The 72,089-nt window shown below is 36.3% G+C and overlaps 2 protein-coding genes and 3 pseudogenes across 3 annotated transcripts; 2 read left to right on the top strand and 3 right to left on the bottom strand.

Annotated features, from left to right (window-relative positions):
* Nucleotides 1-22,308: 22,308 nt before the first annotated feature.
* LOC122423195 (olfactory receptor 10C1-like) lies at nucleotides 22,309-23,265 on the bottom strand. Its single transcript, XM_043439929.1, has one exon. The coding sequence runs from the start codon at nucleotides 23,263-23,265 to the stop codon at nucleotides 22,309-22,311; it is 957 nt and encodes a 318-aa protein (XP_043295864.1).
* A 4,513-nt stretch (nucleotides 23,266-27,778) lies between these two features.
* On the bottom strand, nucleotides 27,779-33,841 carry LOC122423194 (annotated as a pseudogene).
* Nucleotides 33,842-40,407: 6,566 nt separating this feature from the next.
* On the top strand, nucleotides 40,408-41,355 carry LOC122423923 (annotated as a pseudogene).
* A 2,790-nt stretch (nucleotides 41,356-44,145) lies between these two features.
* LOC122423922 lies at nucleotides 44,146-47,031 on the bottom strand (annotated as a pseudogene). Its single transcript, XR_006264244.1, has one exon. The product of XR_006264244.1 is annotated as a heat shock protein HSP 90-alpha-like (transcript).
* Nucleotides 47,032-66,431: 19,400 nt separating this feature from the next.
* LOC122423924 (olfactory receptor 2AP1-like) lies at nucleotides 66,432-67,370 on the top strand. Its single transcript, XM_043441454.1, has one exon. The coding sequence runs from the start codon at nucleotides 66,432-66,434 to the stop codon at nucleotides 67,368-67,370; it is 939 nt and encodes a 312-aa protein (XP_043297389.1).
* Nucleotides 67,371-72,089: the final 4,719 nt, after the last annotated feature.

The following is a 72,089-nucleotide window of genomic DNA, read 5'->3' as shown; positions in this document are numbered from 1 at the left end:
TGGTGTTGGAGAAGACTCTTGAGAGTCCCTTGAACTGTAAGGAGATCCAACCAGTCCATCCTAAAGGCGATCAGTCCTGGGTGTTCATTGGAAGGACTGATGCGGAGGCTGAAACTTCAATACTTTGGCCACCTGATGCGAAGAGCTGTCTCATTTGAAAAGACCCTGATGCTGGGAAAGATTGAGGGCAGGAGGAGAAGGGGAAGAGAGAGGCTGAGATGGTTGGATGGCATCACTGACTCAACGGACAAGGGTTTGGGTGGACTCTGGGAGTTGGTGATGGACAGGGAGGCTGGGCATGCTGCGGTTCATGGGGTCGCAAAGAGTCGGACATGACTGAGCGACTGAACTGAACTGAACTGAACTTGTTATATAAAGAGTTAGTAGCCACAATTAAAAGGACCACATAGGACTCTACAGCAAAACAACAAATTACCAGATTAAAAATGGGCAGATGACCTGGATTGACATTTTTCCAAAGAATACATACCTAAATACAAAAAGCTTCTCTCATATAAGAGAAGATATATATATATATATATACACACACACACACACACATGTATATATAATATAGTAATATATTATAGTAAATATATTATAGTAGTTTTTCCAGTATTCATGTACAGATGTGAGAGTTGGACCATAAAGAAGTCTGAGTGCCCAAGAATTGATAATTTCGGAAGGTGGTACTGGGGAAGACTCTTGAGAGTCCCTTGGGCAGCAAAAGATAAAACCAGTTAATCCTAAAGGACATCAACCCTGACTGGAAGGACTGATGCTGAAGCTGAATCTCCGGTACTTTGGCCACCTGATGTGAAGAGCTGACTCACTGGAAAAGAGCCTGATGCTGGGAAAGATTGAGGGCAGAAGGAGGAGAGGGCGACAGAGGATGAGATGGTTGGATGGCATCATTGACTCAATGGACAGGAGTTTGAGCAAACTTTGGAAGATAATGAAGGACAGGGAAGCCTGGAGTGCTGCAGTCCATGGGGTCACAAAGAGTAGAACACCACTGAAAGACTGGACAAGAACAACTATCAATATTACTTAACCTCTGGTCATATTCACCTGGCTGAGGTAGTGTTTATCCAGTTTCTTCTCTATCGAGTTACACTATTTTTGTCCATACTGTACTCTTTGGAAGCCAGTCACTAAGTATAGCTCCCACTTAAGGGGGAAGGAATTAAGCTTTACCTTCCTGAGGGGAGAGTGAATATATAAATTATTTGAAATTCTTTATGTGATACTTTTTAATAAAGTAAAAACAACTAAAATAAAATAAGATGGCATATTACTTAAATTATATTAGATGTTATCAACTGAATGATTAACAAGGGAGTCTGAATGTTACCTTAGGCTAGGAGGATGCTGGTATGAGATAAGAGAAAACCACCTGGTTAATGATCATATATGGGCCCAAGTTGATACTGTAGCGTGAAACAAGTCTTACGATTAATTCCTTCCTCTGTACTTGAAATCCAGATGTATTAAAATTATAATGTAGTATCATGTATGTGCTTAGTAACTTTCTCTAGAATCCTAATGTGTTGCTATTTTTACTTCTTTTTGTATGTATAAAGAATTCTTGCCTACTTCAAGTTTGCAAAGATACTGGTTTTTTTCTGTAAGTTTAATGATTTTAGTTTTATCTATGATTCATTTAATTCAGTTTTGGGGTATGATATAAAGTGTGATCAAGAATTATATTGTTGATTGCTTATGGTTAGTTGTCATTGAACTATTTGTTGAAAAGATTTCTCTTTCTCCAATGAATTCATCTTAGTAAAAAATCAGTAAATTATACATGTATAGTCTTTTGCTCTCTCTTTTAGGCTATACTGATACATTCTTATGTCAATACAGTGGTTCCAGATTGCTATAGCATTTTATTAAATCTTCAAACCAGTATAAGTCTTCCAACTTTTTCTTTAAAACCATTTTTTTTGACTATTCTGTATTTTTTGCCTTTCCATAAACGTATTGCAATGAATTCTCATTTCCCTCAGGGATATAACTGTGTGAAATTGCTGCTTTAGATAAGTGTAAAAGTGCAAGTGTTAGTCCCTCCGTCTTATCTGACTCTTTGCGACCCCACGGACTATAGCCTTCCAGGCTTTGTCCATGGGATTTCCCAGACAAGAATACTGGAATAGGTAGCCATCTCCTTCTCTAGGGAATCTTCCCCACCCTGGGATGGAACCCAGGTCTCCTGCATTGCAGGCAGATTCTTTACTGTTATCAGGGAATCCCACTTAACTTAAATGCAACTGCCAAACTAGTTTTCAAAGTGGCCGTACACTTTACACTACTGCTAGGAATGTGTGAGTGTTCAAATTCTTATCAGCGCTTGGTATTCTCAGCATTTGTAATTTTAGCCATTCTAGTGCATGTGTATTATTTCACCATAGTTTAATTAACATTTCCCTGATGACAATTGGGGGATTCCCAGGTGGCTCAGTGGTAAAGAATCTGCCTCCCAATGTAGGAGCTGTGGGTTTGATCCCTGGATTGGGAAGATCCCCTGGAGAAGGAAATGGCAACCCACTCCAGTATTCTTGCCTGGGAAATCCTATGGACAGAGGAACCTGGTGAGTTACAGTTAATGGCACTGCAAAAGTGTTGGATATGAGTGAGCGATTGAGCACAAGCTTGATGACTATTGATGTTAAGGATCTTTTCACTTGGCTATTTAACACTCATATATCTTGCCTGATAATATTTCTGTTAAAATTTGTCTATTAATTATTGAGTTGTAAAATTTTAAAATTATTATGGATAACTATCTTTTAATAGATAAGCCTTTTTCAAATGTTTTCTTCCAGTCTATTGCTAGACTTTTCAGTTTCTTAACAGTATATTTTGAAGACCAACTATTTTTTAATACTGATGGAATCTATTTTTTTCTCTCTTGTGTATCTTAACTAAGATGTATTTGCCTAGACTGAGGTTATAAGAATGTTTATGCTATATTTCTTGTAGATTTTTAAAATTGTACTCATAATAATTTTTGTACATGACATGAGCTAAGAGGTGTTGCTCCTTTTTCTTGCAAAATGATGTACAATTTTTCTGGCAGGATTTGGTGAAATGACTATTTTCTCTCCATTGAATTAGCTTTTTGCCTTTGTCAAGAATCAATAGACCATATATGTTAAGAGTACCTTTGGACTCTTCCCCCCCACCCCCATATTTTCTCTTTATGTCTGATAATATGGTGAATAGCTTTGATTTTCAAGTGTTAAAATAACCTGGCATTGCAGTATGTTCCCATTGGTCATGATGTATTTATTATTTTTTTAGATGGTCTGGGATACTATTAATAATACATCTTTAAGGATTATCTTTTTGGTTTGTAAGGAAAGTTTATCTATAGTTTTTTTTTTTTTTCAAATGGCCATAGCAGGAATTTTTATCTGAGTAATACTGACCTCATAAAATAAATTAGAATATGATGCTTCTTAAAAATTTCTGCAAGCTATTTTGTACAATTTGCATTATTCTCTTCTTAAATGTTAGAAAGAATTCACCATCATCTCAATCTGGACTTTACTTTGTGGAGAAGCTTTTAGCTATAAACTCAATATCTTTAATAGATAAAGGGTGATTTAGGTTATCTTTTTCTTGTCAGATTTTTACAAATGTGGTGAAATAAATAAAATAAGACTTATGGACTTCCCTTGTGGTTCAGTGGATAAGAATCCACCTGCCAATGCAGGGGACACTTGTTGGATCCCTGGTCTGGGAAGATACCACATGCCTTAGGGCAGCTAAGCCCATGTGCCCCGACTACTGAGCCTGCGCTCTAGAACCCTCGAGCTGCAACTCCCGAGCCCATGGACTGCAACAACTGAACCCTGCGTGCCTGGAGCCTGTGCTCTGCAACTAGAGAAGCCACCCTAAGAAGCCTGGGCACCACCACGAAGAGTAACCCTTGCTCACCACAACCAGAGAAAAGCTCGCATGCAGCTACAAAGACTCAGCGCAACTAAAAATAAATAAATAAATGGTCCACATAAAAAACTCTTTTTTTTTAAAAAAAAGGATATTTTAAAAAATTTAAAAAGTAAAACTTATTATCTTAAGCATTTGAATGGTACAGTTCACTGATTGCAGGTACATTCGTATTGTTGTGCAATCATCCTCATCATCTATCTCCAGAATTCTCTTCACCTTGGAAAACTGAAACTGTAAAAGCAACAGCTTCCCATTCCCCAGACTTTCAGCAGCTGGAAACCACCATCTATTGTACTTTTTGTCTCTATGATTTTGATTTCTCTAACTACCTTATATAAATGGAACCATAGAGGATATGTCTTTTTGGTTACTGGCTTATATTACTTTGGAGGAAGAAATGGCAACCCACTCCAGTACTCTTGCCCTGAGATGCTCATGGACAGAGGGTCCTGGCGGGTTACAGTCCATGGGGTCACAAAGAGTCAGACGTGACTGAGCAACTAACACTTATGTTACTTAACATAATATTTCAAGTTTCATGTAAGTTGTAGCAGATGTCAGAATTTCTTTCCTTTTTATAGCTGAGTAATATTCCATTCTATGTATATACTATATTTTGCTTACTCAATCATCCATCAATATACGCTTGTGTTGCTTCCAAACTAGGTGTTATAAATTAGGCTGTTAGGAACATGGTGTACAAATATTTCTTTGACACCCTAATGGCAGTTCCATTGAGTATACACCTAAAAGTGGAATTGCTGGATCATAAGTTAGTTCTATTTTTATTTTTTTGAGATGCTGCTGTACTGCTTTCCACAACAGCACCATTTTGCATTCCCACCAACAGTGTAGAAAGGTTTGAATTTCTCCACATCTTCATAAAAGTTGTTTTATTTGGTAGTATCCATCCTAATTGTTTATAAGGTGGTATCTTTGACTACTTTTGAATCTGATTTTCTTTCTTTTTTTTTAGTTTAGGAGTTTCCTATATATTATGAGTACTAATACCTTATCAAATATATGATTTGAAAATATTTTTCCCATTCTTTAGGTGGCTGCAATTTATTCTATTAATAATATCTTTTGATGCAAAGCATTTTTACATTTTTGTGAGGGTCGATTTGTATATATATACATATATAGATATAGATACCCCATTCTATTGGTGTTATATCCAGAAAATAATAGGCAAATTCAAAGTTGTGAAGTTTCACCCATTTTATTTCCTGAGAGTTTTATTGTTTTAGGTCTTACCTTTAGGTATGCATCTATTTTGAGTTAAAACTTTGTATCTATTGTTAGGTAATGAGTCAACTTTATTCTTGTTCGTGTGGATATCCAGTTTTCCCAAACCATTTGTTGAAGGGACTGCCTTTTCTCCATTGAAAAGTCTTGGCATCTTGTCAAAAACCATTGACCAATATGCATGAGAGTTTATTTGTGAACTCTTTTCTAATCAGCTGGTCTTTATGCCAACTCCACACTCTTTTGAGTATTACAGATTTGTAGTGAGTTTTGAAATCAGGGAGTGTTATTCCTTCAGCTTTATTCTTCTTATTTCAGTATTGAAAAAAGGAGGAATTTATTCTTCCTTTTTCAGTATTTTCAGTTTTGACTATTTGAGATTCATTGAGATTCCATATAAATTTTAGGATGGGTTTTTCTATTCCTGCAAAAAAAAAAAATAGCTTCATTGGGATTTTGATATTGAATGCATTGAATCTGTAGATTGCTTTTGGTACTGTTGACATCCTAAGAATTTTCATTTTTCCAATCCATGTACATGCTACATGTTTCCATTTATTTATGTCTTTAGTTTTTTGTTAATGTTTTGTAGTTTTATCTCCTTGGTTAATTCCTAAATATTTTATTATTTTAGTTACTATTTTTACTCTTAGAATACTTTTCTTAATTTTCTTTTAGTTGTTCATTATTAATATGTGGAAAGGCAGCTGATTTTGTGTAACTTTGTATTCTGCTACTTTGCTGAATTTATTTGTTCTAAGAGTTTATTTTGTGTGTGTGTGTGTGTACGTGTGTGTGTGTAATAGTTAAGGTTTTCTATGTATAAAATCATATTATCTCCAAACAGAGATAGTTTTCTTTCTTTCCAGTTTGGACGCTTTTTTTTTCTTGTCAAAATTGCTCTTTCTAGAGCTATAGCACTGTGTTGAAAATTACTGGCAAAAGTGGGCGTCCTTGTCTTGTTTCTTAACCTAGGGGGAAAGTTTCAGTCTTTATCATTAAATATGATGTTTGCTGTGGGTTTTTCTTACATGGCCTTTATTATGAAGAGGTTCTTTCCTTCTATTCATAGTTTGTTGAATGTTTTTTCCATGAAAGTGTACTGATTTTTGTTAAATGCTTTTTCGACATCAATTTAGATAATTGCTTTTTGCCCTCTTCATTTGTTTAATGTGGTGTGGTATGTTGATCCATTTTCATGTGTAGAACTATCCTTGCATTCCAGAAATAAATCACACTTTATCATTCTTATTAAAATCCTTTAGCAAAATTCTGTTTGCTCACATTTTATTGAAAATTTTTGATTTTTAAGTATTTTTGAGTAAATGGGATATTTTTGTCCTTTAAGGAATTTTTTTATTTATGTTATTAAAATTTTTCACACTAAGTTGTTCGTAATATTCCCTAATAGTCTTTTAATTCTCTAATAGTAATAGACATCCTCTTATTCCTGACATTGGTTAATATGTGTCCAATTTTCTAATTATTAGTTAGCTAAAGTTTATCAATTTTATTGATGTTTTCTTGGAAACGTTTTTATATATAATGATTTGCTTTTCTTTTTTCCTGTATTTTTTTTAATTTCTAAATTTTACTGCTTCCTCTTCTTATCTTTATTACTTCCTTTCTTCAGATTATTTTGCATCTTGGTTTTTCTTATTTTATTACTTTCTTAAGGTAGACACTTAGGTAATTATTTCATACTTTTTTGTTATCCTATGTATACATTAATTCCTATACATTTTCCTGCAGGCCTACTTTAGCTTAATCTCAGTAATTCTGATAAGTTTTTTTCAATAACATTCAATGTAAATCATTCAGTTAATTTTTTTCTTTTTATTTATTCTTGCTTTGACCCATGGATTTTTAGATGCTATTCCAGTCATTTGGAGACTTTCTAGATGCCTTAAATTTTTTGTTATTTTTGATTCCTAATTAAATGTTGTGGTAGGGGAACACATTCTGAGTGATTCAATTATTTTAAAATATACTGAGAATTTTATATGGCCCAGGATATTATCTATTTGGCCAATATTTTATGTACAATTTAAAAGATTGCTGTTGCAAGAAATGTTTAAAGAATGTTGAATGTAATTCTCAATGAATGTCAATTAGATTAAGATAGTTGATAATATCACTTGTCTTCTATGTTTTTATTGATTTTTTATATTTGTTTTATATTTTATCAAGAGAAGCTTATTTATATTCACCATCTATAATTCTGATTTTCATTATGTTTCCATTTGCATTTATAAGTTTTTGCTTCACATATTTGATGTTTTGTTAGTGTGGACATTCACATTTATAATTGTTGATTTTTACTGTGTTATCAACCTATTTATCACTTTAATAAGTGGTCCAATAATGTTTGTCCCTTGTTAAACACTTTGTTTTGGAATCTAACTTGTCTGATACTAATATTGCTAACCCAGCGTTCTTATCCTTACATAGTGCATGTTTAGTTTTTTTTTTCCAGTTTTTTATTTTCATATATTTGTTTTCTCAGTTATCTTATCACTTTCCTCCTTCTTTAGTGCTATTTGTTATACATATTACATCTAAATGTTGTGGATCAGATTATTTAAAGCCTTTATTGCTTTCTGCATAATTGCTTGTTGAATTATTGGTTTAATTTTTTCCCCCATTAATACAATGTTTTGGCTTCTACAGTCTTTTAGTTTAACCAGTGGGGTGAAAGATCTATTCTTGGAAAACTAAGAAATTGAAGAAGACAGATAAGGGAAATATACCCTGTTTTCATGGGTTGGAGAAATTAATACTGTTAAAATGTTATAATATATGAAGCCATTTATAGACCCAGTGTAATATCTCTGAAAATTCCAATGTCATTTTTTACAAAAATAGAAGAACGCAATCTTAAAATTGATATGGAACCACAAAAGACTCTACAGACCAATTAAAAAAAAAAAACAGATTAAAACTGGAGGCATCACATTATTTTGGACAAAGACTCATAGGTGAAAGTGAAAGCTGCTCAGTCATGTCTGACTCTTTGTGCGACCCCATGAACTATACAGTCTTTGGAATGCTCCAGGCCAGAATACTGGAGTGGGTAGCCATTCCCTTCTCCAGGGGATCTTGCCAACCCAGGGATCAAACCCAGGTCTCCCACATGCAGGCAGATTCTTTACCAGCTGAGCCACAATGGAAACTTTTGTACAAAGACTCATAAGCATTTTATTAAATAAATTGAGGACTTCTCATCAAAATATCAAAGAAACAATAAGAGGCAACCTATTTCCAAACCACATATCTGGTAAGTAATTAAAATCTAAAATATATAAGAAATCCTTACAACTCAGTAGCAAAAACACAAATAATCTAATTTAAAAATGGGCAGAAGACCCAAATAGACATTGAACAAAGAAAACATGTACATGAAAATTTCTTAAGCATCACCAGTCATCAGAGAAATGCAGATCAAAACCACTTCACCCTCTTAGGCTGTCTATTATCAAAAAGACAAGAAATAAAAAGTGTTGGTGAGAATATAGAGAAAGGAACACTGGTGCATTGTTAGTGGTGTTGTAAGTTGGTAGACCACTTTGGAAAACACTTCTATGGTTCCTCAAAAAATTAAAAATAGAACTACCATATGATCAAACAATTCCACTTCTGGGTCTATATCTGAAGGATATATCAATAAAATTAGTGTTTTGATGATATATACACATATATTTGTAGCGGTTTTCCCAGTGATAACCTTTATAACAGAAGGTCTATATTAGAAGCAGAGTTTGCCTACATTTGTTGCCATGCATTCTTAGTCTCTTTCAGTGTGAAATAGGAATATCACAGAAGTGATGCTGTCTTCTCATTGTGTCACGTTGGTGGCAGATGAATTCATTTGGTCATGTTCCTGATAATTTATACTTTAATCATTTAACACAAAAGTCTCTGCTAGCATTCTCCTTAAAGTTAAGCGTTGTTCAATTTGAAATACATGCATGAAAGTGAAAGTCGCTCAGTCCTGTTTGACTCTTTGTGACCCCATGGACTGTACAATCCATGGAATTCTCCATGCCAGAATACTGGAGTGGGTAGCCTTTCCCTTCTGCAGGAGATCTTGCCAACCCAGGGATCTAACCCAGGTCTCCTGCATTGCAGGCAGATTCTTTACCAGCTGAGCCACAAGGGAAGCTCAAGAATACTGGAGTGGGTAGACTTTCCCTTCTCCAGCTGATCTTCCTGACCCAGGAATCAAACTGGGGTCTCCAGCATTGCAGGTAGATTCTTTACCAACTGAGCTATCAGGGAAGCCAAAACACATACATCCATGAGTATGTACATATTTGATTAATAAGTCACTATAGATTCAGAGTGTGCTTTGTCACTCATGTTTGACTCTTTCCGATCCATTACTGTAGCCCGTCAAGCTCCTCTGTCCATGGCATTCTCCAGGCTAGAACACGAATGGTTAGACATTCCCTTTTCCAGGGTATCTTCCCTACCCAGAGATCAAACCCGAGTCTCCCTCATTGCAGGCAGATTCTTTACTGTCTGAGCCACACTATGTTATTTAGTGGGTTGTACCGTTTTATCAGTCTTGATGCTCAAATTGTGCTGTGTTTGAAGGCTGGCTTCCATGTCATTCTGTAATGTTCCTATTGGTCTTTATGTACTTTCTAGCATAAGTTCATAAATATGTTAATAAATCAGCAAAGAAATGCATACATACATACATGATTTCATAAGTTTATATTATGCATACACTTGTGAGAAATAAATGGTTCATTAATGTCAACCATGGTAATTCTCTACTCTTGCCTTCATTATTTTTTTAATTCAATATTTGTTTATTTTTATTTTTGTAGAATGAAAGTATTTAAGAATCATAGTATCTTCAATATTAGTATATTTTCATTTTATAGCTTTATACTACTACTACTAGTTCTACATAAAATTACTTTCTATTATCTCAAATTGCAAGTTTAATTTCCTATTAGAATTAATACTTCTGGTATTGTTAGCTTCATTTTCAAAATCAGTTAGATCCCTTTACTTTTTTCTCTTTTTAAAATTATTTTTGTCTTTTACTATAACTTTTCTGAAAATTTCTTGTCCTATATTTATATCTCATAAATGTTATTTCTAACTTAATGTGTTATCAAATTAATCATTTTCTGTGAATATTTTGGGGAAATATGTTATGTTTGAATGATAAATTGTTTAATATATAGGTAACAAAATTTATCAAAGTTTCTCATTTTCCATATTTTATGTATTCTTCCATTTAGTTGCTAGTTTTAGAAGTATATAGATATTCTCTAATACAGTTTTCATTATAGTCAATTTATCATGTATTTAAATTTTTAAAAATATGTTTTGCTATGCTTTTTATATTATAATCTTTATTATCAATTGGACCAAGAAATAGTTGAAGAAGCAAAACATGGCAATTTCTGAAGACTCATTTAACTATGACATTTTGTGCATGGCAAGCAGAATTATGAAACCTAGGCTGAGTAATTTAAAGAAGCTGACAAGTCTCCTGTTTTAGATGTTTGCTTTATTTTCAGTAAAATATGATATGTATCTGGTCATTTGTGTTGCATATGATTCAGTCAGGGAAATAGACCAGGAAATGGAGGATACATTCCTTTGTATGGATTTTTAAATTTAGACTTAAAAATAATCTGTGGCATATAAAATTCTTGAGAATTTAAAATGTAGAATGAATATCCTATGTGCACATTTCTTGCTGGTACCAATTCACCACTAGAATCCAGCTCTCTTTATTCCGAATTCCATATTTTTTCATAATGCCTTACCCAAATCTAGAATAGATAAAAACAAATATTTCTTGATAAGTTTGTTTTATTCCATGTAATCTTAAGGATTTGTGTAATTGGTAAGGACATTTTCTGGTTAACTTTTTGTTTTGAGGAGACAAAACAATTCTGTCTTCTGTGCAAGAAGACAGAATTCCTCTAAACTACCCTTTTAATTTAAATTCTTGAATGTGCCTTATGGAGTTAAAGTTAAAAGAAATTTATGTCTTTAATGCAGCAAACTCTGGAGACCAATCAAAAACTCACAAAGCACTCTTCTATTGTTGCTATTAATCATCTTTGTCCTTGGAGAGTACTTATATAAATATTTTTAATTAAAGATGAAGTCATCCTCAGGGTAGCATATTTGGATTCAGTTCTACTAGGATGGTTTCCAAATAGTTATTCCTAATGCGTATCTAAAATAACACTGCATTTTCATAGTTAATTGTGCCAATTAGAGAGGTATCTAAGAGAGTTGGAATCATGGCTTTGAGAAGGTTAACAAGAAAATGGGACTCCTCTGGTCTCAAAGTACAGTTGAGGGTGTAGGGTAACTAGTTTCTCAAACTTCCTCTAACAAATTGATCTGTTTTACCATAATTAGCAATAGGATGCACCAGGGTGACTGAATGATTCCCACTGGTGGGAAGAAACTTTTGTATTCTGCTATGAATTATCTTATATAAAGCCCATGTAAAATAACTCACAATTTTAATCAGTCTCATTGGGCCCTATTAAAAAGTAAATTTAGTCAAAGAACAAAATTAGAAAGAACTTTAAGAAACGTCTAAATAGGTGATTATAGGGCAAGATAAGCCTGAAACAGTTTTAAGTGGTATATTACATACATGTTTAAAAATAATAGAGGCAGAGACAAGTGTTTACTTAAGTTTTCATACTTGCTACGCACACACACATACACACAGGCTCACAAGAATCTCTTGGGTGAATGTTAACATTATTGGAGTAGTTTCCAAAGAGTCAACGTGTTAAAAATCATTTTAGTATATGCAAACACTATTATTTTCTGACTTCTTCTGTGAGGAATTACATCTGCTCTTGATCACATCTTATTAAAAAAATATATATACATATTTGAAAGAGTGATTTGTAACTTCATGTTTAAATTCATTTTACACTTCTTAATGTCTGGAAGTTAGTTTAGAATTTATTTACAGTTATTTTTCCTCTAGTGGAAATAAACATATTATTCATCAGGTTGAATAAATATCTTGAATAAATTGGGAAAAAAAGTTTTTCTAAGACTTTATTTAATATATGGACAAATTTATTCACTCTTTCTTACTTCTAACACACATGTAAAATAATATTTTACCCAATTTCTTGGCACTTTAAATTTATATTTACATATGCATTTAAAAAATCAGTTTGAATAGTAAAATGCAATTAAACCATTTCTCTTGAGATGCTATTATTGGAGAATGAATGAAGATATTTCCATTAGTCAGTCAAATGAACATATTACAATCTTTACTTAAACGAATTAATATACTCATTTGTATGCCCTTCAAGGTCACATATATAGAATATATATATGTGTGTGTATATATATATATATATATTTATATAATAGATTATATATAGAGTTGGCCAAAAAGTTTGTTTGGATTTTTCTGTAACATATTCTATAACAAAACATATATTAACATATATATACATATGTGTGTGTGTGTTTATGTGTGTATGTGTATATATATGTATGTGTGTGTGTATATATATTTATACATATAAAATCTCCTTAGGATTATTGTTTGATTGAGCAGTTGCCTTGAGCTACATTAGAAACTATTGTAGTATGATGCTGTAGTAATATTTTCAGCTAGTCCTTTTAACCAGAACAGCCACACAAGAGAATAAAGAACTAATTTCATCATTCATGATTTAGGTTTTGATATCAACTAAATATCAAAATCATATCACAAGCAATGTGTAATAACAAGTATATACAGGATCTGAGGAATGGCTACCAAAATAATCCTTGCCCAAATCTCCTCAAAAACATCTGTTATTCTCATCCATCTTAAAAGAATTTTCATTCTATCACCCACCAAGAGTTCAGAATAACTCTGGGAAGGTGATTATGGGGAGGGACTCACTCTCTGTGATGATTAATATTGGTAAATATGAAAGGAGAGGGTGAAATGGTATAAATGTATGTCTATAATCTACATAAAATAATGCAAAGGGTCTTTCTACTTACATTTTTTCAGAATAATTGAAAAGGAAAGCAAGGCACTATATTAGCTGTTAACAAAAAATAAAACATTTTATACCTTCTGATTGAGGCTAATTCTAGACACTAAATACAATAGTTAAGCTATAAATCAAATGTTTTTCTTTTACATTTCCCAGGACCTTATATCAATTAGAGGCGGGGGATTTATCATTTTAAGTAAAAGAGGTAATATTTTAAATTTTAAAGATTTTCCCTAAAGTAGAAAGGTATTCTTGTTATCATTTTTAGCTAAGAATTTCAGTTTTAATGATAGACTATCAGATGATTGTGGTACAGAAATTTATTATTATTAATGATTAATGACATATTTAATTATAGTTGTTGAACTTACAGAAATCATGTATATAAATAATCCCCCCAAATATTGGAAATCATATTCTACCTAAACATAGAGGGTGGGGAAATGAATGACCAATTATATACTTGAATAGTTTTATCAATTGAAAATTTCATATTTTTGAAGGCAGTCTATTTCATTTTTAAAAGGCTCTGCTTCTTAAAACAGTTTTCTTCATACTAAGCAGAAAGATGCTTTCCTGTCAGTTCCTCCTATCGTTTTAAATGCTACCATCTTCATCTCTGAAAATAAATCAAACCTCTCGTCCTTTTACATGGGTAATGATAATGACTTCAGTTTTCTTGTGTAATATTCAGTTTCCCTGGTGACTTCAGTTAATCCTTGTCTATCATGACCAAACATAGCAATCCTGTCCACCTTTATGTTCTTGCTCTATTATTTCACAGGGGTCTTTCATAGGTAGTAGCATTTAGAATTGAACAGAATACTTATTTATTTAAAAGTACTTATTCAGTGCTTGCTCCTTGAAAAACAGAGAGATCTGTGGAATTCTTGAATATTTTGTAAATCATTAATGGCTCTGTCAGTAGCCATCTCTCCTCTCTAGCAGCGTATAAACTATTTTGGAGAAGGATTCCAGGGAGTTGTGAATGCTATTGAGAATAACAGAGTTAGGTAACATAAAATGAGTCATAGATCGCTCTTTCTTGGACATACACATAAAATAGACTGAAGAAGCAAAGGAGGGAATGATTCTATTTCTTTCGGTAAATTTTTAATAATAATTTTATTAAATATAATAACTTTAGTAAAATTGTATATGTCACATTATCTTGAGAACCAAAATATCACAGAGAGTCAGATTTTTTTTTAAGTAAACATTTTTAGACTTTACCTACATTCAGGTACAAGCATTGCAGATTTTGTCCACCAGATGGCACTGCTAAGGACCTTTTCGTGGCCAAATACATAGTCTTCCTAAATCTATACGGTGAAATAAACCGCCTCTTAATTTAACTAACTGGTAGGATGTGAGTATAGGTATATTTCCTTTCTTGCAAGACATTTTTGGCAATTAGTAGCTTTAACTGATTGTATTGTTTATATTGCAAACACATAATGTGGTAAAAATTTCTAAGTGTACAAAATCCTATTCTAGGTTTTTATCCTTGTTACCAGATTGGTCAATGTTGCTAGCTTAATCAATAATTATTAATAAACACTTGGCAGCTGCTTTTCCCTAGTGGCAACTGTATATAGAAACTGAGAAAATATTATTTTTTGAGTCTCACCTAATTATTATTTTTAAAAATCCAAAAATTAGCTTCAAAAGATAGCACAAGTATATCTGTCTAGGAAAGGGTCTAGACACTGATTATATACTTTGGTCTGTTTGTTTGGGAAGTTTCTCTTGAGTCAAGTGACCTGGTCACAAAGATTACTTTTGCATGATATAATTTGTTCAACTCTTTCCTTCTGAGGTAAATGGAAAAACCTCATAAGATTAGACGTCTCAGGAATCTTGTGAAGTAGAGGCCTATGAATTGTTTATCTATACTATGTAAGTGATATTTATTGAATAAATCTACATTATTATTGAATTACTCTTAAAGAATATATGCATGTTATGTTTGATAATATATAATATAATAATGGAATTATTAAAATTGATTTTAATTCATGAAATTTGTAAGGAAAACCATTAAAGATACATAAAGCTAGAAAAAAGAATGCATGGAAATAACCTTTCTTAGGGCAGTAAGAAGATAGAGTTAAAAAATAGCAATATCCATGTCTCTAAAATCCCTGTGGATGGTGACTATAGGCATGAAATTAGAAGACAATTACTTCTTGACAGTAAAGCAATGACAAACCTAGACTCTGTGTTAAAAAATAAAGATGTCACTTTGCCGACAAAGGTCCATAAAGTCAAGGCTATTGTCTTTCCAGTAGTCATTTACTGATGTGAGAGCTGGACAATAAAGAAGGCAGAGTGCCAAAGAATTGACACTTTCCAAACATGGTGCTGGAGAAGACTCTTGAGAACAACTTGGAAAGCAAGGATTTCAAACCAGTCTTAAAGGAAATCAACCCTGAATACTCTTTGGAAAGACTGATGCTGAAGCTGAAGCTCAAATAATTTGGCCATCTATGCGAACAGCTGACTCATTGGAAAAGATGCTGATGCTGGGAAAGATTGAAGGCCAAAGGAGAAGAGGGCAACAGGATGAGATGGTTGGATGACATCACTGATTCAGTGAACATGAACTTAGGCAAACTCCGGGAGATGGTGAGGGTCAGGGAAGCCTGGTGGGCTGCAGTCCCTGGGGTCACGAAGAGTTGGACATGACTTGGTGACTGAACAACAACAAGAGATGTCTCTAGAACTTCAGTTACAATGGCTTTTGAGTTATTGCATTTTTCAGTTACTGGTAAGGAATACCTCATCTCAGAATGATGTAAGCAAATGGTAAGAGAAGGGGAGGGCATTATTGTCCACAGTAGAAAATTAAATGTTTTACTAAAGCTAGAGTCACTGGCCTACAAGTCATCATGACTCAAGAATATGCATCTCTAGGCAGTGTTTTCCTCTCATTGACATCATAATCACAATACTCTTTTTGCTTGGGCTATAGTCCTTGGGTACTCCAGAGTTCTATATTCCCAAGTTCAAGTCTAGTAAAAAGAGATATCACCTTCTTGTTTGCTTAAATAAAAACTCAAGAGTTTGATTGAACCTTTCAAGATTGTGTGTCAGATTTTGAGTCAATATCTTCTGAGGCCTTGGTCTCAAGCTTCCCATATTCTATAGTGCTAACATGTAGTCTGAGAATCAGGAAGGTGTGCTTTTCCAGTGAAAAAGAAGGCAAAGAGACAATGATTGCTAAGGGGATAAAATTTTTTAAAAAATGCCTCATATGCATTAAAGTTAATAAAGGATGTAGAAAGGAAAGGAGAGTGAAATGTATTTAAAACAGATTTCTTTCCTCAACCCATGAACTTCCAGATGTTCAAGGTGGATTTAGAAAAGGCAGACGAACCAGAGATCAAATTGCCAACATCCGCTGGATCATTGAAAAAGCAAGAGAGTTCCAGAAAGACATCTAGTTCTGCTTTTTTGACTATGCCAAAGCCTTTGACTATGTAGATCACAACAAACTGTGGAAAATTCTTCAAGAAATGGGAATACCAGACCACCTGACCTGTCTCATGAGAAATCTGTATGCAGGCCAAGAAGCAACAGTTAGGACTGGACATGGAACAGCAGACTGGTTCCAAATTGGGAAAGGAGTACGTCAAGGCTGTATATTGTCACCCTGCTTATTTAACTTATAAGCAGAATATATCATGCGAAATGCTGGACTGGATGAAGCACAAGCTGGAATCAAGATTGCCGGGAGAAATATCAATAACCTCAGATATGCAGATGACCCCACCCTTATGGCAGAAAAAGAGCTTCTTGATGAAAGTGAACGAGGAGAGTGAAAAAACTGGCTTAAGACGCAACATTCAGAAAACTAATCAATGGGGAAACAATGGAAACAGTGACAGACTTTTTTTTTTCAGCTCCAAAATCACTGCCAATGGTGACTGCAGCCACGAAATTAAAAGATGCCTGCTCCTTGGAGAAAAAGCTATGACCAACCTAGATAGCATATTAAAAAGCAGAGACATTACTTTGCCGATAAAGGTCCATCTAGGCGAAGCTATGGTTTTTCCAGTAGCCATGTATGGATGTGAGAGTTGGACTTTAAAGAAAGCTGAGTGCTGAAGAACTGATGCTTTTGAACTGTGGTGTTGGACAAGACTTGTGAGTCCCCTAGACTGCAAGGAGATCCAACCAGTCAGTCCTAAAGGAAATCAGTCCTGGGTGTTCATTGGAAGGACTGATGCTGAAGCTGAAACTCTAATACTTTGGCCACCTGATGTGAAGAACTGACTCCTTTGAAAAGACCCTGATTCTGGAAAAGATTGAAGGCGGGAGGAGAAGGGGATGACAGAGGATGAAATGGTTGGGTGGCATCCCTGACTTAATAGTCATGAGTTTGAGCAAGCTTCGGTTGTTGGTGATGGGCATGGAAGCCTGGCATGCTGCAGTCCAAGGGGTAGCAAAGAGTAGGACACGACTGAACGACTGAACTGAACTGAGCAGTGGACTGTCACGAAAATACACAGACTATTTCATACATGTCTAATTTCCTATCAAATTTTTGAAATTATAAATATAAATTGACTTGGTTGATTTGGTGATACCATAAGACTGAACTAACAATCCATATCTAGATTTTCTCTTCTGCCTCTTCATTTACTCCCTTTTATGCTAAAGAAACTTTTTCACCCTATCCAGTTCATTCTTCGAGTTTAAACCTCCTAAATCCTGTGTTTCCTTTATCAGCAAATAGTTCATATTTGGGACCAGGTCCTAAGTATTTAGATTATTCTGAGAACAAGTTATGCACCCTGCCAGTGTACCTGCAGGTCCCATTGCTACCTCTGGCTTAAGATAACGTGGGGAATGTCCTATGAACAATTGACTGAAAAATCTGAGCATGTTCTATAAATAATTTTTTTTCATATCTGCAACAAGCAGGAAGTGAACTGCTGCACCATTCAGGCAACTCTAAGTTTAAGTGTTATACTGAATAGAAGTGTGTATTTTGAAGAAAAAATATATCGAGAGAGGGGACATACGTATACCTATAGCTGATTCATGTTGAGGTTTGACATAAAACAACAAAATTCTGTAAAGCAATTACCCTTCAATTAAAAAATAGATAAATTAAAATATATAGTAGCATAATATTTAAGATAATTAATTTATTATTTACAAATGCTGTTAGTTATCATTGGCAAGTTTCTTAAATTCTCTATGCCTCAATTTTTTCATTTTTATAATAGAAATAATAATACCCCAATTGCAGTGTTGTGAGGTATAAGGGAGGTATACTTTGGAAAACACTCAGGACAATGCCTGGCATAGATTAGGTGTCAAATGTATGTTTGATCTAATTATTATTATTCCCTCTTTTTTAAGGAGAGGTAGCTCAGGATGAAGATCTATAGTACATTTTCAGAATGGTTAATTGTCTAAGATATAATTGTCTCAGATATATAAAAATATCTGAGAAGAACAAGGTCTGTAGGGGTAATATCAAGCAGTTTGGAGAAGGAATATAAATTTGAATATCTCAAATGAGTTAATAATAAAAGAAATAAAAATGAACAACTGAAGCACCATAAATATGGAAAGGAAACTTGGGACCCAAAAAAAGTTAAACAGTGTCATAAAACATGTAATAGGAAGAAAATATGTAGTTATGGAGATGAAGATTTCATAAATAAGTGGTTATTGACTTGAGATTTGAAGAACTTGGATTAATTAGATGAAGAGAATAGTTACAACAACAACATAGTTATTGAAGAGGGAGATTCTAGGGAGAGAAAGCAACATGTGCATTGTCTGCATGGTGAGATGATATTCAAGAAACTGAAAGAAAGTCATTGAAATTAGAACAGAGACAGCATGGAGCTAGATGAGGTCTGTGACAGCAAAAAGGAGCTGGATCTTTTTTGGCTATGTTCTTCATGTTAGTCTGTATTCTAAAAGTTATGAGCCTACTGTATGCACTCAGACATGGTTATGGTTTACTGAAATTTTTAATTTGCAACTATCACCATGACTGTAGTTTGGAACATACTGAATAAGGTCAGTCCTTCCTAGTGGATGTGTTGTTGTTTAGTCGCTAAGACGTTGTCTGACTCTTTTGCAATCCCATGGACTATAGCCTCTGTCCATGATTTCCCAGGCAAGAATACTGGAGTGGGTTGCCATGCCCTTCTCCAGGGAATCTTCCCGATCTAGGGAATGAATCCACATCTTGGCGGACAGATTCTTTACCATTGAGCCACCAGAGAGGTCAATTAAAGGTCAAAATGATGACAGTTTGGACTATGCCAGGAAAAATAAGGAGAAGTGAACAATTTTCCTATGTTTCCTGTGTGTAATTGCCATTATTTTGTGACAGATTGAATATAGTGACAAAGAGAGCTGTGTTAGAAGGACAATCCTAAGACTCCTGTCTTCCATACAGAATGGATGGTGTAGTAGTTTGTGCTAAGATATAGAATGGAAAATTTTGACATATTTTTCAGGGTAGGTTCACTCATAAGCTTGCTTTGGGCATGTCCAGTTGAGATACCTTGAATTTCTGAGTGAGATATCAACTAGAAACTTGATTTCAAATTTCAAATTGATTTCAAATTTCAAATTGGTTCTGTGGGGTGTCAGTGGTTAATGCATGGAAATTAAGATGAAACAAAGGCATATTTTAAATGCCATTGGACCATATATAATATTAGAGACTACATATTATTAGCCAGCTTCAGAAGTTGTTCTTTGTGTTCTTATTGATCACTTACTGGAGATGGCTAAATATGATTTTTTCAGGACAAAATAGGCTTAAAAAATGATAACTGTCTTCAAAAGCTTTACAGGAGACTTTTTGCTAATAAACTTTTACCAAAAAAGACCCACTTCAAATATGTCCAATACTTGTTCTTCCTCTGTTGTTTTTCCGTTGCTTTGAAATGGCAGCTTCTTCCAATACTGATGTTTCCTTACGTGTGCTCTCAGAATGCAGACATCTTCTAAGAAGTAAAATTTGACTTTAATATTTCTAGTATGCATTAGAAGCTCTTTTATTAATATAACTGGACATTTTTGAAGTAGTAGTGAAAGAAAACTTCTGAACATAAAATGAATAAGTTTTGTGTACATATTTTATGAATTTGTAGATCAATATATTAATTATAAAGGAGATTATCAGTTTGCCATTAATAGGGTACTCCATATTTTTGCTAAATTCTCATACTTGGAAAATAATGAGATGATAGATGATCCCATTCAAATTTCTACATAAGCCAGGGTATAACATATACCCTGGGTATAACATATACCATAAAAATGCTATGTGTGTCACTGGCTTTCATGTAAAAAAAAATCAAATATTTGTAACAGAATGCTCAATTCTTTAGGAACACAACTATGAAATGGCTTTACTTTTTCCAATAACTGTTTAATTTTGCTCTTTTGATTCTCATTTTTGTTTCCCTGAACTAGCTCTGTCAGTTACTATAGCTTGCAGATTTTTTAAATTATTGAAATATAATGAATTTGAATTTGAAAAAGTTTATCATATTTTAAATTCAGAACTCATCCAATACATAGCAGCTTCTAGACCCTGTGTGGTCTGGTGAATTGGTATTAGAAATGAGAGAGAGGAAAAGGGCAAATTTCCTTACTGGGTGAGGCCCAGGAAGTTATAGGATGTAATATACAACGTGGTTCATTTGCTGATGTACAAAGCTATTAGGTTTCCATTTTTCTGGTTCTTTGATATCTTCCATCAGAGCTTTGTAGTTTTCCTTGTATAGATATTAGCATATTTTATAAATTTATACCTAGGTTGGTTATCTTTTCAAGTATTCTTTATTCGTTTCTAACTCTGCTTTTTAGAGATTCCTACAGTGAACCTCACTACAAGGATAGCAGTAATTGTATGTGAAGCAGCCCTCGCATTTATGTTTCTATATCCACACCCCCCACACCCAAGCTCCAGGGGATACAACCAAAGTCTGTCTTTAACATTTACTCATCTGAAGCTCCTCTCAGATGGAAGTAGTTCAGCTGCCCCAGATGCTACATCTCAATAAGCTTTGGAGTGGAGACTTTTATCCAGTTTCTCCTTTTAACAGACCTTCCAGTTTCTACAGTAATTCTCTTTAAGGCACTCTTAACACCTTCCCACCCTGAATATGATTTCATATGCTTGCAGCTCTACCTTCCCATCTACTGTGAGAGATAGAAGGAAGATCTCCTTTAGAACCCACAGTTTTGTAAGTGCAACATTTCCAACTTGCTTTGCCCCCCTCAGTCTGCCACACATTCGGGTGGATACATGGAGGTGCCTGGGGTGATTTTCTATGTTTTTAATAAATGCAGTTATTTTTGACTCATGTGCTGTCTTATTTAGAACTTAAAGTGCCTCGTTACTTCAGCTTTGGCCACTTCTGAAATGGCTTAATGAGTAAACGAAGCTCCACTGCACTCATGTCACATATTTAAAACAATAGATGCGGCAAATATAATATTAAATTTATTACATGATTTAAAAATGCTTTAATACCTGAAAGCATAGAGTAATAAATGTGATATCAGGTTTTTATCATTTTGGAGGTACGTGGAGGTACTAACTACTGAAGATTTCTGGTACTTAACCAGAAACAGGTTGGACCTTGGAAGAGATGTCAAGTAGGCTTGACGTGAGAGAGCTGTGTGGGGCATGTCTCCTAGAAGCAGTCGTGCATGGGAAAGCATCTCATTGGTGTCCACAACTTTCTATTACTTAAACTCAAGATCTGTTCATACCTTTTTCCTTCCATACATTAAAAATGCATTTTTGATGTTTCTGTTTTGGACCCTCTCCTCATTCTACTAAACCAAGAGTCAGCACTGATATTTCTTTCATGATAATATGAAAAAAAGACTCTTTTAAACTTTTACTTATGGAGGAGCTGCTGTGAAGCACTGGAGTAAAATGTCACACAAGTTTAGTAAAGAGATTTCTTTTATCTCTCTTCCAGGATATCACCCTTATTCTGGAATCCAGGAAAATTGGAGGAGAAAAAAATCCAGAAAATACTTCTGGCAGATACATGGGTCTCTAAATAGTTTAGTAATAAACAGGTTTAGGTCATTTGTCTGGAGTGCTCCTTACTGTTATTCTTTGAAAGGCTTCCTTCACTTCCTTGTTCCTCAAGGTGTAGATAACTGGATTCAGAGCAGGTGTGACCACGGTGTACATGAGTGCAGCTGCCTTGTCTGTTTCTGGGGAGTGTGCAGCCTTCGGTTGGAGGTAAGTGAACAAGGCAGTGCCATAGAAGAGAGAAACAACCAGGATATGAGAAGAGCAAGTGGAGAAAGCTTTGCTTCTGCCAGTGGCTGAAGGGATTCTCAGGATGGTCACCAGAATGCGCACATAGGAGCACAGAATGAGGAGACAGGGGGTCATGATAAAGAGCACGGAGATAGCAAACAATGCAGTCTCATTGTGGGAGGTATCAACACAAGCTAGTTTCACTACAGGCATGATGTCACAAAAAAAGTGCTGGATCCTTCCTGTTCCACAGAAGGGCAGAGTGAAGATCCATGTGGTCTGGGCTGACTCCACCACCACCCCAGTAGTCCAAGATGCTACAGCCAATTTCAAACACACAGGAGGGTCCATCAGGAGAGAGTAATGCAGAGGATGGCAAATAGCTACAAAGCGGTCATAAGCCATGGCTGCTAGCAAGCAGCATTCTGTCAGTCCCAAGATGCTAAATACATACATCTGAGCTGCACAGCGCCCCACACTTATGGTCTTGATCTCCACAAGCAAGTGCACCAGCATCTGAGGCACCACACTAGTGATATAGCACATCTCCAGAAAGGAGAGGTTAACCAGGAAGAAATACATGGGAGTGTGCAAGGAAGGGGTGCCCCAGATCAAGCCAATGATGAGAAGGTTTCCTCCCACAGTAAACACATAAATGGTGAAGAACACAATGAAGAGAACAGGTTGCAACTCTGCTAGAGAGGAAAATGCTACAAATGTGAAGTGGGTGCAGAGGGACTGGTTTCCACTCACTATAGACTCAGAGCTAGACATCTGTGGAGAGAGCAGAGAGGGTATAAGTAACACCTAAAGGCATCCAGTCACCTAGCGTTGGTCTCTGTGGAACTTTCTAGGGTCTGTGGTCTGGCATAAGAACCTACACACTTGTATTCCTTTTGCTAAAAGTTTTGAAATGATTAGCAAGATTCCCTGGAGGAGGACATGGAAACTCACTCCAGTATTCTTGGCTGGAAAAATCCATGGACAAAGGAGCCTGGCAGGCTACAGTTCATACGATTGCAAGGAGTCAGACATACTGAAGCGACTTAGCATGCATGTATGCACCCAACATAATGGATGGAGTATTTCTTCCTGACTTTGAGTTCTGGATTTTTATAGAACTTTAGAGAAAACAATGGCTTTAAATTACATCCTCTGATGTTTGTATTTACCTTGTTGTTATCCTAATCACATAACCAGACTGTTAGGTGTGTAATATATATGAAAGCCTTCTAAATGTAAAATCGTTAGCCACTTCAGTTGTGTCAGACTCTTTGCGACCCCATGGACTGTAGCCCACCAAGGTCCTCTGTCCATGGAATTCTCCAGGTAAGAGGATGAATGGGTTGCCGTTCCATTCTCCAGGGGATCTTCCCCACCCAGATATTGTACCTGGGTCTTCTGCATTGCAGGCAAAATCTTTACCATTAAGTGTAAAGGAGTCACATAAAAGTTAAGTGTAGAGAGTAAATTGTAAAGGTGCTATGTTCTGGTCTTCTGAATTCCACAGTTTTCCTTTAAATTTACAATTAAGGGCTTGAAAGGGTGAATATTTCTAGGCATTTGTCTATTCATTTTCTTACATATGTTAGTCATTTTTTATTTGAATATGATAAAATCATAATTGGCAGCTAAAATCCATGGAAATCCAAACCACCAGAATGGCCTTTCTATATTCTCAGTATAATTTTACAGGAAATTTGAATGGGAGAACATACCGAGAACCACAAGACAAACTTCCCTTTCCTTGTCGGTCTTCTAGACTCCTGACAATTCCGAATTATAGTGTGGTTATAGAATGGGCAATGTTTCTATTCTGAGAGAGACCATAGGGATTGCATCCACTGCACAGTTTAATTTGTCCCAAGAGCAATTTGTTCAAAAACAGTGATGAACATTCAATGCAAATTTGGTTTTCATTATTTGAGTACATTTCCCAGAAGCAATCTATTGCTGTTAGTTACATCACTTAAATTTCAATGGGTAAAACCCAATATTTCTAATGGATTTACACCTTGCACTTCAAACAATTATTGAATTGTATGGCTATTTTCCATATTAATTTTCTTTAAGTTTTTCAGATGCATGGTGACTGCTCATGTCTTTTTTTTATGTCAATAGAACCAGCATAAGACAGAAAGTAGACTTTGTAGACCAACGGATAGTATTTAATTTAACAGACATTCAAAATTTTGCAGTGATTCTCTTTGAAGTACCCTCAACACCCTCATTATAATTTGATATGCTTATAGCCCCCCTTTCCCATATTGTGTGAGATATAGAAGGAAAATCTATTTCGGAGCCCACAGTTTTGTAGTGAAAAGTGTGAAAGTGAAAGTTACTCAGTCGAGGCCGACTCTTTGTAAACCCATGGACTATACAGTCCATAGAATTCTCCATGCCAGAATACTGGAGTGGATAGCCTTTCCCTTCTCCAAGGGATCTTCCTGACCCAGGAATTGAACTGGGGTCTACTGCATTGCAAACGGATTCCTTTCCACTGGCCTTGCATCCTCCTCTCTCTGCCATACTTACAGGTAGGTACATGGAGGTCCTGGGGGAAGTTCCAAATCGTGTGTGTGTGTGTGTGTGTGTGTGTGTGTGTGTGTGTGTCTGTGTTAGTTGCTCAGTCATGTCTATGTCTGTGACCCCATGAACTGTAGCTTGCCAGGCTCCTCTGTCCATGGAATTCTCCAGGCAAGAATACTGGAATGGGTTGCTATCCCTTCTCCAAGGGATCTTCCTCTCTGAGGGATTGGACTTGGGTCTCGTGCACTTTAGGCAGATCTTTACCATCTGAGCCACCAGGGAGGTCCTCCTAACTTTTTAGTAATCCAGCTACTATGGACTCATTTGCTGTCTTCTTTAGAATTTAAAAAGCCTCCTTCCTTCAGCTTTGGTCTATTCTGAAATGGATAAACAAGCAAAGCAAGCTCCACTGCATGCATGTCAGGTGTTTAAAACAAATAGTTGCAATGAATATTGTATCAATTTTATCACATGATCTAAAAAGTGCTTTTATACCTTGAAAAGCATACAGTGATAAATGTGATATCAGGTGTTATCATTCTGATGATCCGTGGAGATAAAATGTGATATCAGGTTTTATCATTTTGATGGTCTGTGGAGACAGTGATTCATGAAGATTTCTGGTATTTAAAATCAGTTTGGGCTTTGGAAGTGATGTCACGTAGTCTTAACACAAGAGAGTGGTGCTGGGCACGTCTCCAAGAAGCAGGCATATACTGGGAAGCATCTCATTGGTATTCACAACTTTCTATTACTTAAACTAAAGTTCTGAACACATCTTTTCCTTCTGTATATTATACAATAGGGCATTATTTGAGATGCTGTTTTCGAGTCTCTAACATTCTTCCAAACCAATCTTCAGTACTGATATGTCTCTTGTGATATGTGTGGAAATTAGTCTTTTATTAAAGTTTGAACTATGGGAGGAGCTGCTTTGAAGCTCAAGCATTAAAATGACACACACATTTGGGAAAGAGATTTCTTTCATCTGCTTTTCTGGGAATTCAGCCTTCTTCTGGAATCCAGGAGAATTGGTGATTCAGAATATTCCAGAAACTACTTCAGGCATAAGCATGGGTCTTTGAATAGTTAGATAATAAATAGTAACAGCAAGTCTTCTCTAAGTGATTTTGCTGAGTGTTTTAAAATGCAGACAAAACAGTAGAAGGGATCAGATGTTGTGTGATGACTGGCAGCTGTTGGATTTGTCTGTGTTTGTGTGTATGAGCGCATGTGCAGGTCCACATGCACCCATGCACATTGAAGCATTTGTTATGTGTGCAGAGACAACTAAGGGTCAGCTTTGGCAGGGAGGGATTCTGCTACTGAACAGGTGGTGCCTGTGACCCTTTGGTCAGTCTGCTCCAGTGAATGTCCTCTTATCTATGGTTATCACAGTGTCCCATCACTCTCACTTCTGAACAGGAGAGAACATACATTCATGTTTTTCAGGCACAGAATACCAATATATTTGCTCAGCTTCTACTTGGGCAGTGATGTTGAATCTCTGTGTTTAAAATGTATAGGTATATTCCTTTCAGTTGTCATATTACTGACATACACTCTAGATTTAAGACCATTAGTGTCCTGAAATTAGGACCTGATGATTTGTGGGAATAGAATGGGAACTTGATCAAAGCAATATACTGTACATTCAATACACAGAAAAGCAGGAAAATTGGGGACAAATAAAACCATAATTTAAAAACTAGATAGATAGGAAAAAAATTTGAATAGTAGTATCATACTTTCATCATTGCCCTAGGTAGTATGTAATATATGTTTCTCTAAACCTTCATTTGTATGAAAACCCAAAAGATGAGTGGATAATACCATAGTAGCAAGCTAGTTTTGGATAAAAAATCAGATTCCTTGACTGGATTTACAAGTTAAATACCTAGAGTTGAGTTACAGGGCACATCACTCATCAGTATTTATTGTTGTTGTTTTTGCTCAGTTGCTCAGTCCTGTCAGACTCTTTGTGACCCCATGGACTGCAGCCTGCCAGGCTTTCCTGTCCTTCACCTTCCTTTGGATGATTATTTAATAGATCATATTAGAGTTTATCACAGGTGAGTAAGCATGGGAGGGTACTCCACTTAAGCTCTTGAATGACAGTATCCTATGTTTAGCACTAAAATATATTAATTTTTTCATTTTTATTTTTAGCATTTTCCACTGAAGAAATATTTTCTTTCATCAAAAAGTGTGAAACTCACTAACCTTAATCCTATTACCATGTTAGTCGTGAAAAATTGAGTAGTGCCCAGGAGATACTCAGTAATTTTGTTGATTGAATATTGTTGATTGAACACAGGATATATACTTTAATGACCCTACTGCACATTTCCATTTTTGATTTTTATTTATTTAATTTTGGCTGTGCTGAGTCCTTGCTGCTGCATGGGCAATTCTCTAGTTGCAGCAAGAGGGGCTTGATCTCCAGTTGTGCACGGGTTCCTCATTGCAGTGACCTCTCGTGGCAGACCACAGGCTCCGGGGCATGTGGGCTTCAGCATTTGTGAGCTGAGTGTGGGCTCAGTAGTTGCGGCTCCACAATAGTTGTGGTGTCAGGCTTAGTTGCTCTGCAGAAAGTGGGATCTTCCTGAAACAGGGATCGAACCAGTGTCTCCTTTGTTGGCAAGCGAGCTCTTCACCACAGAGTCACTAGGGAAGCCCCACGCTTTTCTTCTGCTTGAACATATGTAAAAGCATAGACGAGGTCCACGTGTTTCTTGGTTGCGATCCTGTGAGTACTTTATGCCACTTGTCTAACCGTATTCCTCAGTGTTAGGCTTTGAAAGGCTTCCTTCACTACTTGTTCCTCAAGGTGTAGATAACTGGATTCGGAGCAGGTGTGACCACTGTGTATCAAGTGCAGTTGCCGTGTCTGTTTCTGGGGTGTGTGCACCTTCGGTAGGAGGTAAATGAACAAGGCAGTGCCCAGACATGAGAAGAGCAAGCGGAGAAAGCTTTGCTTCTGCCAGCGGCTGAAGGGGTTCTCAGGATGGTCACCATAATGAGCACATAGGAGCTCAGAATGAGGAGACAGGCTAAGAATAAAAGGCACAGAGAGAGCAGACATCACAATCTCACTGTGGGAGATATCAACATGAGCCAGTTTCACTACAGGCATGATGTCACAAAAAAGTGCTGGATCCTTCCTGTTCCACAGAAGGGCAGAGTGAAGATCCATGTGGTCTGGGCTGACTCCACCACCACCCCAGTGGTCCAAGATGCTTCTGCCAATTTCAAACACACACGAGGGTCCATCAGGAGAGAGTAATGCAGAGGATGCCAAATAGCTACAAAATGGTCATAAGCCATGGCTGCTAGCAGGCAGCATTCTGTCAGTCCCAAGATGCTAAATACATACATCTGAGTTGCACAGCGCCCCACACTTATGGTCTTGGTCTCCACAAGCAAGTGCACCAGCATTTGAGGCACCACACTAGTGATATAGCACATCTCCAGAAAGGAGAGGTTAACCAGGAAGAAATACATGGGAGTGTGCAAGGAAGGGGTGCTCCAGATCAAGCCAATGATGAGATTTTCCCCCATAGTAAACAAGTAAGTGGTTAAGAACACAATGAAGAGCACAGGTTTCAACTCCACTAGAGAAGAAAATCCCACAAATGTGAAGTGGGTGCAGAGGGACTGGTTTCTACTCATTATAGACTCAGAGCTAGACATCTGTGGAGAGATCAGAGAGGGTAGTAGTGATACCTAAAGGAATCCAATTACCTAGCGTTGGTCTCTGTGGAACTTTCTAGGGTCCGTGGTCTGACATGAGAACCTGGACACTTGTATTCCTTTTGCTAAAAGTTTTGAAATGATTACCCAGTAAAATGAATGCAACATTTCTTCCTGACTTTGAGTTCTGGATTTTCACAGAAATGTAGAGGCCTTAAACTGCATCATCTGATGTTTCATTTTTACCTTGTTGTTACTCTAATCATACACACAGGCTGTTAGATGAGTAACATCCATGAGAGCTTTCTAAATAAAAGGAGTCATATAAAAGCTAAGTGTAGGGAGGAGTACAATGTAAGGTGCTATGTTCTGTTCTTCTGAATTCCACATTTTGCCTTAAATCCACAAGTAATCATTTCAAAGGGAGTATATTTACAGCCACCTATCTGTACTCTTATTAATACATACTCTTATTCATTTTGATTTGAATATAATAGGACCATAATTGGACAGCTAAAATCCATGGAAACCAAAACAAACAAAATGTCCTTTCTGTAACCTCAATGTAATTTTACAGGAAATTTGAATGAGAGAACATACCAAGAACCACAAGGCACATTTTCTCTTCCTTATTGTCCTTCTAGGCTTCTGACAATTCCACATTATAACATGGTGATAGACTAGGCAGTATTTCTACTCTAACTAGAGACTGTAGCGATTACATCCACTACACAGTTTAATTATATTTGTCTCAAGAGAACATTGTTCAAAAGAACAATGATGAACATTTAATGTTAATTTGATTTTCATATTTAAATATATTTCCCAGAGTTAATCTATTGCTGTTAGTTACATCATTTAAATTTCAGTGGGTAAAACCAAATGTTTCTAGTGAATTTGTACCTTGCCCTTTAAACACTTATTGAATTGTATGGGTTTTTCCATATTACTTTTCTTTAGGCTTTTTAGATGCACAGATGCTCAAATCTTCATATCAAAAGAACAAATGCAGGACACAAAGTAGGCTCAATAAACCCACAGATAGCATTTCATTTATTCATTGTGTATGATTAAGTGTGTAGTGCAGTAAATACATGGTCTTGGTGGGTGAGGCTAAAATTTATTAATTACATGTAAGTGAAATCGTATCTTTATTTTTCTGGGTCTGAGTTAAGTTTCTTAGCAAAATATCCCCCAAGTAAATCCATATTGTCCCGGGATCCTCTTCATTTTTTGTGCCTGAATAATATTCCTCTTTAACGTTGGTCTTGGTGATAATTTTTGGAATAAGATAAAGCAACCATAGATTGAGGGGAAATACTTGCAAACCAAATATTCAATAAAGGTCCCTATCTAAAATACATAAAAACACATGCAACTCAAAAAATAAAAAACAAATAGCACAATTAAAAAGTTTGCAAAGGACCTGAATATACATTTCTCTAGAGAAGACATAAAGTACCAACATGTATATTAAAAGGTGCTCAACATCCCTAATCATAAGGGAAATACAGGTCAGAATGACTTTGAGATATAATTTCACTTCTGCTAGGACTGTGATTATTAAGAAGACGATAGATAATAAGTGCTGGAAAGAAAAGGGAATCCTTGTGTGCTGTTGACAGAAAAGTAACCTAACATGGTCATTATGGAAAATAGTATACATAGGGTCCTTAAAATATTAAAAATAGAGCTACCAGATGATCCACAATCTCACTAGTGGGTATATACCCAAAGGAAAAAAAGTGATTATTTCAGAGAAATATCTGCACTCCCAAGTTCGTTTCAACATTATTCAACAGTAGTCAAGATAGGAAAACAACCTCTTTGATGTGTCTTTACAGTGAAATATTAATAAAACAAAACAAAGTAAAAAGTTGATGCTACATTTAAAAAATTTAATCTCAATCTGTTCTCTGTGTTGACTATTTCTCAGTCTAGCTCTGAAACCAGGGCATAGTATTAAAATGGAAGAGGAGTACAGTTGACTGTTGAACAACACATATTTAACTGAAGGGAAGTATAACAGATTCTCCACTTGTATGCAAATTTTTCAATAAACAGTTACTGCATGATCCTTGATTGGTTGAATCCATGGATGCAAATGCTGCAGCAGACACAGAGGGAAGACTATAAGGTATACAAGGATTTTTGACTGCTGGCAGAGAAGAGGCAATGCTCATTCTCTCCCATATTGTTCGAGATTCAATTGTATATGGTTGGATGTGGATATATGAAAGTCAAAAGTCCTCTTTTTTAAAGTAAACTTTTTGTTTTGTATTGTAGTATAGCCAGTTAGGCTTGCATGTGGCTCAGCTGGTAAAGAATCTGCCTGCAATGAGGGAGACCTGGGTTTGATCCCTAGGTTGGGAAGATACCATGGAGAAGGGAAGGGCTGCCCACTCCAGTACTCTGACCTGGTGAGTCCCATGGACTGTATAGTCCATGGGGTCACAGAGTGGGACATTTGGGCTTCCCTGGTGGCTCAGATGGTAAAGCGTCTGCCTGCAGTGTGGGAGACCTGGGTTCAATCCCTGGGTCGGGAAGATCCTCTGGAGAAGGCAATGGCAACCCACTCCAGTACTCTTGCCTGGAAAATCCCATGGATGGAGGAGCCTGGTAGGCTATAGTCTGTGGGGTCACAAGGAGTTGGACACGACTGAGTTACTTCATTTTCTTTCTTTCATAGCCAGTTAGCAATGTTGTGACAGTTTCAGGTAGAAAGCAAAGGGACTCAAATCATACATATACTTGTATCCATTCTCCTTCTATATCCCCTCCCATCCAGGCTGCCACATAACATTGAGCACAATTCACTGTGCTATACAGGAGGTCCTTATCGGTTATCCATTTTAAGTATAGCAGTGTGTACCTGTCCATCCCCAACTCCCTAACTATCCCTTCACCTGTCCTTCTCATTGACACCTGTGAGTTCATTCTCTAAGTCTGAGTCTGTTTCTGCTTTATAAATAAGTTTATTTGTAGCACTTTGTCTTAGGTTCTGCATATAAGGGATGTCGTATGATGTTTCTGCTTCTTGGTCTGACTTACTTCACTCAGCATGACAATCCTATAGGTCCATTCAAAATTCTTTCTTAATGCTGCTTTACATCTGATTTTGACCTGAATAATTTGGTAAAAGGTCACATTTGGCGATACAGTGACCATATGAGAATAAGCCCTACCAGCAATACAAACAAAATATGGACTTTAGCTCTCACGATGATTTCTTGTACCATTCTCTAACCCCTTAGAAAATGAGTTTGTAAGTGGTCTTGAAAACAAAAGATTTGGGATGAGAGAGTAGATCATGGCAAACAGTATTTTCTAAGGTGAAAAAAGATTATTTAAGGAAGATGTGACTAAGTGTGCCAAATATTTATGAGAAGTTGAGGAAAAAAAATAGCTTTGAGTTATTATCTATTAATTTTCAGCTACACATTGGCCATTGGAGACTTCAGAAAAAAGTTTTTGAGAGAGAGATAAGAGGGCAAATCAGATTCAAGTTATGTATGGATAGATATAAGTTGAGAAATGAGAAAAAACAACAACAACAACAACATGTTGGAAATATTTGGCGGTGAAAGGGAGGAGAAAGACAGGGTGATTTATATCTAGAGAAAATAAAAGATAAGACAAGATTATTTATGATTGTTATTTGATATGTCTTCAAGATGGAGAATTAGAAGTCTACTTAATGGCTGTTGTGAAGGAGTTATACTTAACAAAATAGCTCCCCATCACCCCTGCACACACATTTTGAAAATAGAATAATATATAACCTTAATTTTAGGGTTATTAATTTACCTAGTTTCAATATTGTTGTTCTTAGAGAACAGGGAGGACTGTGGAGAGGAGGGAAGGGACAGTTGACCTGTGTAACTGGCACATTTTTTAAGCTTGCCATCTTATACAGTTATGGTTGTGGCATCCCCAAACAATTACAATAGTAACTTCAGAGATCACCAAATAGGTCACCGTAAGAAACTTAGTAACAATGAAAAAGTCTGAGATATTGTGAAAATAACCAAAATATGACAGAGACACAACTTGAGCAAATGCTGTTGGAAAAAACGGTGCTGGTAGACTTGTGCAAAGCACAATTGCCCCAAATCTTTAATTTCTAAAAAATCCAGTATCTGCAAAGCACAGTAAAATTAGGTGTGCTTAATAGCCACTGGATCTAGTATATGGTATACTAGATCCTCAGAATTTACTCATCTTTTAAGTGAAAGCTTATATCCTTTGACCAGCATCTCTCCATTCCTCCCACCCACATCCTGCCTCTGGAAATTATTTCTGGTTCTATAAATTTGGCTTTTATAGATTCCACATATAAGTGACATCATATCTTGATTGCACCTTGTTAAAGGCTCTGAGCCAAACTCTGCAGATAAACTTCCTGAATTCCAGAACCAACCACAGAAATTGTAAGATAATGAATATTTATTACTGCTTTAAGTACTGGGGTATGCGGTTATGTGTTGTTGTTCAGTTGTTCACTCGTGTTCAACTCTTTGCAACCCCATGAACTACAGCACGCCAGGCTTCCCTGTCCTTCACCATCTCCTGGAGATTGCTCAAACTCACGTCCACTGAGTCGGTGATGCCATCCAACCATCTCATCCTCTGTCATCCCCTCTTCCTCCTGCCTTCAATCTTTCCCGGCATCAGGGCCTTTTCTAATGAGTCCGCTCTTTCCATCAGGTGGTCAAAGTTTTGGAGCTTCAGCATCAGTCCTTCCAATGAATAAATATTCAGGACTGATTTCCTTTAGGATTGAGTAGTTTGATCTCCTTGCAGTCCAAGGGGCTCTCAAGAGTCTTCTCCAACACACAGTTCAAAAGAATCAGTTCTTTGGCACTCAGCCTTCTTTGTGGTCCAACTCTCACACCCATATATGACTACTAGAAAAACCATAGCTATGACTATACAGACTTTTTGGTCAAAGTAATGTCTCTACTTTTTAATATGCTGTCTAGGTTGGTCATAGCTTTTCTTCTAAGGAGCAAGCCTCTGAATTTCATGTCTGCAGTCACCACCTGCAATGATATTTGGATGCCAAGAAAATAAAATCTGTCACTGTTTCCACTGTTTCCCCATTTCTTTGCCATGGACTGGATGCCATGATATTAGGTTTTTGAATGTTGAGTTTTAAGCCCTCTTTTCCACTTTCCTCATTCACCTTCATCAAGAGACTCTTTAGTTCCTCTTCACTTTCTGCCATAAGGGTGGTGTCATCTGTATATCTGAGGTTATTGATATTTCTCCCTGCAATCTTGATTCTAGTTTGTGCTTCATCCGGCCTGGCATGATGTACTCATGATGTTCTCTGCAAATAAGTTAAATAAGCAGGGTGACATGACACTATACAGACTTGACGTACTCCTTTCCTAATTTGGAACCAGCCCATTCCATGTCTGCTTCTAACTGTTGCTTCTTGACCTGCATACAGATTTCTCAGGGGGCAGGTCAGGTGGTCTGGTATTCCCATCTCTTTAAGAATTTTCCACAGTTCGTTGTGATCCACACAGTCAAAGGCTTTAGCGTAGTCAAAGCAGAAGTAGATGTTTTTCTGGAATTCTCTTGCTTTTTCTATGATTCAGTGGATGTTGGCAATTCGATCTCTGGGTCCTCTTCCTTTTCCAAATCCAGCTTTAACATCTGGAGGTTCTTGGTTCACATACTGTTGAAGCCTAGCTTGGAGAATTTTGAGCATTGCTTTGCTAGCAATTGAGTGCAATTGTGTGGTAGTTGAACATTCTTTGGCATTGCCTTTCTTTGGGTTTGGAATGAAAACTGACCTTTCCAGTCCTGTGGCTACTGCTGAGTTTTCCAGATATTGAGAGCAGCCCTTTAACAGCATCATCTTTTAGGATTTGAAATAGCTTGGCTGAAATTCCATCACTTTCACTAGCTTTGTTCATAGTGGTACTTCCTAAGGCCCACTTGATTTCACACTCCTGAAGTTCTGGCGCTGGGTGATTGATTGCATCATTGTAGTTATATGAGTCATTAAGATCTTTTTTGGATAGGTCTTCTGGAGAAAGGAATGATCAACCACTTCAGCTTTCTTACCTTGAGAACCCTGTGAACAGTATGAAAAGTGGTTACATGAATTTCATCAAATTTCATCAAATGAGAATTACAAATAGTATAATCTTTCTGAGATGGAAATCTGTATTTGTTTTACCTTTCAAACCTACTGTGCCTGCCACTTAGTAGCCAAACCAAGAAATCAGTAGGAAAAGAATCACTGATTTGTTTCCAGGCAAATCCCAAATTATAACTGCATGAAGAATTTTCAGCTAAACTAATTAAAATGAACTACCCACAAGATGGCAGTGATATGTAACCAGTGAATGCATTGTATAATGATTTTAGGAATTATTAATTGGGAACTGAGTTACTCAAAAGTGGCAGTTAGACCACCTATACAAGGAGCTGTATTTTATCTGAATTTCTTTTTCTTGGCGAGGTGATATTAATTAGGAACAGAGAAGTAAAAAATAACCTCATTGAAGTTTGTATCATCTTTGTATGAGAGGGTTTTCATAGTCATCCTGTTGATACCTAATAAAACTTCTGTTTAAAAAATTTGAAAACAAAACAAAAGCTGGTACAAAACAGTCAGTAATGGGCACCATTTTTATTTGATTTTTCTTGCCCAGTGTTACAAATGTATCTTTCATATGGTCTATAGTTATTTATTTTGTACAGGTAAGAATTAAATTAGAATAAATATATTTTGTAACTTTTCCTTTGATGTTGTTATAGCTTTATTTTACTTATTTTAAAGGTAGGTATTTCCAATTGAAGATTTCAGAAAAAGAATTTTAAGCTATTATAGCATTGTTATTTAGTTTTTTTTGAAAATAATGATTGATTAAGTATTTTAATCCTTATGTAGGATTAAATTCAAATACACAAAGCTTCCCTTTTACTTTTCAAGAAGGAAGTAAAATTGGAAGTGGTAAATTTTCCTATCTAGTTATTTATTATGTCTCCTGCTCATGCATAAAATTTAAACTCCTGTGGCTTTTTCAAGGGTTTTTTACTGCCACACATTTTGTTAAAATTTTTGGGAATCATTTTTGCTGTGCTAATTTGTGACTATTTTAACTTTATTATTAGTTGGTCCTACAACAAATATAATAAAATACAGCTTTGTTAGCTCATTGAAAAACGCTTCAAATAATAATGTTATGTCTCTGTCCACTAAATTAAAATAGCCTTTGAAATTTCAAGGAGAATACATTCTAAGGATTAACAAAACAAAGAAAGAACTGTTTATCACTTTATGACAATAACCATGTTAGTTATTATAAGATATTGCTTTCATGAAACAGTATGTGAATCTTGGAACTGTTTACAGTTTTCTCATGGTTAAACAAAGCTGTGGGCAAACTATTTGATGTATAAAATAATAAATGCATACCATTAATCATTTTAACTTGCACAGTTTAATCACTTAAAAGATTATTACTAAAAATATATATTTAAAAATAAAATTTTAAAAATGAATTAAAAAATAAAATTTTAAATCATTTAAATTTCAAGGATGTTGTACAAATATATTCTATCATTTTGTGGCCAAAATCTATCCTACAAAAAATTCTACAGGGAAAGCTAAAATCTATGTTCCTCACATCATAGTGTATTAATAATTGTAATACCAAGAAATTGACCAGTGTGCCCTACAAACCCACCACAAATAGCTATTATTAAGAAATTCATATTGAATTGAAGCCATTGTGACTTAAAATATAAACAATTTCTTGAAAATTCTATATTCTCCCCTATAAGGTAAAACGGTTGTTTAATTAGCAGCAATCCCTTCTAATATCCCAAGGATCATTTTCCCCAAGGCCAATCACTCTTAAATACTATTATGGGAGTATATCAACCATTTAGTGCCAATGCAAAGTAGGTTAACCTGTCAAAGTTATTTGCTTAATTCTGAAAATTTGAGATGTGACAGATTTCAAGATCAGTTTACAATTCTCAGAAGATATTACTTATCTTTAAAAAATTATTAAACTTCAAATTCAGAAATATCAAATTTTATTTGGTAAGATATAGCCAGATATTTCTGTATGATTTATTTTGTTCCTCAATTCCGCATCCCCCGCCCTTGCAAAAACTATTTTTATCTGTGCATCTATATACAACAAAATCATCTTAAGAAAAATAAACCTATAAGCTTATTTATACATGAAAAAAGGAATAGCTTGATGCTTTATTAAGTAAAACAAAAGACAATAGAGTGTTTTTTCTGTCTAGAAAGCTACAGAATTCTGAGGAAGAGAATATTAAGAAAACAATGGTTGTCTATTTAAGAAATGATGTGTATTATAATCATGAAATGCATTTTCAATTCAGGTATGAGGGTTATTTGCTTTCCAATTTTTATTAATTTATATTTTAGGTTCTTAGAATTGCTGTTCCAGTTAAAGAAGCTGAATGATTTGTAAAGATTCTTATGAGAAAATATATATTTATGAGAAAGCTAGCATATTTTCCAGAAAATTCTGAAGCTGGCCTGCTTAATAGCAAGTGAGAAACTCTTTGGTCTCAAAACATAGTCCAAAAATTAGTGGGCTTAATTAAATGTCATTAAAATTTTAGAATTCCATGCAATAAATAAAATAATACATTCTCTAGATCTATGTAGCAATCCTGATAACTCATCTACAGTTTACAAGTTTTTAAGAAAGGTATCAGTATAAATTTGTGGTAGTTACTGTGGCATCATTGCTGATGAATCTTTTGATTTTTAGAAGATATATGCAATGTAAACAGTATTTTTTTTTTTTTTAGGATGTAGAAAGAGGGGAGGGATATTTGGAAGTATATTTTGTTACAGTAAAAATCTCTAGTTCTCCAAACTTTATTGAATTTAAATATGCCTACACAAGGTAGAATATGTATATCATTGATTATCAAATAAAGAAACTGATAATCTTCTTGTCTTGCCTTATTCCTATCTCACAGTGGAGACCATGGATGTTACATTATAGACCTTGGTCACTCCAAGACTAGATATTAAACCTGTTATTGTTTTCTCCCACTTCAGTATTAGAAATCTGAGAGGCAGAAGTGGTTGAGGGATTTTAGAGATACACTAAAAATTGTTGGACTACTATAAAATCTTGATACCTTATTCAATTCTCATAATTGTTTTCCTCAGACAAATGATGGAGTATGTTTAGAGTCACAGTGAATTTAGAATTGTTACAAAATGCTGGTGAACATGATAATGCATCTGAAACTATTTATGCTGCTGCTGGTTTATAGTTTCTCAGTCCTGTCTGACTCTTTGTGACCCCAAGGACTGTAGCCCACTGGCTCCACTGTCCATGGGATTTCCCAAGCAAGATTGCTAGAGTCGGTTTTCATTTCCTTCTCCAGGTGATCTTCCTGACTCAGGGATCGAACTCACATCTCCAGCTTTAGCAGGTGGATTCTTTACCAGTGAGCCACTTGGGAAGCTGCTGAAGCTATTTGTAAGTTTTTCTAAATATACAAGGAATACTCTTGTTATTGTTACTGTTGATGTGAATGATATCGAAGCAGAATTTGCAATAGTGGTGAAAGGTAGTGGTCACAATCACGGTCATGTCTCTTAACCTATTATTCTGGAGTACCATCGGTGTGGGCAGCCTGGGATGACCAGTTCCTTTCCTTCTGTTGTAGAGGATATTGGTTTGAGAACTTGTGGTATGCGAAATAGGTGAGATATTACCAAAGTACATATATCACTGGAGTAGAATTAAGACAGAATTCTTCAAATAGTCTGCATTTTCAACTCCTTACTTTCAGAGAAATCTATGTTAAATATGATTTGACTATAAAATAAACTAAGATTTTTAAATTAAATTTGAAAAATGTTTTATAAAATAATTGTTCTAATGCTTAGATCAATTGCTTATCAATTTGACCTAATATCAATATTAGATCAAAATAATTGATGTAATACTTAGTACTTACGTAGCCCAAATATCTTAAAAGATGGAAACATTGTTCAGCTCAGCTCCAATGCAGCTTTATAAAATAGGTGTTTTCCAACATATATTTTTGTGATCCCTAACATTTGATATGCTGTTGTTGAGTAAGAACTGTACGGAAAATATTTATATAATTCTACTTTCAATCAAAATGTTCTACTTTAAAGAAGATATTGTGTTTGAGATAATACTAATTGAATTAGTAATTCCATGAGTGGACTTTTAGTGGAGACACAATAGTAAGGGACTAGTTCCCACTTTGTCCATGCAGTTTTGGAGAAGACTGACAGTCTGTTGAGAATTTAGGTAAATTAATTCATAATACTGCTGACTCATTATCGGTCCCTGATTTGCAGGGACCTTAAACTGATATTAACCCCTCCCCAGAACATATACCCTAGATAACAGCCCAACAGCCATAATTAAATGTAACTTTCTGACATGATACCCCAAATGTCTTTGTTGTAAACAGTCACCCCTGTCTCCCAGGGAGGGCCTTTTCCTTGTGCCCCCTTAGGAAAAAAAAAAAAAAAAAAACTCATGGGAAGCATACAAAAATTCTGCATTTTTTGGTTTGAATTAACAAATCTGGCCTCAGCCAAGGAACTTCAAAATATTCCACCTTTGGGCCATAATAAAGGCATATACCCCACATTCGCCTTTCTTTGTGCCTGCACTCTGGCCTCCTATAGCTCCTCCTCCAGAATCTGAGAGTAATAAACTTCATTTCACTTTCCTTTGTGATCTTTTGTTGAATCAGGGCTCACCATCCTACACCCCTGAGCTCCATTTAACATATGTTAATTTAACAAAGTCACAACACAGTCGGAAGCAGAACTGTTTTGATGGATTGGAACTGAGATAAGTGCTGGAAGGAGGACTTCTGGATTGCAGGTTATGTTTGCTCAGAAGTTTGCTATTTTTATAAAGCCCAATTCAAATGATATGACTATACCTTTGTGCATAGTAAGAACTGGGGTCCAGTGATGTGAAATTATGGTTCAAGAGGCACCATGAAAAATCACATAAATAGCAGTCCCGTGAGGACTGCACAAGGTACTAAAATCATAAGTACCTGTTATGTTTATTTGTTTATCTATGTTTATTTACTAAGGTTCCCTCATATATACATATATGTGTATCTACATGTGTATATAATTTATATGTGTATATACGTATAAGATGTATATATGTGTATATATACTGGATGGAGTAGTGTATTATATAAAATGCACTCCATTTGGTAGAAATGAATCATTTATAATCTAAGATTTAAAAAGTCAAACTAGCCTAATTTTTATCTTTTTGCCTCTTGGATACCTTTTGGATATATTTTTTAAAATTATTAAGTGATTCTAGTTTAGTTATTAGCTGCCTAAACTCTTTCATCCTGAAAAATAGCATGCCTCTGATGAAGAATATGAGCTGCAGACTGTCATCACTGGTGAGAGACAAACTGCACCTAGGTGACAAACAATTAGTGGTATTCATGCAAATTATTTCTTTGCTCTGATTTAATCTTATTGTAGATATTCTGTTTTAGAGAAATAGAATGGTAAGACAACTGAGAACTAAGATACATTTATGGATTTTATTATTATATTTGATATTATATATACATTTAAAGAATATTCTTTGATCCTTTGACACATATACTTTGATTATTAGAGAGAAACTGGTCTAAGATATGGTCTGTGAAAATCACACCCAAGTGACTGAATTTATTCTTCGTGGTTTTATAAACAACTCTCAGATGAAAGTTTCCCTCTTTGTTTTGTTCCTGGTCATCTATACAGTCACTTTGTTGGGTAACTTCCTTATTGTCACAGTTACCAGTATGGATCCTGCTCTTCAAACACCCATGTACTTCTTTCTCAGGAACTTGTCACTTCTTGAAGTTTGCTTCACCTTGGTCATGGTGCCAAAGATGTTGGTAGATCTAGTATCCCCAAGGAAAAGCATCTCTTTTGTAGGCTGCGGTACCCAGATGTACTTCTTTTTCTTCTTTGGCAGCTCCGAATGTTTCCTCCTCTCTGTGATGGCTTATGATCGCATTGTGGCCATCTGTAATCCTCTCCGCTATTCAGTCAATGAATAGGTCCCTATGTTTGTGGATGGCTGTAGGTTCTTGGATGTCTGGTGTTCCCGTGTCTATGCTACAGACAACTTGGTTGATGGCCCATCTTTCTGTGGACCAAGCACCATAGGCCACTTCTTTTGTGATGGTCCCCCAGTGTTGAAACTAGTCACCGAGGATACAACCATGTATTAAATGCAAGCACTTGCCTCCACACTACTATTTATTATGTTTCCCTTTTCCCTCATTTTGGTCTCCTACACTCGCATTATTAAAACCATCCTGATGATGCCCTCTGCTACCGGTCACCAGAAGGCATTCTCCACTTGTTCATCTCACTTCATTGTGGTATCCCTTTTCTATGGAACAGCCAGCTTGACCTACCTACGGCCCAAATCCAACCAGTCTCCTGAGAGCAAGAAGCTAGTGTCATCGTCCTACACTGTCATCACACCTATGTTAAACCCCATCATCTATAGCCTAAGGAACAATGAAATGAAGGGGGCAGTCAAGAAGACAATCACTCGAAAAGTCTTGCAGAAGTTAGATGTGCTTTGAATTCAATTGTGGTCAAGTTTTTCTAAACAAAGTAGGAGCACCAGAACCCATGAACAAAAGCTTTGAAGGAGTGGAAGATTTGCTCTTACTTTGTCAGGGTCACTTACTATGATGGGTGAATCTCAGTGTCTCAGTCAGAGTCCCAGCTCAGACTGGGGTACCTGAGTTCTTTTATGAAGGGATTATTCACAAATTGTGGGGCAACTCATATGATGGAAATTCCATGTCTCTTGACCTGAAAGGCAAAGAAAAGAGGTATTAACTGGCACTTTAGAGAATGTTAAAAATCTAAGAAAAAGTTGCTCATTGGAAGCTTTTTTCTTTAGTAGACAAAGGCAACAATCTCAGCCTAATTCTGCTCTGACTCTCTTACATCTACTGCTGGTATCTTCTTGATCAAACCAAGTTGAGATAGAGGGCAAGAGTGTCCACTGGTGCAATATAATGAACAACCTTCTAGAGCACAGATTAGAATGGAAAAAGTTATGAAGGGTAAATGAAAATATCTGCCACAAACCACTGTATATTCTGCATTTAATGTGATGCGAAGACTATCATGTAATGTGTTTTAAGTTAATTTTTAAAAGATAATGAAAGGTAGAGATTTGTAGTTGCCAAAAATTCACAGTGCAAATTCCTTATAAGTGTGGTGGGTTTAAATGAGGTTACTTAAAAAAAAAATTACCTTAGTTTTAATATTTGTTAACATGCTTCTGGACTTCTTTGATCATTGGCTAAATCTGCTATTCATTTGGATTAATCAACTATTTGCTGTTGTTGTTGTTCAGTTGTTGTGTCTGACTCCTTGTGACCCCGTGAGTGCCAGGCCTCCCTGTCCTTCACTGTGTTCCAGAAGTTGCTCAGATCATGTCCACTGAGCTGGTGACACTGTCTAATCGTCTCATCCTCTGCTGCTCCTTCTCATTTTGCCTTCATTCTTTCCCAGCATCAGGATCTTTTCTAACGAATCGGCTCTTCATATTGTAGCCAAAGTATTGGAGCTTCAGCTTCAGCATCAGTCCTTCCAATAAATATTCACGATTGGTTTCCTTTAGGATTGACTGGTTTGATCTCCTTGGAGTCTAAGGGACTCTCAAGATTTCTCCAGCACCACATTCAGCTATTAGAATCTAAACAACAATCCTGGCTTGACAATACTGTAAGTGAAAAAGAGTAAAGTTAGTAATAGCTAACATGATTTTTCAAGTTACTGCCTTTAACAAATGCACCTGCAACAACCCAAGAGATAGATTTTCTTTTGCATTTATTTTTTTTTGTAAAAGAAAAATTATGATCAGAAAATTAATTTGAAAAGGCAAAGAGTTATGCAGAGGTGGTCCCGAGAATTTGAATGCATACTCTTTTGAATTTGAAAGCCAATATCTTAACCACTGAAAAGTCTCTAGTCACATTTTCATCATGATAAAGTCCCCACTTACATGGTAATTTGGCCTTTCAGGAATGAAAGCACCTTGAGACAGCATAGAAGAACAAAATGAATAATTTAATTTTTGAAAAATCTCATATTTCCACTAGCATAAGGATATATTGACTTTGAATATGCAATTTATATATAATGATATCAGTTGCTCTAAGTCTTTGTTAGCCAGCGTTTTTTTTTAAATTTTACAGTTTTTTCTTTAAGCAATAATGACTCTCAATCATTCTTTGTCAATTCAAGAAAATTTTAAAGTCATCTCAAATTTCCAACTTGTGTTGACTATTTTAGTTTAATTGTGTTTCCCTGAAGTTTGTATCCATTGAATGTAATGGGAATTTGGGGCAGGAAATATCAGTTCCTTTAAATATTTCTCTTTCAGTGGCCTTTTAATTTCTTAAGCCTAACTCAAATATTTTAAAATTAATGTTACTAAGTTCAGTGACCCTCTGGCAAAACTCTTTTGCAGTGGTTTCCTATTAACTTTATGTGACTCAGAAGTAAATTGTGAGATTGTTAAATCTATTAAGTAGTGCATGTGTATGCATTTAATAAACTAGCATAATCAAATATAGAGAAGAATAAAATAAGCCATATATGAAAATAATTTATGAGAGCATCTGATGCATGGTAAACACTATCTGGTTGTTTGATAATATTATTGTTAGAATAACAGAAAATATGGAGTGGACTCCACATATTATAGGGTATGTTTTAGTTATGCATATACTCCTTTCTGATTGAAATGCAAATTAATTTCTTCTATAAGATGAAAGCAAAAATGTTCATAAATCATATACCTATTGCATATTCTGTGTGATTGATAGTCTACAAGTTTTTACAGAGAATTTATAATTATTATGTTTCAAATAGTTTTATTAAAATTGATAAAAGTCACTTAACTGCAAGATCTTCATGGAGATGTTTTAAAAAAACTTTTCAACCTCAATTTATAGGCTGATTTTTTTCTGTTTTTATAAAATTTTTATTTATTTATTTTGGCTGCACTGGGTCTTCGCTGCTGCTCATGGGCTTTCTCTAGTTGCATAAAGTGGGGACTGTTTCTCCTCATGCGTGGGCTTCTCATTGTGGTGGTTTCTCTTGTTGCTGTCTGTGAGCTCTGGAGGAGCTATGAAGCATGGGCTCAGTTGTTCCACAGGATGTGGAATCTTCCTCAACCAGGGATGGAACCCCATGTTCCCTGCTTTGGCAGGCAAATTCTTGTCCACTGCACCACCAGGGGCATTAGATTTTGTTTCTTTAAAGTTCCACAAGCTAATTAACAAAGTCATTATTATATCTGGAGTTATGATTGAAAAGATTGATTTGATGAGTTTTTCTCTCTCTCTCTTTTTAAATTCTTCTGTATTTGTTACAACTTTTTAAAGCAGAATGTGACTTGAGCACTACATTTCCATTCACAAAACTTGCTCCAAGTTACTTTTCCAGCAGCTTTACAACATGCCTGAGCAGGCTTATAATTTTGCTACTCTAAACAATATTTTTCTTTGGAAAACAAGCCCTATGTATGGACAGCGACTCCAATCAAGTTGGTTCAGCTTAACACACTAACTTCTAGAGGCCTGGCACATGCAGTCATAACTACAGGGGATGGAAGTTTTAAAAAGTATATCCCAGAAGATGAAAACTTGCTTTAACAAGTGTTTCTTTTAAACATCACGATATATACTTCAGAACACTTCAGTGACAGGAAATTTTGGTCTACTAAAGAATCCGCTTGACAGCTAAACACTTCAGACCACAAAGTTAACACAGGTTACATACATACCTTACAACAAACATAACTACTTCCATCTGTTAAAATGAACCAACATGAAACTAGGAAAAAACAACTAGCTCTGCTTTAGTGCTAAAAGTATCACAGTATCTCACTTAGTATAAAGAAATCTTATCCTCCCCTTATGTAGTTACCATGCCATACAGATTTTTAAATGTTAACAAAAATAAAGAAATACTTGAAAACATATTAGAGGGAATGGAGACAGAGTGCTGAACACATAGCCAAGCGATCCTCAGGCAGCGCTTAGTCTACTTCTTCCATGCGGGACGTGTCATCATCTCCTTCCAGGGGAGGCATTTCCTCAGTGACCGCAGAACTGCTGTCCTCAGCAGTGGGGTCATCCTCGTCAATACCGAGACCAAGTTTGATCATCCTGCAGATCCTGTTGGCGTGTGTCTGGGGATCCTCCAGACTGAAGCCAGAAGACAGAAGAGCTGTTTTGTATAGCAGGATGACCAGATCCTTCACAGACTTGTCATTCTTGTCAGCCTCTGCCTTTTGCCTCAAGGTCTTGATGATGGAATGGTCAGTGTTGATCTCCAGGTGCTTCTTGGCTGCCGTGTAACCCGTCGTTGAGTTGTCTCTCAGGGTTTGAGCCTTCATGATCCGTTCCATGTTTGCTGTCCAGCTGTATGTGCTTGTAACAATGAAGCATGGGGATGTCACCAACCGGATAGACATAACCACCTTTTCAACTTTCTTCTCCAAAATGTCCTTCATGATTTTGCAAAGGTTTTCAAATTTTGTCTTTTTCTCTTCTTGTTTCTTTTTCTCTTTCTCATCTTCTGGAAGTTCCAGGCCTTCTTTGGTGACTGACACTAAGGTCTTCCCCTCAAACTCCTTCAGCTACTGCATACAGTACTCATCAATAGGCTCGATCATGTAGATCACTTCCAAGCCGTGCTTCCGGAGATGCTCCAACAAAGGCCGAGTTGGCTACCTGGTCCTTCGTCTCACCTGTGATGTAATAGATGTGTTTCTGGTTTTCCTTCATTCTTGTGCAATAGTCCTTGAGAGAAACCATCTCATCACCAGAAGCAGAAGTATAGTACCTCAACAGTTCTGAAAGCTTCTTCCGATTTTGAGAATTTTCATGTATCCCAAGCTTAATATTTTTAGAGAACTGCTCATAAAACTTCTTGTAGTTCTCTTTATCTTCTGCCAGTTCAGTGAAGAGTTCCAAGCACTTTTTGACCAAATTCTTCCTGATAACTTTCAAAATTTTGCTTTGTTGCAACATCTCACAGGAAATGTTCAGAGGGAGATCCTCAGAGTCCACCACACCTCTAATGAAATTCAGGTATTCAGGGATTAGCTCCTCACAGTTATCCATGATGAAAACTCTGTGAACGTACAACTTAATGTTGTTCTTCTTCTTTCTGTTTTCAAACAGATCAAAAGGAGCTTGTCTTGGGACAAAAAGAAGGGCTCTGAATTCCAACTGTCCTTCAACTGAAAAATGCTTGACCGCCAAGTGATCCTCCCAATCATTGGTCAGGCTCTTGTAGAACTCTCCGTGCTCCTCGTTAGCGATGTCATCAGGGTTTCTGGTCCAGATAGGCTTTGTCTTGTTCAGCTCTTCTTGATCAATGTACTTCTCCTTGATCTTCTTCTTCTTCTTGTCCCCGTCCTTCTTCTCTTCCTCCTCCTCATCTGAGCCAACGTCTTCTATCTCAGGCTTGTCATCAGACTCCTTTTCTTCTTTCTCCTTCTCTTTCTCTTTGTCTTCCTTCTCTTCTGCCTTATCATCACTAACTTCTTTATCACGTTCCTTCTCCACAAAAAGAGTGATGGGATAGCCAATGAACTGAGAATGCTTCTTCACAATCTCCTTTATTCTCTGTTCCTCCAGGGTACTCAGTCTGGTCTTCTTTCAGATGCAGAATAACCTTTGCTCCACTTCCCATAGGTTCACACTCCTCACTGTGAAGGATCCTCCTGCAGAAGACTCCCAGGCGTAGTGCTCCTCATCCTTATGTTTGGTGATAACGGTCACTTTCGCAGCCACCAAATAGGCCGAATAAAACCCGACACCAAACTGGCCAATCGTGGAGATAGCAGCGCCAGCTTGCAAAGCCTCCGTGAACGCTTTGGTCCCGGACTTGGCGATGGTGCCCAGGTTATTAATCAAATTGGCCTTGGCCATCCCAATGCCGGTGTCCACGATGGTGAGGGTTTGATCTTGTCTGTTCGGTATGAGATGAATGTGCAGCTCTTTCCCAGAGTCTAACTTACTGGGATCGGTCAAGCTCTCATACCTGATCTTGTCCAGGGTGTCGGACGAGTTTGAAATCAGCTCCCTCAGGAAAATCTCCTTATTCGAGTAGAAAGTGTTGATGATCAGTGACATCAACTGGGCAATTTCCTCCTGGAAGGCGAACGTCTCCACCTCCTCCTCCTCCATCCGCTGATCCTGAGCCTGGGTCTCCTCAGGCATTTTGGCTGAAGGACTAGCATGGGCTCCGCAGCGACGCAGCACCGGGACGCAGAGGCAACTCGAGTTTTTCTCTCAAACCAGTGCTCTTTAATGTTTTCTTTATTAACTAATTCCAGGATTTGTGGTAGTCGTTTGTTCTCTCAGTTGTGTCTGACTTTTGCGACCCCTTGGACTGTAACCCACCAGGCTCCTCTGTCCATGAGATTTCCTAGGCAAGAATACTGGAGTTGGTTGCCATTTCCTTCTGCAGTGGAATCTTCCCAACCCAGGAATCGAGCCCGGGTCTCCTGAATTGCAGGTGGACTCTTTACCAACTGAGCTACAAGGGAAGCCCCAGGGTTTACTTCTGGCCATATATTTTTATCATGGTTACTGTGATGGTATCATTGACTTTTTGCAGAAAACGTTTTGCATAGAGTCCCTCCTTTGTTTTCAGTTTCATAGATGGCTTTCAAATATATGTCCCCACATTGTTATTTACAAGCAATTCTGGAAATATTTCCTTTAAATGTCCTTAAGTTTGAGTATTAGAGGGTGTCCTCCAATGCCAAACCTGGTACACATAAGAAAAGAATTAGCTAGATTGATTATAGTATGCAATCCTGTTACATATATATGGGAGCTGAGGTAAGAAGAAAAAGTGATCAAACGTATTTCATATTTCAGTATAGCTTGAAAAGTTTGTGTGGTTTATTTCAGTGACACTCTAGTCAAATTAATGAATCCAATCCAATGTATATCATAGTTTATATTTATATTTTAATGTGAAATAAATAAAATTGTCCTAAAGGAATTTTAGATTTGGTTAAGAGACATAACTTAAGAACAATTAACTAGTAAAAAATACAATTATATAATGATGACATAAAGCAAAATTCTTAACCTCCAAAGTCAATATTACAATAACAAATACATGCACATTTATAAACATATTATAAATACTGATAGTGAGTTCTGTGAAAGTTCAGGTAGTAGAGAGAATATAATGTGTGTAACACAATGATTCATTATGAAATAAAACCTACAGACTTGATAGTCAGATAGTCACTAATTTGAATTCAGAACCCAATACCGAGTATTTATCCTCCATGAATTTTGATTTCTGTCCATGTTTTTGGCAAAGTCTTTTGAGTTTTTATTGTGCTATTACAATTTAATATATTCAGAAAAGAGGGGGCAGGAGTTATCTATAGATCACTTAGCCTCCGCACTCCTCATTTTATGATTCTAAGGGCAAGGAAGAAACCATCTACCGTGGAGAAGAGATGAAGGCCGGATAGACCCTGTATTACCAGACTCCCTTATGGCTACTTTGAACATATGTAACTTAAGCTCAATTAATCATATTTTGGATTGCAATTTAACCATGTAAAGAGATGGGACGGGGGATTTCACATGAAGCCAGTGGTTCCCAGAGTCCAGGAACAAAGGAGACTACAGTGACCGTGGCAGGGCGCAGTGTCCAGTACTCGGGGCGCAAGCTTCAGCCGTGGCATTCAGATTATAGTTGTGCCACAGCAGGGTATTCACACAACTGATTTTGGAGTAGTAATTTAAATTTTCACAACGATCCTGCTTTTTCTTACATTTTCCTTTCCATTTGTATGTAGTAGGCTTCTAAATACGTTTTCAATATTTCTCCTATGTAAATCATCAAAAGTCAGTTTATTTTTTAAAAATGAAAAATTCTAATGAATGAAAAAATCAAACAATTCAGGAAGCAAGTGTCATTTGACTGAATTTATTTGTAAGTTCCATCAAAATATCTTACACAGAAGCCTGTGGAATGAACATTTTTAAATGAGAGGCAAAAATTTTTGCATATATGCCGAGGTCCAGCCCCAGTGGGTCCAGGAATACCAAGGGATGAGTGGCATTGGCGAGGAAGAAGACAGACACACACAGAAGGTTGTGTAGAAGAGGTAGCTTTTTTCTTAATTTTTAGGATAGCTCAGATTTTATAGAATGAACGTTACCTCCCCCTTAAGTCACCACATATTACATCAGAGTTAGGTTTCATGCTTCTGTCAATATTTTTCTTTCCCATGTTTTTCCCTTATGCATTCATCTAGAACGTTTCCGATTACAGGGTTTTTTCTTAAATATCCCATACATTAATCTTGCCTCAATGCCTAACATTTTCATTCTAACAAAACAATGTTCTACAAATCTCAGGTATAGTGTAAATTCTTTGGACAATAAAACAATACATGGGAAGGGTCACAGTAACATGTTTGACATTTCTGAGAATAGTACCATGAGAAAAACCTTGATATTTTTCTTTACCTGAAATAACAAAGTCTCAATTTACAGTGATAAACTATTAAGCAGCAAAAACACCTCTAAAGCAGCAAAACACCTCTATTAATAGTGAGATAATGGCAGTGAAGCTGGTTAATATAAATCTTCTATTGAAATCCTATGTACCCCATTTCCTAACTCTACAAAAATACCCATAATCTTCCATCTTGTTTAAAGAAAGGGAAACAATGAACAAATAGCAGCAAAAAAATAGCAATAACGAAAACCCTCTCAACCAAGGAGCAAGTAAACTGAAGCAGTATATCTACTTCTAAATCTAAATGCCTCTACTCTTTTCTGTTCTAGAACATTATAATCTTTTAAGCAAGCAGCCAAACTATACCTGTGGCCTTTTTTTTTTTTTTTTTTTGACTTGATGTTTATGGTTGTGTCTTGAGCCAGAGCAATCATGAGCATTTCCAAAAAGGCTTAGACTTTTCCAGGGAGGCCTTATTACCATATATTATATTTCCAAAAATTAACAGAAAGCCCAACAACAGTGAAACAGAAGGAGGAAAGGGACATACCGGGCCCCCAGGACAACCTAGAGGGGAAGAGCTGTCTTGCAGATTCCTTTCTTGTCTCGTGACCTTGTCCCTGGGACAACCTCGAGGGGAAGAGCTGCCTTGCAGGTTCCTCTCTCGTCCCGTGACCTTGTCAGCATCCAGGCATGTCCTGGCGGCTCCCGACCCATATATATGTAACAATCATATATAAGAGAATTTGATTTCTCTTAAGCACTTTTGATGGAATATATATGATCACTCTTGTGGACTGACTTGTGTCCCCCAAAAGATATGCTGAAGTCCTACCTTATTTGGAAATAGAGTATAATCATATGAAGATGAGGTTATAATGGATTGAAAGTGAAAGTCACTCAGTCGTGTCTGACTCTTTGCAACCCCATGGACTGTACAGTCCATGGAAATCTCTAGGTCAGAATATTGGAGTGGGTAGCCTTTCCCTTCTCCAGGGGATCTTCCCAACCCAGGGATTGAATCCGTCTCCTGCTTTGCAGGCAGATTTTTTACCAGCTGAGCCACAAGGGAAGCTCTAATGGATTAGAGTGGGTGATAAATCCAATGACTAGTGTCATTACATAAGGAAAGATTTAGAGACACAGAGATATACAGACCTGTAGGAAACACAGCCTTGTGAAGATGGAGGCAGGAGCTGAAGAGATGTAGCTATATGCCAGGAACACTGGGGTTGTTGGCAAGTTCCCATCCTGCCCACAGCTTGGTTTCAGACTTCTTGCCTCCTGATCTGTGAGAGAGTAAATTTCAATTGTTTTAAGCCACTCCTTTGTGGTAATTTGATTGCAAAAGCCCTAGGATGTACTAATATACATCACAATTTTGAAAGTAATTAGGTAATTCCTCATTTACTGTGTGGTGAGAATAGACAGATGGTCATATTCTTTAGAATGTGCTTCTTCATCTCCATTGGAGAAATGCCTATTTTTTCTATCCTTTGATTCTAGTCTAGACCTGTGACTTGCTCTTATGAAAAGAATGTGACTAAAGAAATGTTGTGCTAAAGCATAAGAGTCAAGAAACCAAGCATGCATCCTCTATCTCTTGGACCATGTGATTCTCACAAGAAACAAGACAAGGCTAACCTGCTGGAGAAAGAAAGACATACTTAAGCAGAGCGCCTTTATCCCAACAGAAGCATTCTAGATCAGCTTATAGCCAATTGATTCCCCCAAATGTGGGAAAATCCAGACCAGATCAGGAGAGCCTCCTAGCTGAACCGTAGACTCATGAGCAATAATAGAAGTTGGTTGTTTTCAGACACTAAGTTTAGGAAAGATTTGTTATGCAGAAATGGCAAAGTGATAAAAGATGCATAACTAATTTCAGATAATGAAATTAAGAAAACATCTGTCAGAGCCACCCATATCTACCACTGAAGTTGTTTGTGCTGTGCACCATAGCACAGAGAAGCTATAAACGTTAGCATCTACGGCCACTGTGTGTGCGTGCGTGCTCAGTGGCTTCACCCATGTCCAACTGTTTGTGACTCTATGGACTGTAGCCCCCACCAGGCCCCTCTGTTCATGGGATTCTCTCAAGCAAACTGAAGTGAGTTGCCATGCCCTCCTCCAGGGGATCTTCTCCCAGCAGGGATTGAACCCAGGTCTCCTGCATTACAGGCAGATTCTTTACTGCTGAGCCACCAGTGAAGCCCTTAGATCCACTGAAGCAGAGCCTATTTCCTATACTTACCCTAATACTACCCACCTGATTTATTGACATCTACCTCCGTTCATCTGTCTGTCTCTCTGAATATTAACTCCATCTTCAACCTTCAAATATTTTTTCTGTCTTCTACTTGGACTCTTTTACAATCTGGGTCTGAGTTTACATTGATCATGGCATGAACCACAGCTTTAGTTAGGAAATACGACAATCTCATTTACCCACAAACACTACTATTCTTAGTATAGTCTATATTGTAAATTACTTTTTAGAAAATAAAATACTCATTTACTAAGGTTTATAATAAAAAGTGATTGATAATAACTAACCAGAGATAGCATTTAGTTAATTAGTGTTAGTCACTATATACTATATATTTAAAAACTATAGACAAGAAAACAGGGGTTGCACTTTGATATTGGGGTATTCATGGAAAATATGCAAAGAAGCAGAATATCAAAACATCTTCCTGTATGCTTATTATGTGTAATTGGAGAAATTAGAGTTGGCAGTTGATAAACATAGGTCCTCTATCCATTTCCTTCTGAATAACACTTAACTGCACAGTGCGAGGAGAAGGCGATGGCACCCCACTCCAGTACTCTTGACTGGAAAATCCCATGGACGGAGGAGCATGGTGGGCTGTAGTCTATGGGGTCGCAGAGTTGGACATGACTGAAGCGACTTAGCAGCAGCACCAGCACAGTTGCAAAGTTGATAGTTCTCTGATAGCTCAGTTGATAAAGAATCCACCTGCAATGCAAGAGACCCTGGCTGGATTCCTGGGTTGGGAAGATCCTCTGGAGAAGGGATAGGCTACTCACTCCACTATTCTTGGGCTTCCCTTGTGGCTCAGCTGGTAAAGAATCTTCCTGCAATGTGGGAGACCTGGGTTCAATCCCTGCATTGGGAAGATCCCCCGGAGAAGGGAAAGGCTACCCACTCTAGTATTCTGGCCTGGAGAATTCCATGGACTCTATAGTCCATGGGGTCACAAAGAGGCAGACATGACTGAACAACTTTCACTTTCACTTTTCCTAGTGAACCTATTATGTGAAAGCCAGCTCAGAATAGAATAATATTAGAACTTAACACTTATATAGCACTGAATATGTGCTTATATATTCCAGTAAACTAAAGTAAATGCTAATATAATCTACATTTTACAGATGAGGAAAATGCAGCATAGATGTTAGAAATGTAATTGTTATTTTCTTACTCACTTTTTTTATGGCAAATTACCTATCAATCACTTCCTTGACCCACCTTTCAGCCCACACCCTTATGACCTTATCTTCTTTCATGAGTGATATCAAGCTTCCTTATTAAATACATTTAGTTTGTTTTCTAAAAAGAAACAATGCTACCTAGTGAAAATAGCAATTGTTTTCACCTCTCATCCTGCTACAGTTATGGGAAGTGGTATGGAAGGTGTCCTGAGGCAGTCTTCTACTTGAGAATGTCCACATCATAATCAGAGGGCTGTAGGTTTGCTAGTTTGAGGTGCTAAAATGTTTGAAGTTAATTACTGACAAAAAAAATATTTGAAATGTGTATTTATGCAATAGTGCAGAAGATTGGATGCTGGCTATTATATTAGAAATAGTGTGTGGTTAATGGGGTGGTTTTCAAAAAAGATAATTACAACATTAAAATGAGAGAGATGTGAATATGTGATCATTAAATGTGGTACAAATATGACATTACATGTTGTACAAATATATGAACATTAAATGTGGTACAAATGTGAACTTTAAAATGGGAGAAATGTGGTGAAAAACACAGGCTTGATTCAGAGAAACCAATTAGGATGTTACTGTAGCAGTTGGCACTAGTGATAAAGAACCTGCCTGCCAATGCAGGAGACACAGGAGATGCGGGTTTGATTCCTGGGTTGGGAAGATACCCTGGAAAAGGAAATGGCAACCCACTTCAGTAATCTTGCCTGGAGGATCCCACAGACAGAGGCGGTTGGTGTGCTACAGTCCATAGGGTCGCAAAGTCAGACATGGCTGAAGTGACTTAGCACACACGTAGCGCAGCAAGTGTGTGATGTCAACTCCAGGTTATAGCGATAGGGGAAGACTGAAAACAAAAAGAAGAGTGAGAAAGAAATCACAAAGAAGATATTGATAATCCCTTGACTTTACAAGGCAAGAGAAAAAGAATAACAGGTATATTTTAGAGGCTAGGGAAGTAGTGGAGTTAGTAACAGATTATAGGGATTATAACAGATTATAGGGATTTGGAGAACAGAGGATAGGCAGCAGTTGAAAGGACAACACATATGATGAGGCTTATAATCATGGAATTTTGTATCCATTAATATCTTTACATAAAGCTAGCCTACTTCTTTGGATACATGTATGTACTGTGCTAAGTCACTTCAGATGTGTCCACCTGTTTGTGACCCTATAGATTGCGGCCTGTCAGGATCCTCTGTCCATAGGATTCTCAAGGTAAGAATACTGAGGTGGGTTGCCATGCCCTCCTCCAGGGGATCCTTCTGACCCAGGGATCAAACCCACATTTCTTATGTCCCCTTCATTGACAAGGGGGTTCTTTACTATTAGTGCCAATATATGCATGCATATATATATATATACACACACATATATATATATACACTCATATATATATATATATATACATATATACATATATATATATATACATGCTGATGACTTTTTCTTTAAATGCATAATATAAACTATGTACTGCAGGATTTTTTCCTTGTTCTATTCTCATATTTATTACTGTATTCATGAATTGGAAGACTCAATGTTCTTATAATGTCAGTTCAACCAAAAATTGTTTCAATGAAATTCCAATAAAAAATACCTAGGAATAAACTTAACCAAGGAAGTGGTTACTATACTATACTTTGAGAACTGTAAAAAATTGATGAAGATATTTGAAAATGATAAAAGAAGGAAAGATATTCTGTGTTCTTGGATTGAAAGAATGAATAGTTTTAAGATAAAATACAAGTTTTTAGACTACCCAGTCTAAAGATTTAATGCAACCCTATCAAAATACCCCTGACATTTTCCCGCAAACAAGAACTGATCCTCCTAAAATTTATATGGAAACACAGAAGATCCCAAATTGCTCTATTAATCTTCAGAAGAAAAATCAAATCTGGAAGCATAACTGTCCCAGACTTTAGACTACATTAACTTAAACAGTATGGTGGGAATTTCCTGGTAGTCCAGTGGTTGGAACTCAGCACTTTCACTGCAGGGTCCTGGGTTTGGTCCCTGGTTGGGGAACTAAGATCTGTAAGCTGCTTGGCACAGGCAAAAGAGAGAGAGAGAGAGAGAGAGAGAGAGAGAGAGAGAGAGAGAGAGAGAGAGAGTATGGCACTGAAACAAAAGAAAAAAAAAAAAAGGACACATATTAATGGCACAGAATACAGAGTCCAGAAATAAACCCATGCATTTATGATCAACTAATCTGTGATAAAAGAGGCAAGAATATACAATGGGCAGTTACATGTAAAAGAATGAGATTAGAACATTTCCTCACACCATATACAAAAATAAACTCAAAATGATGGATTAAAGACCTAAATGTAAGTCCTGAAACCATAAAACTCCTAGAAGAGAACATAGGCAGAACACTTTGATGTAAGTTGTAGCAATAATTGTTTTGATCTGTCTCCTGAGATACATATAGTGCAATATTCATAGCAGCATTATTTATAGTAGCCAAGATATGGAAGCAACCTAAATGTCCAACAACAGATGAATAGATAAAGAAGATTGGGGATATATATATGTGTATACACACACACACACACACACACACACACACACACTAGAATATTACTCAGCCATAAAAAGGAATGGTCATTTGCAACAATGAAGGTGGGCCTAGAAACTTCTATAGAAATTCCTAGAATTCTGCCATTTGCAACAATGCAGATGGGCCTAGAACTTACTATACTTAGTGAAATTAATCAAAGACAAACACTATACATTATCTCTTATATGTGGAATCTAAAAGTAAAATGAATGTATTTAGCAAAACAGAAATAGGCTTATAGATGTAGAGAACAAACTGGTGGTTACCCATTGGGAAAAGGAAGGGACGAGGTACAAGATAGGGTTATAGCACTAAGAGATACAAACTACTATGTATAGAATAGGTAAGCAGCAAGGATATATTGCACAACAAAGGGAAACATAGCCATTCTTATGCAATAATTTTAAATGGATAATCTATAAAAATGTTGAATTACAATGTTGTACAACTGAAACTATTACAATTTTCTAAATCAACTATGCATGCATGCTAAGTGATTTCAGTCGTGTCCAACTCTTTGCAACCCTCTGGACCATAGCCTGCTACAGCTAGTCCATGGGTTTCTCCAGGCAAGAGTACTGGTGTCAGTTGCCTTGTCCTCTTCCAAGGGATCTTCCTGGCCTAGGGATCAAACCCACATCTCTTACCACTTCCGCGTTGGCAGGCAGATTCTTTGCCACCTGGGAAGACCAAAATACACATGTGAAGTTGCTTCAGCTGTGTCCAACTCTGCAAACCCATGGGCTATAGCCCTCCAGGCTCCTCTGTCCATCCGATTCTGCAGGCAAGAATACTGGAGTGGGTTGCCATGCCCTCCTCCAGAGGATCTTCCCAAGTGAGGGATCAAACCCATGTCTCTTATGTCTCCTGAATTGGCAGGCAGGTTCCTTACCATTAGAGCCACCTCTTCAGCCCCAAATCAATTATACCTCAATTAAAAAAAAAGAGTCCAGAAATAGACCCACAGAGATAGGTCTATTGATATTTCAAAATAAAAGTGCCAAACAATTAAAGATGGAAAGGATTACCAGATTATTATTTCTATAGATGTGTTAGAACTATTTTTAATCATATACAAAATAATAATAATATACAAGTCAAATATCTTCTTCCTTGTATCACACCTTTTTGTAAAAATTAACTTGTAATGGATAATAGGTTTAAATGTAAGTCTTCAAACTATAAAACTTTGAAAGAAAACAAAGGATATTTCTGTTTTGGAGAAATCTTAGTGATACTCATTTGGCAGAGATTTCTTAAAGCACAAAAATATAGGAAAGAAACCCCATATAAATTGAATTTTAAAAACAAAAAGTTTACTGTTCAAAAGACATTATAATGAAAGTGAAATGTTAGGTCAAAACTGAAGAAAATGGTTGTTAAATAGATCAAGGACTTCTTTTCTAAAATAAATGAAGAACTTTTGCAACATAATAATAAGACAAGCAACTCAATATAAATGGGCAGTAGATTTAAACAGACACCTCATCGAAAAACATGTACCCATAATAAATAATCACATGGAAAAAGTTTTGACATCTTATTCATTACTAAAATATAAATTAAAATAACACTTAGATACCATTACAAACTCAATAGAATGACTAAAAATTAAAATGAATGACCGTACCTAATTTTAGTGTGGATGTGGGTTAAATGAAACTCCTACACAAACTTGTGGAGAATATAAATAGTATGACCCTTCTGGAAACAGTTTTGTGGTTTCTTTAAAAAGTTAAACAGTCATTTTACTTTTAGGTATTTGCCCAAGAGAAATTAAAGCATCAATGGAGAAAAGGAAAGATAGTCTCATCTGAATGCAGAGTTCCAAAGAATAGCAAGAAGAGGTAAGAAAGCCTTCCTCAGTGATCAATGCAAAGAAATAGAGGAAAACAGCAGAATAGGAAAGACTAGAGATCTCTTCAAGAAAATTAGAGACACCAAGGGAACATTTCATGCAAAGATGGGCTTGATAAAGGACAGATATGGTACGGACCTAACAGAAGCAGAAGATATTAAGGAGAGGTGGCAAAAATACACAGAAGAACTGTACAAAAAACATCTTCATGACCCAGATAATCACGATGGTGTGATCACTCACCTAGAGCCAGACATCCTGGAATATGAAGTCAAGTGGGCCTTAGAAAGCATCACTATGAACAAAGCTAGAGGAGGTGATAGAATTACAGTTGAGCTATTTCAAATGCTGAAAGATGATGCTGTGAAAGTGCTGCACTCAATATGCCAGCAAATTTGGAAAACCAAGCAGTGGCCACAGGACTGGAAAAGGTCAGTTTTCATTTCAATCCCTAAGAAAGGCAATGCCAAAGAATGCTCGAACTACCACACAATTGCACTCATCTCACATGCTAGTAAAGTAATGCTCAAGATTCTCCAAGCCAGGCTTCAGCAATATGTGAACCAAGAACTTCCAGATGTTCAAGCTGGTTTTAGAAAAGGCAGAGGAACCAGAGATCAAATTGCCAACATCCGCTGGATCATCGAAAAAGCAAGAGAGTTCCAGAAAAACATCTATTTCTGCTTTATTGACTATACCAAAGTCTTTGACTATGTGGGTCACAATAAACTGTGGTAAATTCTTAAAGAAATGGGAATACCGGACCACCTGACCTGCCTCTTGAGAAACCTGTATGCAGGTCAGGAAGCAACAGTTAGAACTGGACATGGAAAAACAGACTGGTTCCAAATAGGAAAAGGAGTACATCAAGGCTATATATTGTCACCCTGCTTATTTAACTTATATGCAGAGTACATCATGAGAAACGCTGGGCTGGAAGAAGCACAAGCTGGAATCAAGATTGCCGGGAGAAATATCAATAACCTCAGATATGCAGATGACACCACCCTTATGGCAGAAAGTGAAGAAGGAACTAAAAATCCTCTTGATGAAAGTGAAGGAGAAGAGTGAAAAAGTTGGCTTAAGGCTCAACATTCAGAAAACTAAGACCATGGCATCTGGTCCCATCACTTCATGGGAAACAGATGGGGAAACAGTGGAAACAGTGTCAGGCTTTATTTTTTTGGGCTCCAAAATCACTGCAGATGGTGATTGCAGTCATGAAATTAAAAGAAGCTTACTCCTTGGAAGGAAAGTTATGACCAACCTGGATAGCATGTTTAAAAGCAGAGACATTACTTTGCCAACAAAGGTCCGTCTAGTCAAGGGTGTGGTTTTTCCAGTAGTCATGTATGGATGTGAGAGTTGTATGGTGAAGAAAGCTGAGCACTGAAGAATTGATGCATTTGAACTGTGGTGTTGGAGAAGACTCTTGAGAGTCCCTTGGACTGCAAGAAGATCCAAACAGTCCACCCTAAAGGAGATCAGTCCTGGGTGTTCATTGGAAGGACTGATGTTGAAGCTGAAACTTTAATACTTTGGCCACCTCATGCGAAGAGTTGACTCATTGGAAAAGACCCTGATGCTGGGAAGGATTAGGGGCAGGCGGAGAAGGGGACGACGGAGGACAAGATGGCTGGATGGCATCACTGACTGGATGGACATGAGTTTGGGTAGACTCCAGGTTTTGGTGATGGACAGGGAGGCCTGGAGTGCTGCAATTCATGGGGTTGCAAAGAATCGGACACAACTGAGCGACTGAACTGAACTGTATACAAAACTTGTAAAAATATTTAAAATAGTTTCATTTGTGAAATGAAAATGTCCTGGAAATGTCCAAATGCACGTTATGTAAGATAAGACTAAAGAAATAATGGTATATACATTAAATGGAATACCATTCAGAAATAGAAAGAAACAATTGGTTCACAGAATGACATGAAAGCCTCAACTGTGCTGTGTAAACGAAATTAGACAAAATTTATGATTCAGTTCAGTTTAGTTACTCAGTCATGTCTGACTCTTTGCAACCCCATGGACTGCAGCACGCCAGGCTTCCCTGTCCATCACCAAGTCTTGGAGCTTGCTCAGCTCATGTCCATTGAGTCGGTGATGTCATCCAACCACCTCATCCTCTGTCGTCCCCTTCTCGTGCCTTCAATCTTTCCCAGCATCAGGGTCTTTTCAAGTGAGTTCTTCTAATCAGGCAGCCAAAGTATTGGAGCTTCAGCTTCAGCTTTTTTTTTTTTTCTTTTTTGATATGGAAAGCCTACCCTCAAATTCATATGTAACTTCAAAGGATCCCAAATAGTCAAAAAACGATCATATAAAAGAAGAACAAAGCTGGAAGTCTCACACTTTTTGGTTTCAGAACATCCTAGAAAGCCAAAATAATCAAAAACAGTTGTAGTACTGGCATAAAAGATAGATATAGAAACCAATGGAACAGAAAAGGGATCCCAGAAATAAACCCTAATATATATGGTTAGCTTATTTTTTAAGGTTCTAAGACAATCTTTTCAAGAAATAGTACTAGAAAAACTGGATAGCCACATACAACAGAATGAAGTTGGCCCCATACCTCATAATGTGTACAAAAATTAACTCAAAATGGTTCAAAGACCTAAATTTAAGAACTAAATACATGATTACATTTACATAAAATTTTAGAAAATATGCATTAATTTATAGCTATAACAATGTTAGTTGTGTGGGAATGAGTAGAATCCCTGGAAAAAATTAAAAAGGAGTATGAGGAAATTTAATGTTCCATGGATACATTTATTATCTTCATTATGGTGGAGTTTGCACAGATATAATCTGAAAACTTGATAAATTTTTATATCATAGATGTTTGAAATTTATTATAAATCAATTATACCTCATTAAAAGAGTAACTTGGAAATCTAACTGGGCTTAAATTTAGAAGCTATCATGCTGTATGCCTTTCTGCACAGCACACACACACACACACACACACACACACACACACACACTGATCATTAAAAAGAAAAACAAACTAGTAGTTGCCAAAAACTTCCATAGGTATACAGAGAAGGTAGTAAATATTTCTTATATAGGATAATACATAGAATATTGATGTTGAAGCAGAATTTCAAACAGAAAAGGGATTCAACGAAAGAGATGTGCAGAAAATGTTTGGCAGCATCCATGTGACATATACTGAAATAAAGGGCCAAGAGAACATGGAAAGATAAGTTATCATTTGAGTAATTCATTATTATTTCACAACACTAGATTTAGTGCTAAAGAAGTCATATGAAGAGATAATATATAAAAGGAGGAAAGTATGTTATTTATGCATAGATTAATCAAAGGAAGTTCAAGAGTGAAACTGATGTTTCCTTGAGAAAATATTGAAATCATTATATTAGCATGTGTGTGAAAATGTTGTGTCAGGCAAGCAATAAGTTGCTATCTGGAAGAAGTTCAATTTGCATACAATATTTTTTTAATATTTCTGTTTTGTATATAGAAATTTTTCATTGAGTACAATCATTTTGAGTCATGGATATATTTAGTATATATATTATGTGTATATATATATGTATGCTTTATCACCTATAGGTATTTATATATTTATATATATCACATATGTATTAATAATCTATTGTATTTTATGTGTTTATTTCATACACTATTTATCTTATAGACCTGATTATTTTTAAACATATGCTTAGTTGAATATATTTCTCATCACTAAATTGAATTTATACTAAAGAGATACACATGTATATTGGAGATTAGAAGAATCATCTATATAATTCTTTAATTATAATTCATCAATTAATTTATAAAAAATAGAATGGAGTTAGGAAAATAATCATAATTTCCCTGTATAATCCTGACATTCCATTTCATTTTTCTTGCATTCACTTTGCTTATAAAAATATTAATATTTTATTTTGATGTTTGTATGTGTTTTCACATGATTCAATTAGAAATATTTATCAGAATGATTTTTTAGACAGAGATGACAAATTTCTCTTGTTATTCCTTAAACAGGAAATGTTAGAGTGAAATATATTTTCTTAAATGAATACTTCAGAGGTCCTTTCAGATCAGTATATTTCAAGTACTTGATATAAACCAAATATTTATTTGAAATTTGCTCTGCTTTTAATCTGTCAACCTTACTTTTTTCTATGTTGGAGTATCTTTGGGTTGATTTAGAGAAAAGGAATTTAAAGACTATTGATCTCTCATGAAAATTTAAAGTAATATGACATGCTAGAATAGCTCAAGCCTAGAGAAAACTGATACTAAGTAAGATTCAGGTAAAAAAAGATGCAATTCACATATATCAATAGAATTTTAAATATGTACTGGTCACTTTCATAACACCTAGTGACTTACGACCTAGCATTAATAAAAGTCCTTCACTTAGTGGAGGTTACATTTTAGTGATGATGATATGCAATAAACATGAAAGCAAATCAAAAAAGAATAGAATTTAGGAGCGATGTTAACAGTAAAAGAAAATCTACTCTGTATGAAACATCAAGCACAGCAGACAAAGGATTAATCTCAAAAATATACAAGCAACTCCTGCAGCTCAATTCCAGAAAAATAAATGACCCAATCAAAAAATGGGCCAAAGAACTAAACAGACATTTCTCCAAAGAAGACATACAGATGGCTAACAAACACATGAAAAGATGCTCAACATCACTCATTATCAGAGAAATGCAAATCAAAACCACAGTGAGGTACCATTACACGCCAGTCAGGATGGCTGCTATCCAAAAGTCTACAAGCAATAAATGCTGGAGAGGGTGTGGAGAAAAGGGAACCCTCTTACACTGTTGGTGGGGATGCAAACTAGTACAGCTGCTATGGAAAACAGTGTGGAGATTCCTTAAAAAACTGGAAATAGAACTGCCATATGACCCAGCAATCCCACTTCTGGGCATACACACTGAGGAAACCAGATCTGAAAGAGACACGTGCACCCCAATGTTCATCGCAGCACTGTTTATAATAGCCAGGACATGGAAGCAACCTAGATGCCCATCGGCAGACAAATGGATAAGGAAGCTGTGGTATATATACACCATGGAATATTACTCAGCCATTAAAAAGAATTCATTTGAATCAGTTGTGATGAGATGGATGAAACTGGAGCCCATTATACAGAGTGAAGTAAGCCAGAAAGATAAGGACCATTACAGTATACTAACACACATATATGGAATTTAGAAAGATGGTAATGATAACCCTATATGCAAGACAGAAAAAGAGACACAGATGTACAGAACAGACTTTTGGACTCTGTGGGAGAAGGCGAGGGTGGGATGTTTCAAGAGAACAGCATCAAAACATGTATACTATCTAGGGTGAAACAGATTACCAGCCCAGGTTGGATGCATGAGACAAGTGCTCGGGCCTGGTGCACTGGGAAGACCCAGAGGGATGGGATGGGGAGGGAGGCGGGAGGGGGGGATCGGGATGGGGAACACATGTAAATCCATGGCTGATTCATGTCAATGTATGACAAAAACCACTACAATATTGTAAAAGTAATTAGCCTCCAACTAATAAAAATAAATGAAAAAAAAAAAAAAAGAAACATCAAGCAAGCTACGGTGTCAGATGTGACTGAGTAGTGATTGTCCTAAAGTATGGTCAGGGCGGCTTCTGCGAGGCGTGCCCACTTCTGAGATCTGAGTGAGGAGAGGGAACGTCAGTCCTGTGATGGCTGGAGAAAGAATGCAGAAAGACGGAAAAGCATCGAGTTGGTAATGCTCTTATGTGACCAGGAAACAGCAATATATACACTCAGAGCAAAGTGAATATGAAAAAGAGTGATAGATAATTTCTAAGAGCAATGAAATTGTAGGGAAGATTTGGCAGGGGATTGCAGCCTGGGTGCGCTCTACACAGGTCCGCCTTTTTCTTCTCCCACCTTCTAATTTGACCCACCTTTGTTAGGAGAGAAAACCAGGCTCTTCCTGAGTGTTTTGAAGCAGACAAATTCTCATGGCCCAGGGAGGATTTCCCAGTGGGTTCTAAAACTTTATATTCTCTCTTTCAGCCACAAAAGGAGCTGATGTGGAGTGAAGGTAGAACTGATTTACCTATTTGAGGTAGGAGAGGGCTGATGACTTCTGCATTTAACTAGAGATGTGTGGAGATGTGTCTCATTATTGTTTTGTTTGTATACCTTTCACGTTTACTTGTTGACATAACTGCACACACATTCTTTTTCATAAAATTTTGATTGACTTAAATAAAGGTAAGATTTTTCGAAGCATTATATTTTAACAGCAAAAGGTATTTTCAAGCCAAAAAAATGTTATGCCACACTCACAGAATTAGAGCTTGAAGTGGTAAAATAAATAACTTTTTTCTTGTTTTTCTACTATTCCAATTCCTACTTTTCATGGATTCAGTTTTCTTAACATTCCTCCTAAATGTAATCGAGAACATGTTTCATAAAGGGATAGAGGTTTCTAATGCTTAGGGTCCACTGCAGAAAGAGACAGAGACTAAACATAAGAGTTATATATAATTCATTGTGAAGGGATTCAAAACTAATGATATCCAGAAAAGTCTGGGAAAGTTTATCAACATCTTTTCAACTACAAATAAACCTTATCTTTTTAAAATCAGTGTCTTAGCAGTATGCCTTTTAACAACAAATGTATCTTTTGCTAAATAAATCTTGTTTGAATGAAATATTATTTGATAATATATAGATGTAATTTTATATATGAGTACACATATTTTTCTGGAAATAACACTAATTTTAATCTTAAAGGATTATCATCTTTTATTATGCTAAAATGTTTACTATAAAATTTTCTTCCTATATAAAAATATCATTTTGTTCATCTTTTATTTAATAGATGAGATCACTTATATAAAAGTGTTTTTGCTGTATTTTTTAAAATCTTTTATTCATTCAGTAAAGTGTTTCTATTATGTGGGAATTATTTACAAAGTTTTTATTATGTCAAAAATGCTAAACAATGAAAATTTCAGAATATTGTTGTTGTTTAGTGAATATAATTGATTGATTAATGAATTTCTAAAGTAGAATTTTGAAGCTTAGTAGCTAGAACCTCAAACCAGTAGATTTACATCGATATATTCAAATTATATGATACACTAGATATTTTTATGTAGAAAGGAGAAAATCATTACTCATTGTTCAAATCTCAAGATTTATTTCAGGTAGTTGTGGCCATATTACAATTTAGTGAGCTAGCTTTTGATAGTGGAAGTACTATCCTAGCATGCTTCTGAATATAAAATATTTCTGTGAAATTCATTATTTGTGCATAATTTTTAATTTCTCACACTCATTTATCTGTGCTCATTACAAAGTAGTCAAGATAATATATTCTGACATAGATAATCATAATCAATTAACATTTAAATTTATATTATTGGTGCTTTTATCTCATTATTAACATAACAGGATTTTTAGTACACTAATACTGTATAACTGCATAGCATGTTATAACTTCATGTTAATACATTAAATAGAGGTAGTTAACAAAAGAGACAATTCTGTACAAAAGTGCATATTGATTATAGTTATAATATCAGGAGACATGAATCTTCAAATTTTCTGACATAATTCTATCATACAATAAATCCTCCCAGCAAGTTACCCTTTTATGTGTATCAGATATTTCTGGAATTTTTACCTTGATAAAGATGTAATGTATTACTCTCATTGCCTTATTGCATATCATCATATGAACATATGTCAACATAAGTAGTGAAACAATAGGTAAATGAAAAAGAAACCTCATAATGTTTTACTAGGAAAATCATTCTCATAGTGATATTTTTTCATGTCTGATTATGGAAAATATTAAAAGAAAAACCTGAGAAGCTGTATGCATAAACTTAGTTGGAGTTTCGATTTGCATAAAACTCTATAGTATTCAATTAAATAGGTCTATGAATGGACTGTAGGCTGCCAGGCTCCCCCATTCATGGGATCTTCCAGGCAAGAATACTGGAGTGGGGTGCCATTTCCTCCTCCATGGGATCTTCCCAGCCCAGGAATTGAACCTGTATCTCTTACATCCCCTGCATTAGCAGGTGGGTTCTTTACAACTAGTGCCACCTGGGAAGCCCCATGAATCTAAAGAGAAGTAAAAAATATATTTTGCATTGAAAATTGTACCAAATCTGTGCAATTTTCTAGCCTCTCTAAATAAGATATAAAGAAAACTGGAGCCTGTTCTTGTGGGCTATAGGTTTATGTAAAAGTTGGATAAAGTGTACATATTTAATATAATTAAAAAAAAAAGTGTACATATTTAATATAATTAGAAAATAATTTGACTTTATGACCCAGAATTACTTTCTGATAAATTTTTATAAAGGAGAAACAATTATTACTAACTGTGTTTGTCAGATAAAGTTGTATGGAGAGCAGAGTTTGAACTGACTTTTAAGGAACTGTAATAGGTTGATGGGAAGATTCTGCTAATAGCAAGAAAGCACAATATTTTTTTATATTTAATATTTCACCAAGGGCAGATTAATCCATATATCTATATTAAATGGTGATGTCATTTATTGAACAATTTTCATGACACAGAAACTGTCAGTATTGTAAGTTCCAAACACTTCAAAATTAAAAGAGAAATCTATCCACTCTTTGAACTTTAAGTAGGTACACAGAATTATTGTTCAAAATGAGAAATGTGAAATAAGAGAAAATGCAAAACAGCAAAAAAAAAAAAAGTGAGCAAGTCCAATTTTATTCCTACAGTTCATACCTTGGATTATATATACATATTTGTTGGCTAATAAACTGAGTTAAAAGGCTAATTTAAGAAATCCCAAATAAAACCTACTCTCTAAATTTTCTTTATATTTGTGTATGTATGTGTGACAGCATCCAATAGTTTAGAGAAGAAAATTAGAATAGAAAGAATATAAAGGAAAGTGCAAACAAGTGGGACAATGATGAAAAACAAATATTGATACATTTTAGAAGAAACAATTGAAAATGTCTCTAAGAAGCAGTATCTTTGTTATTTATGAATCAAAAAAGGAAAATGTGTAAATTGTTTCATTAAAAGATCTGACTGAAAAAATAAGGGGAAGAGAAAGATTCTGAGTTTTAAATTTTACTTCTAATTGTTTTGAGTTTGATTTTGTTTTTCAATAAAACCTGATAACTTTTATTCCAACCGTTACCATTATTATTTTATTCTCCCTTAACTTGTCAGGCATTAACTATGGGAAACCAAACATCAGTGATAGAGTTCATCCTTCTTGGACTGACAAGTGACGCCAAGCTTCAGGCTGTGCTTTTCCCATTTCTGCTGTTAACCTATGTCTTAAGTATCACGGGGAACTTGACAATCATCATTCTGACCCTGCTGGACCATCGCCTTCAGACTCCTATGTATTTCTTCCTCCGGAATTTCTCTATTTTAGAAATATCTTTTACCTCTGTCTTTGTTCCCAAAATGTTAGTCAATATTGGAACTGGAGACAAGACGATCTCCTTTGCTGGTTGTTTCACTCAGTATTTTTTTGCCATCCTTCTGGGAGCAACCGAATTTTACCTTTTAGCTGCCATGTCCTTTGATCGCTACGCTGCCATTTGCAAACCGCTACATTATACGACTCTAATGAGCAGAAGACTCTGCATTCAGCTTGTCCTATGTTCCTGGTTCTCTGGCTTTTTAGTTGTCATTGTGCCCCATGTAATGACTCTCCAGCTGCCTTTCTGTGCCTCCAACGTCATCAATCATTATTGCTGTGACTATACGGTACTGTTGCATTTATCCTGTTCAGACACTCGTTTCATAGAAGTGATTGAGTTTGTCCTTGCTGCCCTTACCCTCATCTTCACCTTGATGCTGGTGATTCTTTCCTATACATACATTATCAGGACAATTCTGAGAATCCCATCTGCTCAACAAAGAAAAAAAGCTTTTTCTACATGTTCTTCTCACATGATTGTGGTCTCACTTTCTTATGGAAGCTGTATCTTCATGTATATAAATCCCTCTGTGGAGGATGCTGCAACTTTTAATAAGGGAGTGGCTGTGTTAAATACCTCAGTTGCCCCTCTCTTGAACCCTTTCATCTATACACTAAGGAACAAGCAAGTGAAAATAGCCTTCAAACATTTGGTCAGTAAGATAATAACCTTTTCAAGAAAGTAAAACTGAGTTTCATTATTACATAATAAATGTTTGGAAGACCATAGACGTTCATTATCTTAATTCAAAAATATTTTCTATATTGTTAATATTCCTATCCAAACACTGAAACAGCATAACTACTTGTTTAATTAAGCTGACTTTATCACTGCTTTATGTTCTTAAAACTAAAGGTCTTTCTGTGTGTGTATGTATATGTGCATGCGTCCTCTAACACTTGCGTTCTTTTTTCTTCATCTGTATTTCACTTAAAAGAAAAAAGAAGATTTGACAAAAGTCAAATTGGGAATATGATTTCTAATAGTTTGCTTTTTACAAATGAATTTTTCTTCTCTTGCCTGTTACCATGTAGTCATCAATTTCTATACTTGTACCTGAATCATACTTACATCAAAGAAATTTATATTAGCTTCTTGGCAATAGTGTAATCAATATATTAGTGAACTGATATAAAGTTGGTTATTTTCAAGTTATTCAGATTTAAACTTAGTCTTTCTACAATGATTTTTTAATGAGAACCTAAGCATTACTCAGTAGTTGAGGTAAAACATTTCTGAAGAAGAGAAAATAAGCACATGTTTGTTTTAGCATTGATGGGGAAATGCTTAATGAGGATTTGTACACAAACTCTTTGAATAAACCCATGAAAGAGGTAGAAGGATATTTCAAATTTAAGCTAAAAGGAAATGTCTTTATAGCAAATTTCATATAATTTAGTGTCCTGCATAGTTATTGTTCTGGTTCGCATTTACAAGAATATAAAACTATGTTAACATTGTCTATGATATTAATGATTTTATAGTCTTAACTCATACTCTTTCTAAACTGCACGCTGCTGCTGCTGCTAAGTCACTTCAGTCGTGTCCAACTCTGTGCGGCCCCATAGACAGCAGCCCACCAGGCTCCCCTGTCACTGGGATTCTCCAGGCAAGAACACTGGAATGGGTTGACGTTTCCTTCTCCGATGCATGAAAGTGAAAATGAAAATGAAGTCGCTCAGTCCTGTCCGACTCAGCGACCCCGTGGACTGTAGCCCACCAGGCTCCTCCATCCATGAGATTTCCAGGCAAGAGTACTGGAGTCGGGTGCCATTGCCTTCTCCATCTAAATTGCATACTAAACGTTAAATCTTGATAATCTGATAACCTTAGGCAAAGTCTCCACAAGTAAAAACTGACATTTTCTGATCATTTCTTGACTGTGTTAACTTTTTCAGAATGCGTGGATCAGATTCATAGCATGAATAATTTTGAAATTTAAAGAAACTCCAGATACTTCTATTATAATCCCTTTAATATACAGGTGAAAAAATTGAGTCCGAGAAATATTAACAAACTTTTACTAAAGTACATAGTTACTTAGTGCCAATTTTGTCCTCTTGAATTCCTTGTTTATCCATTTAATAATGAAGAATTAACCCAGTAGGAGAGATACTAAAAGAGTGCCTTGGGAAATCATGAAGGAGAAAAATGATTGAAGATGTAGAACTTGTCAGTTTTTATACACCTTGTCATGATTACATCAAAACGCCTAAATACCAAACACACAATTGATGTTAACAAGTGAGTTAGCTTGTTACTTCATTGGTTATTTAGATCAACAGGTAATTGACTCGATTCATTCGTTGTTTTAAACATCATCAGCAGTACATTAATCATAGTCATTCAGTATGTTTGCTTACCCTGTGGTGGTTGCTTGTTTTCAGAAATATATATAATGATGTGTAGCTAAACTTAGATTGACAGATAATTTCTTTTAAACCATGCAAATACAGACATAGATGCAAAATTTAAATAGACAATTCAGAAACTCATCTTGGATGATTTTTCTGGAAGAAAATTGGTAACTAGCAAAAGTTGCACAAAACATTAATTAGCATAGCAATATATCAACCTGAAATCTCACTGAACCAAAGATTCTTAGTCTAAAAACCAGTAATATAAATGATATTTAAAATTATATGTATATAAAATTCAGGAAAAATATAAGAATACTGATAGAGGTTTAATGTTTAGTATCTCATTTTTGCTTCTTCATGGATCACAGCTTGTCATGACAAAGGGGCTTGCATAACTCAATGAAGCTATGAGCCATGCCATGCAGAATCACCCAAGACAGATGGGTCATAATGGAGAGTTCTGACAAAACATGGTCTACTGGAGGAGGGAATGGCAAGCTACTCTGGTATTCTTGCCATGAGAACCCCATAAACGGTATGAAAAGGCAAAAATATGTGACAGCAGAAAATGAGCCCCCTGGTTGGAAGGTGTCCAATATGCTACTGGGAAAGAGTGGAGGGCAGTTACCTGTAGCTCCAAAAAGAATGAAGTGGCTGGGTCAAAGCAGAAATGACACTCAGTTGTGGATGTGGCTGGTGGTGAAAGTAACATCTAATGCTGTAAAGAACAATATTGCAAGGAACCTGAAATGTTAGGTCCATGTATCAAGGTAAATTAGATGTGGTCAAGCAAGAGATGGTAAGACTGAACATTGACATCTTAGGAATCAGTAAACGAAAATACACTGGTCGTAGAAAATACCCTTTTTCAATAACTCAAGAGATGACTTTACATGGACATCACCAAATAGTCAATAATGAAATCAGATTGATTATATTTCTGTGCAGCCAAAGATGGAGAAGCTCTATGCAGGTGCAAGTTGCTCAGTCATGTCCAACTCTTTGGGATCCCCTGGACTATACAGTCCATGGAATTCTCCATGCCAGAATACTGGAGAAGCTCTATACAGTCAGCAAAAGCAAGACCTGGAGTGTGTTACCATTTCTTCTCCAGGGGATCTTCTTGACCCAGTGATCGAAACTGAATCTCTGCATTGCAGGCAGATTCTGAAATATTATCTGTCTGTCAGTGCTTAGTTGCTCAGTTGTGTCTGATTCTTTGTGACCCTATGGACTGTAGCCCGCCAGACTCCTCTGTCCATGGAATTTTCCAGGCAAAAATATTGGAGTAGGTTGGCATTTCCTACTTCAGGGGATCTTGCTGACCTAGGGATAGATCCCCTGGAGGAGGGCATGGCAACCTACTCCAGTATTCTTGCCTGGAGAATCCCATGGACAGAGAAGCCTGGCGGGCTACAGTCCATAGGGTCACAAAGAGTTGAACATGACTGAAGTAACTAAGCAGCAGCAGCAAGGTATGTGTGTGCAGCTAGAACAACTTAGCTGCTGCTAAGTTGTATATATATATATATATATATATATATATATATATATATATATATATATATAATAGTTCTGTGTTTTTAAGATTTCTGAAAGCTAGATAATGCTTCAGGATCACTTTCTGATAATGGGGGAAAAAACCTAAATTATCAGGAAAAAGAAGTAATAATTTGTTTGAATAACCATTTTTTCTAAAATCATATTTATGAACAAAACAACTTTCAGTTCAGTCACTCAGTCGTGTCCAACTCTTCGTGACCCCATGAATCACAGCATGCCAGGCCTCCCTGTCCATCGTCAACTCCCGAAGTTTACTCAAACTCATGTCCATCGAGTCGGTGATGCCATCCAGCCATTTCATCCTCTGTGGTCCCCTTCTGCTCCTGCCCCCAATCCCTCCCAGCATCAGGGTCTTTTCCAATGAATCAACCCTTCACATGAGGTGCCCAAAGTATTGGAGTTTCAGCTTCAGCATCAGTCCTTCCAATGAACACCCAGGACTGATCTCCTTTAGGTTGGATCTCCTTGCAGTCCAAGGGGCTCTCAAATTAAGATCCAGTAAATTCTACAAATTGTACAGGAACATGTAAAATTGTCCAATCAATTATATATTACATGTTTCTTCCTGCCTATATTTTATTCTGCTTCTTAGACAGTACTTTTCAAATGTACTTTATCCTAAATACTGAGTTACTATAGAAAGTACTTTAGTAAAACAGTCATATATTTTAAATAGACAGACATATGAATCAAAACTGATGACTAATCTCTGAAATTTTCTTTTAATTACTTTGAGTAAATGTGCACCAAAAAATTCGTAGTATGACAAGTAATATAAATGAATACTAGCTTTAAGTATATTGTCACTGATCACAAGTAGAATACTAACCTTTGGATTGTATGCTACATTAAATGTAATTAAGTTAAACAATATTTTGTAGACTTGATTAAGTAAAAATCAAAGAAAAAGGATTGAAAAATTAGTGCAATTTGAGGAGTTACTCCACGTTCAAGGTCAGGAGGGGTGGCTGTGAGGGGATACCCCTCGTCCAAGGTAAGGAGCAGCGGCTGCGCTTTGCTGGAGCACAGTGATAAAGAGATACCCCACGTCCAAGGTAGAGAAACCCAAGTAACACTGTAGGTGTTGCGAGAGGGCATCAGAAGGCAGACACACTGAAACCATAATCACAGAAAACTAGTGAATCTGATCACACGGACCACAGTCTTGTCTAACTCAATGAAACTAAGCCATGCCGTGTGGGGCCACCCAAGACGGACGGGTCATGGTGGAGAGGTTTGACAGAATGTGGTCCACTGGAGAAGGGAATGGCAAAACACTTCAGTATTCTTGCCTTGAGAACCCCATGAACAGTATGAAAAGGCAAAATGATAGGACACTGAAAGAGGAACTCCCCAGGTCAGTAGGTGCCCAATATGCTACTGGAGATCAGTGGAGAAATAACTCCAGAAAGAATGAAGGGATGGAGCCAAAGCAAAAACAATACCCAGTTGTGGATGTGACTGGTGATAGAAGCAAGGTC

This window comes from Cervus canadensis, chromosome 21 (assembly GCF_019320065.1).
Source record: "Cervus canadensis isolate Bull #8, Minnesota chromosome 21, ASM1932006v1, whole genome shotgun sequence".
NCBI classification, from domain to species: Eukaryota; Metazoa; Chordata; class Mammalia; order Artiodactyla; family Cervidae; genus Cervus; species Cervus canadensis.
The sequence above is the reverse complement of the archived record's forward strand: the minus strand, read 5'-3'. Positions and strand labels throughout refer to the sequence as shown.

Coding starts and splice junctions, on each gene's coding strand:
- LOC122423924 (XM_043441454.1), top strand. CDS start 66,432: ATGGGAAACCAAACATCAGTGATAGAGTTCATCCTTCTTGGACTGACA.
- LOC122423195 (XM_043439929.1), bottom strand. CDS start 23,265: ATGTCTAGCTCTGAGTCTATAGTGAGTGGAAACCAGTCCCTCTGCACC.